This window comes from Zingiber officinale, chromosome 6B, assembly GCF_018446385.1.
Source record: "Zingiber officinale cultivar Zhangliang chromosome 6B, Zo_v1.1, whole genome shotgun sequence".
NCBI lineage: Eukaryota > Viridiplantae > Streptophyta > Magnoliopsida > Zingiberales > Zingiberaceae > Zingiber > Zingiber officinale.
This window is the reverse complement of record NC_055996.1, coordinates 102410046-102482134: the sequence shown is the minus strand read 5'-3', so window position 1 is coordinate 102482134 and position 72089 is coordinate 102410046. Positions and strand designations below refer to the sequence as shown.

The following is a 72089-nucleotide window of genomic DNA, read 5'->3' as shown; positions in this document are numbered from 1 at the left end:
CCAAAGTTTTCAGAGTGGCTTCAACCTATTGTGCCTGCTCTACCCCAACATTCATTGATGATCGAGCCTCTTGGAGTTGACTCTCCAACTTGTTTAGCCGTTCACCTTTCACTTAACTCCCCCTAGGGCGAGCGAGCGAGAGCATAAAGGGAGCTCGCCTCTGATGAGCATTTTTTCAAGGCCTTGTTTTCCAAGGTTAGATGAGCTAATTTATGCGCTAGGCCCATCTTGACCGTCCATTTCTACAAAACAAAAATCATCATAGGCAATTGGAGTAAAAGGTAGTCGAAAAGTTAGAGCATATCATTGTTAAATCATATGAATACTCATCCATCATCTTCGCTAGCGCAGGTTCATCCAGTCGGCTCACAACCCGCTCCTAGGCTTTTATTAACTAGCCTCTCAATAGCATTTGGCCGTTGATCGATTCGAAAGTTGAGGGAGAAGCTATAGCCTATGCAAATGGTAGATTGTAGGTGGCAGAGAATTGGTAGAACCTTTTTGGTTCAATACCGGAAGCTATGGTTGGTGGAGCTTTAGCAAGAGGAACGGTGGGGAGAGCGGGGGATATATGTACAGAGGCTGCTGGAGAGCCGCCCGAGTACGAGGTGGCCTCCTCTCGAATTGGACCAATGAAGGGAAGGGCAGATAAAGTCCACTTGGAGGATTGAACTGAGGTGGCTTCTCGGACGGGTGCAAGTCGAGGTGAAGGCACGTTGACAAGAGACGCTCACCCTTCGGGGACTTGAGTAGAAGGGACAAGTCGATGCCTCTTACATCTCCTCTTTGGAGGGGCCTCAGTTCATCTGTAGGAGAATCATTGGATACTGGAGAGGATCAGCCAGTAAGCCCTCTGTTGCAGCTGCCACATTGGATTTGGCTACCTGGTTACTAGAAGCCCCGCCAGAAAGACCGATCGGTTATTGGGCCCGTTCAGCCAAGAGTGTTTGCTTGCTCTTATTGAACAAGCTTTGGATCCTCCAAATTAATACGAACGAAGACCAAAACCTCGAAAAAGGCATCCACTACATAAAATAAATAATACCTTAGTTAGTGATAATATAATGACTAAATTATTAAGGCTTACCAAAGGAACAAGGAAGCTTCGCTCGGACAAGGTTTAGTCCGAATAGAAATAGCAAGCCCTCCCGTAATAACTTGGGAACTTTGAATTACACGCCACTCAGCTTCTTCGAGTGTACGATAAAGGCCGAGTCAAGTTTATAATTTCCAAGGTCGGAGAGAGGGGGAAGGTCGAACCGCCACTCGGTCAACGAAGACACAGACTCAGACATCTAAACAAAGAAAAAAAATGAGATTTCCATCCCTTATTTGAAGAAGACAGTTCTTTAAAGAGCACTGTCTTAGGGTGATATTGAAACAAAATACCTCTGGCTCTGATTTTTAGAGTAAAAAAATAAATAAAAGTTACTAGGAGTCGAGGGAATGCCATATAGGCGAAATAAAAAAAACATCCCGCACATAGTGCGGAATGCATTCGGAGCAAATTGTTGGAGAGGAATATTGAAGTAGTGGCTTATGTCACATAAGAAGTGGGGGATGGGAAAACACAATCCCGCCTACAATTGATCTTTGAAGAAGGTTATGTGGCCAGTAGGAGGATTATGAGGATGATCTTGGGTGGAAGGAAGGACGATACGGTAGTTTCTTGGGATTTCGTATTATTGATGGATTATGTTTCGATCAACATTATCCAAATCTGAATGAATAAAGGTATACCAGGGAGCAAAAGACTCTTGAGCCATGAGAAGAGGTAAGGAAAGCAAAGAAGAACTGGAAAGAGAACTTACTGATTCAGATAGTAAGAAGGAAAAATTTGTCAAGGGAAATCATCGGACAACAGGTTGAAGAAGACAAAGTGCAAGTGATTTGTTTCTGCATCGTCTAGGGTATTTAAACATAAGCCCCAAAATATAGTTCAACCACAACCATTGGATAGAGGGAATGTTCAGAAGGGATCATTGATTTACAGAGGGAGAAGTGTCATTTATCCATACGGAGAGACGTGCGTAAGCTATCACTTCAAAGAATGTGTTAGTGGGACATGTGATATCTACCCATAAATAAGCATTTATGATGGATGCAACAGCAGAATCATTACACCGAAAAATACCTTCTTGCGTATCAAGGGTGCAATACTGAACGTGTTTAGCAGCCAATGTACATTTTCCAAGAAATATAATTAAGTTTAGCATTAATGGCCGAGCGGGAACACACCCCTATGGTTAAACTAGTAAGTTGGGAGATCAGTTGAAAATCAAACTTGGGTCCAGTTAGTTAGCTATAAGCTCCTTCAACTAAACTTTAAGAGGAGACTAATGATACAGGATGTTACGGGTAGACCCGAGTATGACATGACAGACAAAGTCAATGTGGCGTGACAGTCAAAGTCAAAGAGAGGTGGCAGCCAGCGTGTCACCCTCAACAAGACTTTGCTCTTCGCCTAGCGCTAAGACCTTCAGAATGAGGACGACTACCCAGAAGTCGGTCGAACTCAAGGAACCTAACACCCAATTCCTGTATTAGGACATCTATCATATATCTAGGTAGTCGATAGTTGACCAAGTTTAAGGGATATCTAACCTACTGCAGATCTGGCCAGTCATACGTCCAGCCAAAATAAGAGGGCCCAGCTTCCCACTCAGTACAAGTCTTTCAACATATGATCGATCAACCCCACTACTGATCAACCCTATTGGTTTTCTCACATGCTAGTCTTCTTTCATATAGCTGGTCTGTAATAACTCCAATATTACCTAGCACCTAATTCCTGTATTAAGACATCTATCATATATCCGGATAGTCGATAGTCGGCCGAGTTTAAGGGATATCTGACCTATTGTAGATTAGGTTGGTCATCCGTCTAGACGAAATAAGGGGACCTAACTTTCCACTTGGTACAAGTCTTTCAGCATATGACTAATTAACCCTTCTGCGAGTCGACCTTATGGGTTTTCTCACATTCTAGTCATCCTTCATATAGCTGGTCAGTAATAACTCTGGTCAAATTTACACAACTCAGCATGCCCACCGCTTATACATTCAGAGAAGTAGTTCCCTTTATAAACTCGGTCGGATTTTCAGATCTCAGGTTCTCACTCCAAAGGCAAGTTATCAATTATATGGATGATTAGCTCAAAGTACTGGTTGAATATCTCGGGACTCAGTTCCCTATTTCTCATAGGCAAGTACCTTGATACATGGTCGATTGGGAATAGAGCCGACCGAACATAGGGAACTTAGCTTTATATTACTTCTATAGCAGATCTCCAACATCACTTGGTGTATAACCGAGCAGTTTAAGGGTATGATGAATATACAATCGGTTGATTTATAGATTTAGCCAGTATACATTCTGCAGACAATATGGTCAGAGAATCACAACAACCTGTCAAAGTAATAACCGCTTGTCAGAGAATATTCCTCTATTGTAATGAGCATTCAATTAAGCCTTCTTCGAATGTAACTTTACATTATCCATCAACCGACATATTATGACATTATATTTCTTTAACTGCCTCACTAATGGCGTAAGTTATAAAAGACAAAAGAGGTGCACATATGGGTAACAGAAAATTCCTTGAATGATATATGTTTTCCCTTACTCAACAATCTCAGACATTATTAACCACTTCATAATTGCAGAGGTTATAAGAGGTGGTATATAAAGAGGGTCCTTTCCGTTGGCAAGGTAAGCACACCTTACGGTAGCCTTGCTTACACGCATGCATTCTACTATTCTTCTCTCCATTCCCACATGCATTCTACTATTCTTCTCTCCATTCCCTAGTTTTTGGGCACTAATGTTGTCTTCTCAATTCAGTGTGTGTAGAGAGGAAGAAGAAGCTCCTTCTCCACTCCCGATCATAACCTCTTCTCCACTAAAAAGTCTCTTCTCAGTCAATGGCACAACCACCTCCCCAGTTTGCCATCTCTTCAGTTTTCAAACATGATCAAACATATTACATTAAGAGATAATTTATATAAACATTGATGGAATGTGTAAATGAAAGGCCACAAATGGTCCTCCCTCTATCCAATATATAGGTATTTGCTCCATCAAAGAGGCTAACCAAGAAGAGTGGTCAAGAGGGAGAAACATAATTGTCTAATGGGTGATTCTAGTTTCTTCATACTTGAAGGTCATCATGAGTCAAGGTATGTTTGTATCATATTGTGAAAATCATTTAATTCAAACACTTGGGTATTAACGAAAATGCAATAACTTAATTTATATATGCATATTCACATTCATGAAGATATATATGTTAGACTTACATGTGGTATCATAGCTCTTGTTAAAAAGTTGTGATTTTTCATTAAAGAATATTTTTCTCTCTTGATCGATTCTATGTTAAATGTTTTTTTAATATTCTCTTCCGCTATGATTTACATGTACAAATATGAACATGTAATTTTGAATATTCATGACATGTATGATAACTTAATTGAGAAAGTTTATATGATTGTACATGTCGAGTATTTAAGTAAAAAGAATTTTGAGACTAAAAGTTATGCATGCTTTTATTGACATCTCAACTTTCTAATGAACATAATGTTTTAAGCATGTTACAGTTATTTGTGTATGATTAGATCTGTGAATGATTAGAAATATATTTATTCACCAGAAATAAATGATTATGATCATCATGTATTTACTTAGTATGCGAGTTATGAATGTTTTCTTACTTTGAGTATGATTATGTTTAGATCACTAAGCATGATTATTATGTTTACTCATGGTTTATGTTTGATAGTTCATAAAGTTAAAAATTAAACACATATGAACCTTTAAATGGTTATTATCATTATTATTTAATTTAATGTCTATATTATGCATAATTTGTTAGTCACCAAAGTGGCCAAATTAAAAAGGTTTAGACACAATTAAATAATGTTAAATTATTCATGAGTATGTGATGTTATGAGATGCTAGGATGAAAATAAGTAACTCTTATCATAAATAATTTAAAGTTCATTGATTATAAAATAATTAAGAATCATCCAAAAATTGATTACTTTATTTTATGATCATGAATATAATTATGGTTAGTTTATATGCTTTATTAGATATGTTTAGTATATCCAAATATAATAGACATGTTTGATTAGAGCATATATAATTACCTTTTATATTCAATTTTATTTAAGCATCGATTATATATGTGTATTGTTGTGTCACCCAAAGGAGAACTTTAATATGCATTTAAAGTGTAGGATTGACGCACGTGGGGTGGGGGTGAATCATGTGTATTATTAAAACTTATCTTTTATTTTGAAATTAAGTACGCAACAGAAAAGATAAATGAAAAATAAAAGGAAACATAACACAAGCGATTTACTTGGTTCAGAGCATTCGTCGACTCCTATTCCAAGACCCACAATCCCTCGGACCGTATTGATGGACAATCCACTATAAACCTCTTCCAGAACCACTGAAAGAGGGAATTGAATATAAGTATGAAAAATGGGAAAGTGTAACAACCTATATTTTCCTTTTAGATAGTAAAGTAAACAACTTTAATTAAAATTACCAACACGAAAGATGTAGATGTGGGAGCGCTCGTGTGTCAGTGTTAATCTACTGACAGCGGTTAGATGTCTCAGAGTAGTAGCGTAGCAGCAGTACGGCTTGTTCGGAGTAGCAGAAGAGTCGTAATAGCTCGAAAGTGAGTTCTGTCTTCAATACTGGCTGAACCCCTTCTTTTATTGACTGTTGAAGGCACCTCCAATCCTTCTTAGAGGCATCTCTACGCTAAATTCCGATCTCAAAAATTTTCGACTCGATTAGCTCCATGAACTTGGTTCCTATCCGCTCGAGGATGCCTCCAAGCTCTTCTGAGATGTCTGCAATGCACCTCTGAGGCGCCTTTAAGGCACCTTCACACCACAAAGACTTGTTTGCAACCCTTATCTCTTTAAGGGTGCCACAAAGACTTGTTTGCAACCCTTATCTCTTTAAGGGTGCCTCTGACTGATCCAAGATGCCTCTAAGGGCTAATCTAGGGCGTCTTAGAGAATCGCTGAGGCACCTCAGATACTGTTCATTCAAGACTGATTTTTACTACTTTAATCCTGCAAAATGAGTTAGTCAAAAATAATGCGTAACCTGCAAAATAAAGTTAGTACAATATAAAATAACATTATTAATTTGATCATGTCTTTCCAAGATTAGGATCTAATCATGATCTCAGTTTAGGCTTTCAAAATAGACTTAAAATGGACTAGCGCCTACAGTCCCATCAGGACTCACCCTCATTAGATCACCCTCATTAGATAACCTTCCTCTAGTGACTTACCTTACTTACCATGTAGAATCGTTTGATTCTCCTTTGACCCACCCAGTCTTCCCGCCAGTTGTCAAGTCCGCAGACCCAACTAGATTTCGACCAGCTATCAGGTCCTACAAACCCAGCCAAACTTTTCGCTAGATATTAGGTCACTCTTTAACCTATCTAGACTTCTCACTAGCTATGTCTAACAGACCTAACTGCATTTTAGCTTGGAGTTAAGTCCTCCAGACCCGTCAAGTCCTACATACTTTGTAACAATATTAGATCACACAACATTTAACTTTAATCCACTTGTTATTCATCAAAACCTAAGTTTGATCATTGTTGTTAACTACATCAACATAAAGTTCATACGAATCTTATCTGAATTTTGTATTATGATTTATGAATCAAAGCATTGAAGTATGAGCATTCTATATAACTTTGTAGCATCAACAATTATTACTCTTCTTTCACAAGATTCGTCTATTACGAAGTTTAATATACTTAATTTTTTTGAATGGAGTAAAAAAATCCAATTCCATTTAGGTGTTTTGAATCTTGATTTGACACTTCTTACAGATAAGTTTGCTACACTTACTGATACTAGAAGCAGTGAATAAGTATCTTTCCATAAGGTTTGAGAAGGATCAAACATACTTAGCTTGATGTTTATGTGAATGACTATAGCAGATATCATTAAGCCAATAATCCCTAAAATTGATGATGCTAAGGAATTTATGAAGTTTGTAGAATATCTATCTCAATTTAAGCCTATTGATAAGTCACTGTGTGGGACATTAATAGGTATGTTCATCACTATGAAGTTTGATGGTTCTCATACCATGCATGAGCATATCACTCAGATGATGAATACTACTACAAAATTGAATTCGATGGGAATGAAATTGAGTGAAACTCCCTTGTGCAGTTTATTATAAACTTCTTGCCTCCTGAGTATGGTCCATTCCAAATCAATTATAATACTATAAAGGATAAATGGAATGTAACAGAATTGTAAAGTATGCTTATTTAAGAGGAAGAAAGGCTTAAGAAATAAGGAGTTTACTTAATTAATCTCATGAGTCATTCGAATGCCAGAAAAAAAACAGGAAAGAAAAATACAAAGAACAATAACAGACACGTAAAGTTAAATGTGTCATATGTTCAAAATCAAAAGAAGGGACAAAGGAATAATAAGTGTCATTTTTGTCATAAGCCTAGACACTTTCAAAAACATTGTCAAAAACGAAAGGCATGGTTCGAAAAGAAATGTAAGCCTAGTGCTTTTATATGTTTCGAATCAAATTTGGCAAATGTTCCTTATAATACATGGTGAATTGATTCTGGTTACACTACTCATGTTTCAAATACGATGTAGGGATTCCTTGCGATCCAAACCATAAATCCAAATGAAAAGGTCATCGCTATGGGAAATCGAGTCAGAGCATAGGTTAAAATTATTGGAGCTTATCGTTTGATTTTAGACACTGAATATCATTTAGATCTTTTTCAAACTCTTTATGTTCCTTCTGTTAGTAGAAATTTAATTTCTTTATCAAAACTTGATACAATTGGACACTCATTTAAGTTTGAAAATAAACTTTTTAATTTATTTAAGAATAATTACTCTATTAGTTCCGGTGTTCTTTGTGATGACTTATAAAAATTAAAGCTTAATAATTTGTTTCCTGAGACTCTATTGACCTTGCATCATAATGTTGGAACAAAATGTGGTCTAGTGGATGGAAGCTCAGCTTACTTGTGGCATAAACGTTTGGGTCATATATCCAAAAAATCATTATAAATATTAGTAAAGAATGAAATCCTTCATGATTTGGATTTTACTGATCTTGATATTTCTATGGATTGTATTAAGGGAAGATATACAAAACACATAATTAAGAAAATAACTACAAGAAGCGCACAACTTTTAAAAATTATACACACCAATATATGTGGACCTTTTGATATTTCATCTCTTGGCGGAGACAAATATTTCATGACCTTTATAGATGATTATTCGTGTTATAACTATGTCTATTTATTGCATAAAAAATCTCAATCAGTAAATATCTTAGAGGTATTTATTAATGAGGTTGAGAAATAATTAGACAAAAAGGTAAAAGTTATCAGATTTGATAGTGGTGGTGAATATTATGGTAAGTTTGATAACTCAGGGCAATGTCCTAGTCCATTTGCTAAATATTTAGAACAACATGACATTTGTGCTCAATACACAACGCCTGGGACACCACAATAAAATGGTGTTGCAGAAAGGCATAATCATACTCTAATGGATATGGTTAGGAGTATGTTTAACTATTCTCATTTACCCTTATCACTATGGATGTATGCTTTGAAAACCGTTATGTACTTGTTAAACAGGGTTCCTAGTAAGGCAGTTCCAAAAACTCCTTCGAACTATGGACCGGAAGAAAACATAGTTTAAGGAACCTACATATTGGGGTTGTCTGGCAGAAGTAAGAATTTATAATCCACATGAAAAGAAACTGAACTTAAGAACAACAAGTGCATTTTTATTAGTTATCCAGAAAAGTCTAAAGGGTATAAATTTTTATTGCCCTAATCATTCTATGAAAATTGTTAAAATTGGGAATGCTAGGTTCATTGAGAATGGTGAAACTAGTGGGAGTGTTAAACCACGTGATATGAAAATTCAAGAAGTTAGGGTACAAATACCTTTGCCCATTACTTCTTCTCAAGTTGTTGTTCCTATGGTTATTGGACATTATGACAACCTACAAGAATAAATGAATGACCTAACACTCCATGATATTATTCACAATGAACCTAATGTTGATGAACCACAAGCAATAACATTAAAAAGGTCTGAAAGGGAAAGAATATCAGCTATTCTGAATGATTATATGATTTATCTATAAGAGTTAGAATTTGACTTAAGTATTGACGAAGACTAATTTTATTTTCACAAGTCATGGAAAGTGTTAATTTTTCTAAGTGGTTTGACGCTATGATTGAAGAGTTGAAATCAATGGATCACAATAAAGTTTGAGATCTAGTTGAATTGCTTATAGGGTCAAAGACAGTTGGATGTAAATGGATCTTTAAGACCAAACATGACTAATGGCAATATTGAACGATACAAAGATAGACTTGTTGCCAAAGGTTTTGCTCAGAAAGATAGTATTGACTACAAAGAGATCGTTTCTACTGTCTCAAAAAAGGACTCACTAAGAATTATTATGGCAATGGTAGCTCATTATAATTTAGAGCTACATCAAATGGATGTGAAAACTATCTTCTGAATGGAGATTTAGATGAAATGGTTTATATGGATCAACTTAAGGGGTTTTCAATTAAAGGAAAGCGACACATGGTGTCTAAGCTTAAGAAGTCAATATACAGACTTAAACAAACTTCTCGACAATGGTATCGTAAGTTCAATGATACTATAGTTTCCTTTGGATTTAAGAAAAATATCATAGATCAGTATATATATATATATATATATATATCAAGGTTAGTGAGAGTAATTTATTTTTCTGATTCTATATGTCGATGATATCATACTTGTTGCTAATGATCTTGATTTATTACATGAGACTAAGAAATTCTCGGAGAACTTTGAAATGAAAGATATGAGCGAGGTATCCTGTGTGATAGGAATTGAAATACTTCGTAATAGATCACAAGGAATGTTAGGGTTGTCTCAAAAATAATATATTACTAAAGTTCTAGAGAGATTTGGGGTGGAAACATGTTCTTCAAGTATTGTACCAATTCAGAAAGGTGATAAATTGAGTCTTATACAATGCCCAAAGAATGAATTAGAACCCACACAAATGGAACAAATTCCTTTTGCATCTATCATTGGAAGTTTAATGTATTCTCAAACTCGTACCAGACTAGACATCAATTTTGTTGTAGGAATGATGGGCAAGTATCCAAGTAATCTATGATTGGATCATTGGAAAGTTGTAAAGAAAGTTTTGCGATATTTACAAGAGACGAAAAAATACATGCTCACTTATAGGAGATCCAATCATCTTGAGGTAATAGGATACTCATATTTAGATTTTGTTAGATGATTGGATTCTAGAAAATCTACATTTGGCTATTTGTTCCTCTTAGTTGGATGAGCAATTTCATGGAAAAGTGCGAAGCAATCAATGATGGTTATTTCAACTATGGAAGCTGAGTTTGTGACCTGTTTTGAGGCCACCATTCATGGATTATGGCTGCAAAACTTTATTTCAGAACTTGGAATAGTCGATAGAATTGTCAAGCTATTGAAAGTTTTTTTGTAATAATGTCGCAGTAGTCTTCGTTTCTAAGAACAACAAGTATTCAAAAGGTGTTAAACACATGGAAATAAAATACTTTATCATTAAAGAAGAAGTTCAGAAATAAAAAATGTCAATTGAACACATTAGTACCCACCTTATGATTGTGAATCCATTAACTTAAGGATTGTCACCAAAGACATTTAATAAACATGTCATAAGGATGGATATTATGAAAAATTATTAATGACTCCATAATTAAGTTTATACTCTTTTGTATTTGACTCTTGAGCTCTTTAAATGTTATTTCTGATACATAATATGTATCCTGTTTTTCTATATTGGTGTATACATGAATGAATTATGCAATTATTAATATGATTTGTCTCTCATAAAAATATTATGGATGAACCATTAAGTTATATCTCATTGTGTTCATGTTAAGTATATAACTAATATTGTGTGATGCGGTGGAGAGGAACGGAGAAGACACGTGGAATAAGGGAGGGCATTTTGGTTTTTTCACATATTGAGGGTTTTAGTATTTATGGAGCACTATTCATCAACGTGAGGGGGGGGGGGGTGTTTTCTTGGTGTTTGAGTCGTCACCTCCTCCCTTCTCCATGCCGAGGTCGCCAAAACAGCCATGCTTCTGGGTCGGCTGAGACACGCCGTCGCCGCTTCGGACGCATGCCACATCCCCCTCTCTCGTCAGCCGCCACTACCACCGATCAAGCATGCCTCCGGCCTTCCTCCGGTTCATCACGCAGACAGCGTCACTCCTCTCATCTTCTCGTGTATGCACGCCACCTCTCATGCACGAGGTCGCTGTCGCACCGCCTCCCTCTGACGCTGCCACGCCGTTACCTGCAACCTCCCCTCACGCGAGTAGTCGTCCTCGTTGGCCGCCCCTTTTCTTCCTTGCATGAACTGTGCCACTGCCTTCCGCAACCATGCCTTTGCCGGCCGCACCTCCTTCACATGAGCAGTGCCTCAATAGGCTATCGCCTCAGCAAGGTCATCACCTCCTTCGTCGTGGGGAGCCGACTGCCCGAGCCGTAGGCAGCCACGGCCGACCCAAATGCCTCACCTCTCTGTTCCATCATCCACCTCGATAGTTGGATTTGCATCCTAGCCACCGGGTTCTATCAGATCTGCTCCCCGGCTACCTAGTTTGGCCTTCTTCATTGCCTCCTAGTTTCTGGTCGTTGCCAACTTCACCAATACATGCTGTTATACATTTCCGACGTTGTTGATCAGGCCTCCAAGCTCCAGCTGCCATTAGTCTTCGATCCGACCTATCTCCGTCCTTCGCGTTGTTCCTATATTTCCGCCTGCTTGTCGTTGCTATGTTCCGACCTATGTGCTGACACTGTATTCCGACTTGCGTGCCATTATCACATCCCGGCATGCGTACCACTATCATATTTCAGCATGTGTACCATCATCCGGATCCATGCCGCGTCTGACTTTGTGCCCCAAAATCCAACTCCTCATCTGGCTCACATTCATGTACTCTTCTAGATCACGACGACTCGATCAGTGTTACGACTAACTCACGGGTCTACCAGAGGGCGCCCTCTGGGCCAGGGTATGTTTTCCATTCTTATTCTTCGCGCATTTCATTATTCTACTATTTAGCCTGCTTCTTATATATTATTGGGACCTGCCTCAAGCATCGGGGTGCTAGGGATCGGGGTAATCCAGTCGCTATCTACTTGGAGTGTTTACTAGAGACCTTCTGACGACTTGGTCAATATAGAAGATATCACATCACACCCTCCCCCTTCCGGGTCATAGAGACTTGGTTTGCATTCCAGCTACAACATTCCGACCGTTCCGTCTTATTAACTTCCAGATGGGATCATTGTGATACATGGAAGGAAGTATGTTGAACTAATTATGTACAACCACCATGAACCTTACTAGTTTATGCTTACTGATGATTTATGATCGACCAATTTAAAATAATAATTTATGTTTTGTGCATTGAAATGTATAAAGTCATGTGTGCCATGTGGGAGAATGTTAGAAATAATATTTTATTTTATATTAGAAATAATATTTTATTTTATATTAGAAATAATATTTTATTTCTTATTAATGAAAAGTTTGATTAACAAGGCTAGGTTACTGGCTCGGTCCGAGAGAAGTTTTCCACCGGCCACCAGGGTAAATCGGGAAGTACTTGTGGCGGATGACCCAAAAGTCTCATTTGGAGGAAAAATCTCTACAAATACGGTGTACCTAGGAATCAAACCGTAGGTGCTTGGAAGACAACTGAGCACCCTTACTGCTACACCATAGCCCTGGGGGCTTATTTATTATTAATGGCTCACATGTATGATGGTTCATATTCTTTGATTTTATTATAATTAAATAGCATGATTAAATAAACATAATTATAATTAATGATAGTAAAAGGTGGAATCCGCTATCTCAGCGACCCTACACGGTCAGCCCCACGACCATCTGTGAGGAGGTAAATCGGGAAGCCGTAGTTGGCCAGTGCTGAGGAGAGTTTTTTCCCTTAACTTTATCGAGATTCGAACTCTTACCCTATGATAGCAACTCTGTTCCACACTAACCAACTCAACCTTATCTCGAGGGCCAATTATGATTAATAGATACATTCATATTGGTCAATGAAAAGATAATTATCATATTTATACAATATGAGAATGAATGCATTTAAAGGAACATGAAAGATTATTCTCATATTCCTGAAATATGAGAATGAGTACATTAAGAGACAACTTATGTACATAATAATGGAATGTATAAATGAAATGTTACAAATGGTCCTCTGTGTATAGGTCTTTGCTCCATCAAAAAAGCTAAGCAAGAAGAGAGGTTAAGAGGAAAAAAACATAATTGTCTAAGAGGTGATTCTAATTTTTTCATACTTGAAAGTCATCCAGAGTCCAGATATGTTTATATCATATTCAAATATGTTTATATCATATTCAAAACCTTTCCTAGGAACCACTCGTGCAGATTCATGGCTTTCATCGTCGCCGGCAAATTCCTAATTTATTCTTGCCCTTCACATAAGGATACTTCCGACACAACAAAGCGACTTCATCCTCATCCAAACCAATGCACTTTAGATACTCTGGCATCAAAATGCAAAGGTTTTCTAGATCGAGATTGAAAATATCAGCATGTTTAAGAATGAAATGCCCAGCTTCAGAAGCCTCCATTCCTAAATTGATGAAAAACTTCAATTTTTGGGCTATTAAGGCATCATCCAGCTCAAAAAAATATCTTCCGAAGGTTCTTGCACATCAGCTCGCCCATCGTTCCCTTTCTAGAATCCAAGTCATAGAACGTAACAGGCGAATATTCCTACACACCTGGAGGAAGATATCGACATTGTTTTCCGGGACAGAGTGTGATAGATCGAAGTCGAGGAAGCCAGATACTGAAACAACTTTTAGGAAACCCAAAATTAGAAGTTTTGAGGTTTAAGTATCAATATTTGAATGCAAACCTCAACCTAAACTTTAACTTAGTCTTCCTTAACCACTTCATCCTTGTTTTCATCATGAAAACTCCCCCTAAATGTATACAAATGTGTGTCAAGGGGTTAGGAATAGTTACCTAAACTAAAAATGGTTTAAAATGTTGAAATCAGACATTTACAGTCGAAAACAACTTTCTCAATTGATTGAAGTTGGGACTCAATCGATTGAAATCATTCCAATCGATCGCCTGATCGATTCCGGAGCTTCTGTTCGCGGAGAAAGTGCTTAGATCAATCCAGACTTGAGTGAATCGATCAGCTGATCGATTCAGTGAGCTTTTGCTCACGGGAAACCCCTCTCAATTGATCGCCCGATCGATTGAGACACTCCAATCGATCGGGTGATCGATTGAAGGTTTGATTTCCTGAAAATGAATTTCAGCTGAAATTCAGAAACTCCCCAAAAATTTTACAAAATAAAAAAAAATCATAAAAATTCATGTAGACATTATTAGGGTATATACTATCATGGAAAAATAATTTTCTATGAAAATACTTCCTATTTTCAAAGATTGACACAAACTTGAAAACTTATAAAAATTTCAATGTTTTCTTCTAGTTTGTGTCTAACTTTTCAATGATGATTGCTATCAAAAGATAGTTTTCATCAAAGTTTTCCAAAGTATATTTAAAATGTTTTTCAAAACCAATTTCCAACCATATTCTTTGGGTTCAATGCACATGACTTGTACATTAGCTTTCCCAATGATTGGAATACACATAACTATGTGTCTTGATGAATTTTTAAAACTTAATAAGATGCACTAAATCAACATCTTGAGTTTTATTCATCATCCTAACACCTCACTTGTATCTAATGTGTACTAAAACACATACAAGTCACCTTATGGTTCTTTGTGAGATGCAAAGTTTGGTTTTGCCCTAAACTAAGGATCATGCATACTATTTAGGCATTTTAGAAATTTTGAACATCCATCTAGGATGCCACTTGTTAGTCAATGTCATTTGTCCTTGATTTCAAGGAAATTAAAATAATGCATGATGATTTATGGCATACATCAAAATGAATAATTTTTCAATAATTTTTCAATAATTTTTCAAAAGAAAATTTGTTGTAACTACATGATGTATGCATGACATGACATTGTATTTTGTGTTTTTCATAATAAGCATGAATGTAAAATATGATGTCATGACATATGATGGGTAAAAAATCATGGCAAATTAGCATAAATAAAATATACTTAGATTACTTATCTAAGTATCATTAACCTTAGTTAACTTAAATTTAAATCCTAGATTGCCCCTTTTTTCTAAAGGAAATGCCAAACTCTTAATTTTGATATTTCTTTTGTTTCTCTTAATTTGTGTCAATTTAAATTAAACATAATTCCTCAAAGTTTGACACAATTTACTCTTTCAAAGAGTAATCATTTTTAAATTAAGGCCTAACTTACCCTTAACTTCCTAAGAAGATACCAAAATTCCAACTTGATATTTCTTATTCTTTTCTCAAATGTGTCAATTTTAAATTAAATCCAATTCCTCAAATTTTGACACATTTTACTCTTCCAAAGAGTAAACAATTAATTCTTTACATTTTCAAAGGTTAACAAAAACCTTGAAAATGCCTCCAAGTGTCAACTTTATTAAAGTTGAGTTAACTACCCTTTCAAATAGAGTTGACACTCTCTAACCCATCTAGGGGTAGAGAAAATGCTCCTAGGAACCTAACACTTATTGGTGTTCCTTGGATGTTCTAAGTATTCCCTAGGGATAACTTCCCTTGATACCTTCCTAATAACCTTTCTAGGCTTCTTAGAAGCCTTGGTTACTTCCTCAAGGTCAACTCTAGGGATAGCTTCCCTTATGACCTTCTTAGTGACTTTCTTAGACTTCTTAGAAGTCTTAGTCACATTTGTTGTTGCAAAGATACTCCTAGGGATAACTTCCCTTGTATCCTCGACTTGACCCCTAAACCTAGGGTTGGTTCCATAGCTGTATGGAACCCTATGATAAGATATTACATCCTTCTTAGCCTTGGGTTTGTCTCTCAAACCTCTATGACCATTGGATGACCTTTGATGTCCTAAATCTAGGTTATGCCCATTTTGGGCCTTAAGAAAATTTTCGATTTTCTTTAAGGTCTTTTCCATATTATCAAGCCTTGACCTCAAGACTTGATTTTCCATCATTAAATCCTTAGTTTTGGATTTTTCTTTAAATCCTTGAATATTTCTATTTTTGGGATTGTATCTACTATCCTTAGTGTTTTTGCCCAAGTAGTTATCTACATTCCTATTTTTATGATAAATAACATTGAAATGATATAAATTTGAACTAGCATACTTTTTACTATGATTTAAAGGGATAGACTCAATAAATGATACATTGGATTTTACCTTGGAATCTCTCCCTTTACTTGTTCTTCCTCCTTTGACTTTGATCGACTTCTTCCCCTTTGGACATTGGCTTCGATAATGTCATTTTTGATGACACAAGAAACACATAATGTGTTCCTTGCTCTTCTTTGTTGTGGGGGTGGTCTCCTTAGGCTTCTCCTTGCCCTTTTGTACCGGTTGACTCTTTTTCTTGGTCAACTTAGGACATTTGCTCTTGTAATGCCCATGTTCCCTACACTCAAAGCATATAATATGATTTTTATTTTTAATTGAACTAATTATACCTTCACGCGTAGGGATGCCACTTAATCCTCCATTTGATTTTGCTTGTGTTGTGGAGGTTGCCCCATCTTCTTCTTCACTTGATCCAGAAGTAGAAGTTTCTCCTTCTTCTTGGTCCGGTGTCAATGAATGTCTCTCCCACTCAATCCTAGAAGTAGAGGCTTCTTTATCTTCATCTTGTACACGGAACAAAGAGTATGCTCCCTCTTTGCCCTTCTCATTGCATTCCTTTGAAGATGAGGTTTCTTGGACTTCTTCTTCATATGTTGAGCACCTCTCAACTTCCAAATCTTCTTCTTCTTCCTTTTGGTCTTGATCCAATGAATCATCCTCTTTTGATTCTTCTTGGTTTGGTATAGGGGAGGGTTCTTCATGAAGCTTGGCCAATTTGTTCCAAAGCTCCTTGGCATCCTTGAATTCTCTAATTTGCTCCAAGATGTTGCTCGGCAATAGATTGACCAATAGCTTGGTCATTTTATCATTGGCCTCATATTTTTGGATTTGCTCTTGGCTCCACTTGCTCCTTTTGAGAATTTTGCCCTTTGAATTTGTTAGAGCTTCAAAGTCTTCCATCAGAGCAAACCATTGCTCTATCTCCATCATAAGAAAATTTTCGATTCTTGATCTCCAAGAATCGAAGCTTGCCGATGTGTATGGTGGAGCTACCCTTGTGTCAAATCCAAGTCCATCTTGGAATTGCATCTTGAAGTTGAGCTTGATAAAATCTTGAACTTGAAGAAATTGCTTCTACTTCTTCACCCTCTAGCTTTTCTTGTTACGCTTGACCCTTCCGGCGATGATTCCGGTGAAGAGCGGCCTCGCTCTGATACCACTTGTTAGGACCAAAAGTAGCTAGAGGGGGGATGAATAGCTCGTCGCGTTCGCTCGATGCGCTTCGTTGCTTGGCGTTGCTTGTTGCTTCTTGGATGTGCAGCGGAAAATACAGAAACAAACACAAACACGCTAACACTAGGATTTTACTTGGTATCCACCTCACAAGAGGTGACTAATCCAAGGATCCACACCAACGCACACACCCTCCACTATGAATAACACTCCTTTATGGTAACTACCAAAGGCGGAGAAGTCCTACAACACTCTCAATACAAGAAGAAGAAAGGGAAATACAAGTTAAGCAAAAGCTTACAAGATGTGCAGTAAAAACCCTAACCCTAACTTCTTCCTCTTGCAATAGATCCGCCTCTTGACTTGGAAAGCCTCCAAGAACCTTCAAGAACCGGCGATCACGTGCTTGTAGAGAGCGTGGAGGAGCTGGAATGAATCGAGAAGAGCTCGTAAAAGATGTCGAAGACCACGCTCGTCTGCGGCTTTAACGCAACGGTGGATCCCGATCGATTCGAATGTTCCAATCGATGGAGGCTTGATCGATCCACGGATCGATCCAGCGCCTAGCTAGCCGCTGGATCAATCCACGGATCGATCCGCGCTTATCGCGCGAAGCAGCATCGTCCCGATCGGCCGATCGATCGGGACCTCCGGATCGATCCACGGATCGATCCGTGGCTCGCTCATTGGAAGAATCGGATCGATCCACCGATCGATCCACACCGGATCGATCCACGGATCGATCCGAGTGTTTTTGCCCAAAGCCAAGTCCCAAACCTCCCTAACCAACATCCGGTCAACCTTGACTGTTGGTACATCATGCCTCGCATCCGGTCACCTTGACCGCCAGGACTCCCCACCAGTGTCCGGTCAATCCTTTGACCCACTTGGACTTTTACTCGTCATGCCAAGTATCCGGTCACTCTGACCTACTTGGACTTCCACCAGATGTCTGGTCAACCTTGACCCATCTGGACTTCCTTCCTTGCCAAGTATCCAGTCAATCCTTTGACCTACTTGGACTTCCCAACACCAGATGTCTGATCATCCTTGATCCATCTGGATTTCCTTCCTTGCCTGGCTTCACTCACCAGGACTTTCACCTAGCTTCACTCACTAGGGTTTTCCATCTGCCTAGCTTCACTCACTAGGACTTTCACCTAGCTTCACTCACTAGGGTTTTCCATCTGCCTAGCTTCACTCACTAGGACTTCCTTCTGCCTAGCTTCACTCACTAGGACTTTCCTTCTGTCTGACATTCCAGTTAGGACTTCCCAGTCAAGTATCCAGTCAACCTTGACCTACTTGACTCTTCTTCAATCAATATCTTATTGTCAAACATCTAAACCCTAACCAAGACTCAGCTTGGTTAACCAGGTCACCCTTGACCTGAAGGATATTGCACCAACAGATAAATTTAAATTCATCATAATTTTTAGTTAAAAGTCACTAATGGTTAAATTGGAAATTTCAGCTTGACTAGACTTAAGAGAGTATCAATAATACATTTATTTTATTTTAAAGTGAATCTGATGAACTTAAATCTATTAGTCACTTTATGCCAAAGGTGCTCAAGGCTAGAATTCTATTAGAAACCCACTCTATTTATGTGAAACTAAAATTGGTAGACATGATAACACTCGAAGGAGTCCCATTAATGACTTTCATCTAAAATTTATTGATTAGTGAATAATGTTCAAAATAAGTTTTTTTTAATTATAGTAAAAATCAAAAGAGTTCCAAATTAAATAGGTCTCGATTTGAAAGGAATATAATAAGCTAAAATTTATCAGTAGCTTTATGTTAAAACTACTCAAGACAAGATTTTTTTAGAAGTCTAAATAAGGTATATAACTAAAGTTTGCGAGTATTAATTTTTTGGGTAATGCAGGTATTGGTGAGTATTGTAGCATAATAACATATAAAGAAAGTGTTGAGTGCTAAGAATGTGTACCATGATTAGAATTGAATCCTAGGAATCTTTGGACATCAAACACCTTTGTTTATTAGGAAACACAAAAACAATACATTCATACACGAAACAACACAACAGCGAGACGATATATATTCATACAAGACTATGGGAAACAACACCTTTGTAACATCTATGGGAACTTGAATGTTCCATATATATTGAAAAAAAGCACAGAGAAAAGGATAGATCACAATATTTTTAAAATAAAGTAACAACACTAATATACATTCATACAAGACTAAGAAAACTTACATGTTAAATCGCAGAGGCGATTCCAAAGTGAAAAGTTCTCTTTCATACTACACAACAATGAGACGATCCATCAATATTATGAGCTCTAGATGTAGCTGATACTACAGAATTGCAGATATTTATTATTTTGCCAATTGATTGAGGCTCTTATGGAACATGAGTTTAGGAAGAGAACTATTATGTGTGAAACAAAACCTTTTAGCATGCATTTAAAATAAATTTTTTTAGCATGACAAATACCTTTGAGCATAGGGGCATTTTGAGAAGAGTAGATTGCTTGATTTAATAGATAGCAGAAATAAAAAACAGAGATCAAGACTGCTTGTTAGACTGGCCAAAAGCTGCAATCAACTGGGTTGTACATTGGCAAGTTCAAGCTTATTTGATAAAAACCCTGTTAGTTCCAGCAAGCTTGTCTTCCCATAAAAAAAAAACAAAGAAAAAGGCCGGAGGAGCTTCACAGGGATGAAATTCCAAAAAACAGTCTGTTCCCATCACAGAAAAGTTCTTTCTAGTTGTTCGATGATGATTGTTTAATTACAAATAACATACAGCCAATAAGATAAGTTAAAAACAATTGGAAAAAAAAAGCATTGCATGCCATGTTCAGTTGCTCCACCGGACTAAAGCCAAGAGAGATGAAAGCAGATCCCAGCTAACTGAAGTAGTAGAACTAATAAGGAAACAGAATTTAGCAAACATCCAAGTTAGAGTATGAGGGGATATTAATATTCTTAAATCCTTAATTTATCTATTTATTTTCTAAAATCCAGTGCATAAAAAGAATTTAGCAAATTTACAAGGATGAAGGATGAATGAGTGTCACTAAGTGAAAGCTAACAAAGACTTGAGACCAGGTCTCCTAAGGGCATCCTCAATGGTAAAATCTAAAAAGTAAATTCATTTTTACCACATCCCACATCATAAGTTATAAACCTACTAAGTATCCCAATGGTAAACCTAAAAAGTAAATTTATTAGCCTATTATTTTAGCCATTGCAATTAAAAAAAAAAAAAAAAAGACAAATACGCTCGCTCCCAGCGTTCCCGTCAACCCGTCCCAGGACCAACACGGAGAAGATAAATCACGAGCGACTATTAGTTTTTGGAATAATGACTAACACATAAAGGAGATATTTACCTCGACTTTATCGAAATTTTAACCATTGGAATTTGAGATAGAGAGAGAGAGAGAGCAAGATGGTGGCTAGATAGTAATGGACAACAAAAATTTGGTACAAACTTGATTCTTGATTTTAGAACTAAGGTGGCGTTTAGTTAAATGATGGGAATGACTATGGGTATAGATTTGATAGTGAGATATAATGGGAATGGGGATGGAAATGAAACCCACCTAGTTATATGGGTTTGATTGATTCCCATAAATCTAGAAATCATTCCCAAATTGTCATTCCCAAACCCACAATCCAAACATCATCTTTTACTATCATTCCATTCCTTCATTCCTAAACCCATCAGCCAAACACCCCCTAAGTTTTTTATTTAAACCAAAAATACAAATCACCCAATGATAATAGGTTTGAAAATGGAGATATATTTTTAAAATCCAACAATTTAGTCCCCTATGGGATGCCCTAATAGGCGTTGAGTCAGCAAACTGGAATAAGAAACTCAACAGTAAATCCATAAATGCTAGTTCTGGAGGATCAACTGAATTGTCATGAAATAAATCATGAATTCCGAATAGTTTACACGTACAGAGTGAAGTCCAGGGGTATTTGTCAATTCTTCAAGCCTGATCTTTAGGCACAGGTCGGGAAGAAAATAAGCTTATTTGATTTCCATCTCTGTCAACTCTGTATGAGTGACGCTCCAACCACTGTTTAGGAGCAGCTGGATGGAGACGATAGAGGGTAGTCACGAAATTCCTCTCAGAATATGTTAAGATGGTGGACGGAGAAAAGGACTTATTCAGCAAGCCATGTTCTTTAAGCCAGTTTAGCATTTTGTATCGAGGCCTGATTCTGTTCTCGAGATTAAAACAAAGAAAAGCAGGGAAATGATAAAGGTAATCCAACGAGAAGCCCATGTCATTGCAAAGGAAATCCACCTTCTCACGGAAGGTGTTTTTGCACTGCTTCAATATAATGGGTTTTGTATTTACCATCCTGCAAACCATGGAGTACTCAATACCCAGCCCCTGAATGCAATCGAAGCGCCCCTGCAGTTGGTCGTTTGGGCCTTGGAGTGCTGATGCGGATCTGAGTGTCAGCTCATTCTGCCCAAATCCGATACTCAGCAAGAATTCCACTTTCTTGTCCAAAAACAGATTCATCCTTGCTGATTTTAGCCTTTCCAAACCATGACGAAACCGTTTCTCTGATGATGTGTCATGAGAGCTAGTTAGAATAAATTCAGGCGAGAGATACTGGAGATTCCCATTCAAGATCTTGCCTAGGAACCAATTGTGCAGATTCATGGCTTTCAAGGTAGCCGGCAAATTCCCTAATTTATTCTTGCCCATCACATAAGGAAAGCTCCGAGACAGCGTAGCGACATTATCCTTTTTCAAACCAATGGATTTGAGATACTCTGGCATCAAAATGCTAGGGTTTTCCAAATCGGTATTGAAAATATCAGCATGTTTAAGAATGAAATGCCCAGCTTCAGAAGCCTCCATCCCTAAATTGATGAAAAACTTCAATTTTTGAGCTATTAACGCAGCATCCAGCTCAAGAAATATCTTCCGAAGGTTCTTGCACATCAGCTCGCGCATCGTTCCCTTTCTAGAATCCAAATCATAGAACACACGAATATTCCTACACACCTGGAGGAAGATGTCCACATTGTTTTCCGGGACGGATTGTGAAAGATCGAAGTCGAGGAAGACCTTATTCAGATACTGAAACAAGTGATCGATTTCGCCACCAGGGTCAGCATCTGCACTCAGCGCGGAGGGGAAAGCAAGGCAAATGCCGATGATGCATGCGCGGTGAAAGCCACGGGCCTCGAAGGTGAGAAGCCTGGGAATAAGTTTGTCGGAGCCTGATGAAAAGATGCGGGGCTCCTCACGGTAGAGGAGGCCGAGCTTCGTCCAAGGGAAGCCGTAGTGAACCAGCGCCGAGGCTGTAGCAAGGAGCAAACCATCGTCGGAAAGGAAGTCACTGGGGTAGGCGGAAACGGCAGTGGAGGAGGAGGAGGAGGGAGGGAGGCCGATGCTCTCGAAAAAAAAGTCGTACTCGTTGAGGGGGTGGTATGTGAGGAAGCGGCGGAAGATGCGCTTCAAGTCCACGCCAACGACGCTTGGAGGGAAGGGGATCTGGGCGACAAAGGCGGAGAGGGAGAAGGGAGCGTTGGAGACGATGGAGTCGGCGTGGGAGAAGGGGATGGCGCGAGCGGAATGGAGGTACTCCGTGAGCCAGCACCGCGCCTCCTTGAGGACACGTTCGCGGACTTGGAATTGCAAGTTAGTGAGCTTCTGCGGCAGCGTGCAGAGGAGGCGGGAGAGCAGCCGCGGGGAAGGCGAGGCGTAGCGCATCGCGTATGGGCGGCAGGAATCACGACGGGGAAGACCAGATTCAGAAATACAGAGGTAGGGTTTGTTTTGAATTGGTAAAACCCACGGCCCGTAAAGTCTCATCTACTTAAGCGCAGGTCCAAATGCAAGCTTTAAGCCCATGCCCAATGCAAGCTTTGTCGAAGATTTATAAAATTAAAAAACTTTAATAAAAAAAAAGTTTTATGATGGTACAGGAGAGATTTAGAATTTTTAATTCAAGAAGAGATTTAAATTTTCAAATCTATTTTTTCTTCTAAAGGTAGAGTCATTAATTAATATTCACCCTTAATTATTAATGCTCATGATTAACTTTTTTCAAATAATTAAAAAATAAATTATTTGATAAAATATTTAATTATAATATTTTATTTCATAAATAGTTAGTAATAATTTAAATAGTAATTTTTTTGGAAATAAATATATTTGAGATTAATTAAAAAAATATATACAAATGACTATAATTAAATTAAATTTATAAGTAAATTAAATATTAAATAAAAATTATAAATTAAATTAAAATCATAAATTAATTAATTTATTAATTATAAATTATAAATAAATTAAATTAGAGATCATAATTAATTAAAATATCAAATGAAAATTATATAGAGATGTTAAATGAAAAAAATAATAAATAAATATATGTGATTTATAATGTAGGACACACACAAGAATTGTACGGAGGTTTTTAATTGTAGAAAGAATAGTAGGTTTTTATACTTGTAATGTGGCATATTGAAAATTATACAAAAAAACTTATTGAGAGGTTTAACCATTGGAGATGTTCAAGAGCATACATCTCCAATGCAAAATTTATGAGAGGTTTGTAAAATTTAAAAAGCTGAATAAAAATTCTTGAACCATTGTAGAGGCAGTAGTGAAAACACAAATCTAATTTTTTATCTCAAATTTGTTGTAATATACATGAAGTCATGCAACTTATGCTATGAATGGAATCATAAAAAAAAACTCATTTAGAGTTTTAACCATTGGAGATATTTTAATAAGCTTTCATATTATTGAGGTGACATATTAGAATAAAAATAAGCTTTCATATTATTGAGGTGACATATTAGAATAAAAATAAGCTTTCATATTATTGAGGTGACATATTAGAATCATGAAAAAAAACTCATTTAGAGTTCTAACTATTAGAGATGTCCTAAAAGATTTTTACATTTATGATGTGACATATTGGCCCCTGGGGCTATGGTGCAGCGGTAGGACATCTAGGTTGTCATCTAGGCACCCGCGGTTCGAGCCCTAGCTATGGCGAATTTGCAGAAATTTTTCCTCCAAATGGGGCACGCAACTAAAGGATGCTGGGCTCCTGGGCTGCCCGCTGCGAGCGCTTCCCGATTTACCCTGGTGGCCGATGGGAAATTTCCGTGGGGCCGGACTGGTCTCCTCAAGCTCGACGTTATCCAGCCTAGTTAATCATTTTTTTTATGTGGCATATTGGGAACCACTACAAAAAAATGCAGCATTAGAGACGGAATATTCTGTCGCTAAACTAGATTAGCGACGGAATCACTGCGTCGATACGAGTTTTGTCGCTGACTGTATTTAGAGACGGAATTTAATATTCCGTCGCTATTTAGAGACGGAATATATATTCCGTCTCTAAAATTTTAGCGACGGGAATTTAATCATCAGTCGCTAACTATAGAATCTCGTCTCTAATTAGATTAAAATTTTGTCTCTAATTAGAGACGGAACAAAAAATTCCGTCGCAAGGTATCAACATTTCAGACAATTTCAGGGCACTCAGCGATGGAAAATTAAAGTTCCGTCTCTAGTTATCTTAATAACAGTAATTTCCGGAGAGAAATTAGAGACAGAAATTCCGTCTTTAATTAAAGACAAAATTTTGATATTCCGTCTCTAATACCTGGAAATTCCAGCAGCAACATTTTGTTTCTGCAGTCGTCCTTGTTTACATTTCATATCAATCTAAACCATCACATACGATGGTTTTCAAACAACACAATACATACACAATTAGACAATGACAATACAAAATAATATATGAATGTAAATATCGAACCAAATATCCAATCCAAGCACAATACACAAATACATTACTACAACATCTCCAATAACAATAATCCAAGCACAAAACTAAAACTAAATATCCAATCAAAAAACAAAGATAAATATCCAAACATCTCTAACCATAAACGCCTAATTGTATAGTACTACAATATCTGGAATTTAAAAGCACAATACAACACCTTGTAGCAAAGAAAATTCAATCCTAAGCTAGCGAGTAGTAATCAATCCTGCAAAAATTTTAATACGATAGATTATTCATAAAACATAGAACAAACAAATACACAATTATGAGTAACATATTAAATTTAATATTATGAATTTATTTTACATACCCGAATGCTAGTTTGGATATATGATGATGGTGTTGTATAGATATCAATGTTCCTAAAAAGATATAATACAATGTTAGGCATAGTTTCATGAAACAAAAAAAAATAGTGAAAAAAAAAATTAAAAAGTTAAACATCAAGATACCTATGGAAATCTACGGATCAGGGGGATTATTAGGCTCTTGAGTCTCTTGCAAAACGATACGGCGTTGCACTCATTTGATCCAAGAAGGCCTGCATATCCCGCCCAATTTTCTCAAGATCCAATCGGGATTGCCGCTCTACTCGAAATTCTGCCTCCAAGCTCAAGAGTCGGGTCTTCAAATATGCGTTTTCTTGCTCTAAGGCGTCTACTCTAGCAGATGATTCGGACGCATTCGATGATGTACTGGGACGACCCCTGGCCCTAGGAGTCATTGTCTGATCATATACAACTCTCGCCTGAGCCCCAAGACCATATAGGGTGAAGGTCTTTTTCCTTCCACCAACCACATTATAATAAATTTCATTTATCTGGTCAGTGAATAAAGTCTGCTCCTCACTTCCCTCTAAACTAGGCTGAGACGCCTGTGCAACCCTAGCAGTAATTTCTTCCTATTTACATTAAAAAAAATATTGTCAGATATTTACTAAAATGATAGATAATCATTGTTAATAGTCAAATATATTCAAGTGTAGATTCTTACGTCTAATGCCGATGATCAACGATCTATAAAGTTGTCGTCTTTTGACTTATGTGTCTTGGTAAATATCTCCCAACAAGTAGGAGGTCGCTGTAGATCATGTTCCTGAATATTAAAGAATGCAAATATTTCCAGCGGTATGTTCTAGGTACAAAACTCTTATAGAATTTTAAAATTGAAAACTCACCAAGTCTAAGGCATGCTCGACGATCGATCGGGATCCAGCGGTTTGTTTTGTCGCTCCGGTACTAGGGCCAACCAGCTCACTCTTTCTATTGGGTCGAGCTATCATTGCATTTTCCTGTCATCTGTCTGACTCGTCATACATCCCAAATGTTCTCAGGTACATAGGATGGTTTTATTCCCTTTTGTCTTGCTTTGTATAGTATGTCTTTGTATAGTTTGGCACAAGCTGCGTTCCAGGTAGCATAAAATTCTGCCTCGTGCCCTGTCTCCCAAGTATATCTTTTCTGCAATAATATGTTCACAAATTATTATAAAAAAACATAACAAAATCATGATAATTAAAATGGCTTACCAAAAACTCATTGTAATAAAATTGCTTCATATCCGGATCTACCTGCTTCCATGTAGTACCAGCGGGGCTAAATCGCTCTTTAAATTTTGAGGTGATGTATGCAGCTACTCTATGACCATCTGGGGTAAAACGATATTTAACAAATAAAATGAACCAAATATGTTTTAAAAAAATAGATGCAGTGAATAAGACTAATAACACCAATACTTACCAACCCCTGATAATCCGTAGAACAATCTGGCCACCAGCATCAGACATGTCTATATCTGTAGAATTACATTATAACACATACGCATACACACTAGTTTTAATCAAAAAAATAATAATGACTAATAGAGCAAGACAAGTGATATAACCATGAATATTTAGGTCTAAAATTTAGCTTAACAATGCTTAATCTGAAGATATAACAATTTTAATCATTAACATTTTGTAGATCCTCCTCACTAGACTCTGTTAATTCAATAAGCTCCTCACTGCTGGATATTTCTCCATCATCTATCTCCTCATAAGGTACATTAACATATACAAGTAATTGAGATGTTGATTGAATCTGAGAATCTACTGAATATATCTCCACTGTATCATTTTGAAATGCATCATGGTTTTGGTTCATGATAGAGTTGGGCATTTCTATTGTAGAGCGTGACTTTGTTCGGCAAACTGCTAACCATTCACTAGCTCTTCTCCTCTTCATGAGATATTCAAGATAGAAAACCTGCCCCGCTTGTACCGCTAAAATGAAAGGTTCATACTGTTGGGATCTTAGATGGCTAGAGGGGGGTGAATAGCCTCTTAAAAACTTAAACACAAATTTCTACAAAGAAACTTGTTAGCACAGCGGAATTAGGAAACTAAAACAAAGAGGAAACAAGCACACTAACACACGAATTTACGAGGTTCGGGGATAACTTGCCCCTACTCCTCGGCGTGTCCGTTGTTAGTTAGAGCCCTAGAGTCAATCATTTGATGATTGTATGGACTCATGTATATCATATTCTTGTATATTAATAAAGGCATTTGTTTGGTTATTATACTTATTTATATTAGTGTCAAATAGACTAAGTATAATAGCGTCCTTGAGTAGAAGGTTCTTACCTATATCAATCGATTGGTTGAATCGATAGTGAGATGATATAGGGAACACTACTCTAAATCATTCCTAGTCGAGTATTAACATTCAGGGACAATGTTAATACAATAAGACTAGCATGTAGGTTAGCTCGATGACTTGATCTCACAAGTCATGGATATAGAGATATCAAGCTGACACATGAGTATGCATTAGAGAATGTATACTGAATGACCCGCCATGAGAAAGTATCATGGATCATTATATGAGTGTCATATACTTTTTCATGCGGCTATTAGTATGACTATTAGTCCTTAGACCTGAAGTCACCATGGATCCCTACATAAGGAGTTATGTACTTTGGTTTCGTCAAACGTCACCCGTAACTGGGTGGACTATAAAGGCGATTACTGGGTATATAACGAATTATGTAGAGGGATGTGAGTGATGTAGATGGGATCTATCCCTCCCATATGACGGGAGCGACATCGGTATTCTTGATAGAGTGAGACCACTAAGTGCATGGCCATGCCCAAATGAGTCAACATTAGATGTTGAGCTCATTTGATCGAGTGAGTCTACTTGGAGTTCAAGATTTAGATTGATTAGAGGATGACACGGTCTATGCCTCATATTGATTAATCTAGATGTCTAGGATAGAAGGACACTTGTCATATATTGTGAGGAGTCACAATTAGTAGTCACAAGGTGATGTCGGATCTCGACATTCTTGTAACTTGGGTAGTAATGATGTGTTGCTAGATACCGCTCATTACTTATGCTCCTAAATGGGTTTAGGGCATTGCCAACGTTACAAGAACCTATAGGGTCACACACTAAGGACAATTAGATGGAGATTTGGTTCATATGATGAACCAAGAGGATTAGATTTATTTGATGAATCATATTGGATTAAGAGTAATCCAAATTGGGCTAATTGAGTTGGACTCAAGTTGATTCATGTATTCAATGAGTCTAATTTAGATTATGACTCATTAAATCAACTTAATTTAATGAATTAGATTCATTATATTAAGTTGGCTTGAATCATATGGTTGGATTAGATAAACCATGAGAGAGATTTGATCAAGTTTGACTTGATTTGAGAGGAAGAGAAAAAGTCATGTTTGACTTGACTTTTTGCCACATCACTAGTGAGTTGGCAAGATGTGGAACAATAGGATTGCTCCACATCATCAATGTGTGCCACCTTATGGAGGTTACAAGCCTCCATAGCATTTAATGTGGCCGGCCCACATTAAATGAGGAGGTTACACTTGTTGCCATGTCATTTAGTGAGGTGGCAAGATGTGGACCAATAGTGTTGATCCACATCATCCTAGAGTGCCACCTCATGGGGGTTACAACTCTTTAATGGCTCCACATTAATTGCATTTAATGTGGAAATGAGAGTTAGACATGAGAAGGTGGCCGGCCACTTGAATGAGGAGAATAATTTTCATTTTGAAAATTATTCCATCATTCATTCCTTCTTCTTCCTCCTAGAGTTCTTCTTGCTCTCTCCCTCTCCTCCTTCCTTGGCCGAACCACATAGGTGTTAGGACCAAAAGTAGCTAGAGAGGGGGGGGGGGGGGGTGAATAGCTCGTCGCATTCGCTCGGTGCGCTTCGTTGCTGGGCGTTGCTTGTTTCTTCTTGGATGTGCAGCGGAAAATACAGAAACAAACACAAGCACGCTAACACTAGGATTTTACTTGGTATCCACCTCACAAGAGGTGACTAATCCAAGGATCCACACCAACGCACACACCCTCCACTATGAATAACACTCCTTTATGGTAACTACCAAAGGCGGAGAAGCCCTACAACACTCTCAATACAAGAAGAAGAAAGGGAAATACAAGTTAAGCAAAAGCTTACAAGATGTGCAGTAAAAACCCTAACCCTAACTTCTTCCTCTTGCAATAGATCCGCCTCTTGACTTGGAAAGCCTCCAAGAACCTTCAAGAACTGGCGATCACGTGCTTGTAGAGAGCTGTGGAGGAGCTGGAATGAATCCGAGAAGAGCTCGTGAAGAGATACCGACCACGCCTGCGGCTTTAAACCCGACGCGGTTGGATCCCGATCGATTCGAATGTTCCGAATCGATCGGAGGCTTGGATCGATCCACGGATCGATCCGAGTTTCTACTCACCGGATCGATCCACGGATCGATCCAGCGCTTATCGCTCGAAGAAGATCGCCCGATCGATCGGCCGATCGATCGGGACCTCCGATCGATCCACGGATCGATCCGTGGATCGTCTTGGGGAAGAATGGATCGATCCATCGATCGATCCACCGATCGATCCACGGATCGATCCAAGACTTGGTTTTGCCCAAAACCAAGTCCCAAACCTCCCTAACCAACATCCGGTCAACCTTGACCTGTTGGTACATCATGCCTCGCATCTGGTCACTCCTTTGACCTGCTAGGACTCCCCACCAAGTGTCCGGTCACTCCCTTTGACCCACTTGGACTTTTACTCGTCGTGCCAAGTATCCGATCACTCCATTGACCTACTTGGACTTCCACTAGATGTCTGGTCAACCTTGACCCATCTGGACTTCCTTCCTTGCCAAGTATCCAGTCAATCCTTTGACCTACTTGGACTTCCCAACACCAGATGTCCGATCATTCTTGATCCATCTGGATTTCCTTCCTTGCCTAGCTTCACTCACTAGGGTTTTCCATCTGCCTAGCTTCACTCACTAGGACTTTCACCTGGCTTCACTCACCAGGATTTTCCATCTGCCTAGCTTCACTCACTAGGACTTTCACCTGGCTTCACTCACCAGGATTTTCACCTAGCTTCACTCACTAGGACTTTCACCTGGCTTCACTCACCAGGATTTTCACCTAGCTTCACTCACCAGGATTTTCAATCTGCCTAACATGCCAGTTAGGACTTCCCAGTCAAGTATCCGGTCAACCTTGACCTACTTGACTCTTCTTCGATCAATATCTTATTGTCAAACATCTAAACCCAAACCAAGACTCAGCTTGGTTAACCAGGTCAACCTTGACCTGAGGGATGTTGCACCAACAATCTCCCCCTTTTTGATGTTTGACAATCCCACATGTAAGTTAGGCTAATCCTATAGCCTCCTTCTTCATGCCACTAGGTAATGAACCCATAAATTAAGCTTTTCATTCTCCCCCTAAGAGGGCAAACTCCCTCTAGGTAATGAAAACCTAACTTACTTCCTTTCATTCTCCCCCTATTGGCACACATCAACCTCCTACTAATAAAACACATCAACCCGTCTTTGGACACACATCAACCTATGCTCCAATTTTGGGCACACTTCAACAACTCCATTTGGTGAAGACTCTCCCCCTGAAGAGTTGCTCATCGTGATCACAATTTCACTCATTGTGATCAACTTAATATCGAAGGTCCCATACCCTTCATTATCCTTAACTTCTCCCTCAATGTTGACAAATACCCAACCTTGAGCATTTTCAACCACTTGAGTTGCCACTTGAAATGATGAGGATATCCACTCCCCATTTATCCCCATTTCAAGTTTAAATGCTCAACCTTGAGCAAGTTCACAACAGAAGGTTAACCACCTTCCAAGGTTCATGAAAAATAATTTTCATGTCTTTAAAGAGTCCCTCCCCCTAAAGACATGGTGGAAACTTCTGTCATTGCACCAACAATGACTTGGAATCCCTAAACCTTTAGGAAACCCAGATTTAGAAGTTTTGAGGTTCAAATGTTCAAAATTTGAAACAAACCTCAACCTAAACTTCAACTTAGCCTTCCTTTACCATTCCATCCTTGTTTTCAACACGAAAACACCCTTTTATGTATACAAATGTATTTTAAGGGTTTGGAATGAGTATCTAGACTAAAAATAGGTTCAAAGTGTTGAAATCAGGCTTTCCCACCAAAATCAGCAACTTGGATCGATTGGAGTTGGGTTCCAATCGATTGAACCTTTCCGAATCGATCCACCGATCGATTCAGACTACCTGGATCGATCGGCTGATCGATCCATGCCCTATCGAAGGCTTCTGAATCGATCCATGGATCGATTCAGGCACTCCAATCGATCCATGGATCGATCGGAACTCTGATAGTTGCTGAAATTCCATTTCAGTCAACTTCAGAAACCCCTAGAAAATTCTACAAAAATCCAAAAATTATGAAATTTCGTGTAGACATTGTTTAGGGCATATATTATCAAGAAAAAATAGTTTTCTATGAAAATACATCATATTTTCAAAGATTGACACAAACTTGAAAACTTGCAAAAACTTTAGCGTTTTCTTCAAGTTTGTGTCTAACTATTCAATGGTGATTACTATCAAAAGATAGCCTTCACCAAGGTTTTCCAAAAACATTTTAAAAACATTTTCAAAACCAATATCCCATCATGTTCTTTGGGCATAATGCACATGACTTGTACATTAGCTTTCCCAATGATGGGAAAACACATAACTATGTGTTTTGATGAATCTAAAACTCAAAAGAATGCACTAAATCAACATCTTGAGTTTTGTTCATCATCCTAACATCTCACTTGTATCTAATGTGCACTAAAACACATACAAGTCATCTTATAGGTCTTTGTGAGATGTAGATTTTGGTTTTGCCCTAATCTAGGGATCATGCATATCTATCTAGGCATTTTGGAGATATTAGACACCCACCTAGGATGTCACTTGTTAATAAGTGTTGTTAAATGCCTTTTGTCCTTAATTACAAGGAATTAAACTTAATGCATGATAATGTTATGACATACATCAAAAAGAAATAATTTTCAAAAGAAAATATCCTATAATTACATGATGTATGAATGTCATGACATGGTATTTTTGGATTTTTCATAATAAAACATCAACGCAAAAATAGACATGATGTCATGACATATGATGGGCAAACAATCATGGCAAGATTTAGCATAAATAAAATATACCTAGATTAACTATCTAAGTATCCTTAAAACCTTAGCTAAACTTACAACTTAAACCTAGATTGCCCTAAAGTGCTTCAAGAAAATGTCAAAGCCTAAATTGGCATTTCTAATTCCCTTGTTTAATTTATGCCAGTCGAAATTAAGCATATCCTCAAATGTTGGCATATTTCATTTTTCACAAGAGTAGCACTTCAAAGTTAAGGCCCGGATTGCCTTAAATTTCCTAAGAACATACCAAAATCCCAACTTGGTAGCTCTTATGAATTTCCCAATATGTGCCTTTTAAGATTAAAATCAAATTTTCACCACTAGGCACATTTTACTCTTTCAAGGAGTAAATAATAGTTCCATTTCATTTTCAAAGGTTAACAAAAACCTTGAAAATGCTCCTTGAGTGTCAATTTCCTCAAAGTTGGGTTAACTACCCTTCTAATTGGAGTTGACACTCTCTAACCCATCTATGAGGTAGAGAAGATGCTCCTAGGAACCCAACACCTATTGGTGCTCCTTGGATGCTCTAGGTACTCACTAGGGATAACTTCCCTAGATACCTTCCTAGTGACCTTGTTGGGCTTCTTAGAAGCCTTGGTCACATTTTCTAGGTCAACCCTAGGGATAGCCTCTCTTGTGACCTTGTTAGTGACTTTCTTAGACTTCTTAGAAGTCTTAGTCACTTTGGTTGCAAAAATACTCTTAGGGATGACTTCCCTAGTATTCTTGACTTGACCACTAAACCTAGGGTTTGTTCCATAACTATATGGAACCCTATGATAACTAGGCACATCCTTCTTAGCCTTTGGTTTGTATCCCAAACCTCTATGGCTATTTGATGGCTTTGACTTTCCTAGCCCTAGGTTTTGCTCATTTTGCCCTTTTAGGATATTTTCCATCATTTTTAGGGTCTTTTCCATTTTATCAAGTCTTGATCTCAAGACTTGATTTTCTATCATTAAATCCTTAGAATTTGGTTTTTCATTAAGTCCATGAGCATTTTTGTTTCTAGGCTTGTATCTACAATCCTTAGAGTTCTTGCCTAGACTTTTACCTACATTCCTAGCCTTAGGTGTAGTAGTTTTGGCATGTAGGGCCACATGCTTTTCCTTAAAGCCCTCATGCTTCCTATTCTTATGGTAAATTGTATTAAAATGATAAAAATTAGAACTATCATGCTTTTTACCATAATTTAAAGGAGTAGGCTCAATAAATGTTACCTTCTTCTTTACCTTGGAGGCTCCCCCTTGACTAATGCCTCTTTGAGCCTTGACCATCTTCTTCCCCTTGAGGCATTGACTTCGGTAATGCCCCTTTTGATTGCAAGAGAAGCATATAATATGCTCCTTGCTCTTCTTTGCGTTGGGGATGGTCTCCTTGGGCTTCACCTTGCCCTTTTGTGCCACTTGGCCCTTCTTCTTGGCTAATTTAGGGCACTTGCTCTTGTAGTGCCCATGTTCCCTACATTCAAAGCAAATAATATGATTTTTATTATTAATTGAAATATTTATACCTTTGCTTGTAGGGTGGCATCTTTTCTTTGGATCCGGAGGTAGAAGCTTCCTCTTGATCGGACCTTGATTCTCCTCCATTTGATTTTTCTTGACTTGTGGAGGTATAAGCTTCTTCCTCCTCTTCTCTTGACCCGGATGTAGAAGCTTCTCCTTCTTCTTGATCCGGTGTCACCAAGGATTGCTCCCTCAATCCTAGAGGTGGAGGCTTCATCATCTTGAATATGAAACAAGGAGTATGCTCCTCCTTGTTCCCTTCTTGCATTCCCTTGAGGATGAAGCTTCTTGGATTTCCTCTTCTTCGGAGGTTGAGCATCTCTCAACCTCTAATCCTCCTCTTGGTCTTGCTCCACGTAGTCTCCCTCTGGATTCTTCTTGATCTCGTACAGTGGAGGGGATCTCTTCATGAAGCTTGGCCAATTTGCTCCAAAGCTCCTTGGCATCTTCGAATTCTCCAACTTGAGCCAAGATGTGGCTAGGCAATAAGTTGACCAAAAGCTTGGTCACTTTGTCATTTGCCTCGCCCCTTTGAATTTGCTCCGAGCTCCATCTGCTTTTCTTTAGAAGCTTGCCCTTGGAGTTCGTTGGAGCTTTGAAGCCTTCCATTAGAGCAAACCATTGCTCTATCTCCATCATAAGAAAGTTTTCGATTCTTGATCTCCAAGAATCAAAACTTGTAGAAGTGTATGGTGGAGCCACCCTTGTGTCAAATCCAAGTCCATCTTGGAATTGCATCTTGAAGTTGAGCTTGATAAAATCTTGAACTTGAAGAATTTGCTCCAACTTCTTCACCCTCTAGCTTTTCTTGTTATGCTTGACCCTTCCGGCGATGATTCCGGTGAAGAGTGGCCTCGCTCTGATACCACTTGTTAGGACCAAAAGTAGCTAGAGGGGTTAGCTCAATGCGCTTCATTGCTTGGCGTTGCTGGGCGTTGCTTGTTTCTTCTTGGATGTGCAGCGGAAAATACAGAAACAAACACAAGCACGCTAACACTAGGATTTTACTTGGTATCCACCTCACAAGAGGTGACTAATCCAAGGATCCACACCAACGCACACACCCTCCACTATGAATAACACTCCTTTATGGTAACTACCAAAGGCGGAGAAGCCCTACAACACTCTCAATACAAGAAGAAGAAAGGAAATACAAGTTAAGCAAAAGCTTACAAGATGTGCAGAAAACCCTAACCCTAACTTCTTCCTCTTGCAATAGATCCGCCTCTTGACTTGGAAAGCCTCCAAGAACCTTCAAGAAGCGATCACGTGCTTGTAGAGAGCTGTGGAGGAGCTGGAATGAATCCGAGAAGAGCTCGTGAAGAGATACCGAAGACCACGCCTGCGGCTTTAAACCCGACGCAACGGTGGATCCCGATCGAAATGTTCGAATCGATCGGAGGCTTTGGATCGATCCACGGATCGATCCGAGCGCCTGTTTCGACCGCACCGGATCGATCCACGGATCGATCCAGCGCTTATCGCTGCATCATCGTCCCGATCGATCGGCCGATCGATCGGGACCTCGATCGATCCACGGATCGATCCGAAGCTTCTGTCACTGGGAAGAATCGGATCGATCCACCGATCGATCCACGTGATCGATCCACGGATCGATCCAGCACTTGGTTTTTGCCCAAAACCAAGTCCCAAACCTCCCTAACTAACATCCGGTCAACCTTGACCTGTTGGTACATCATGCCTCGCATCTGGTCACTCCTTTGACCTGCTAGGACTCCCCACCAAGTGTCCGGTCACTCCCTTTGACCCACTTGGACTTTTACTCGTCATGCCAAGTATCCGGTCACTCCATTGACCTACTTGGACTTCCACTAGATGTCTGGTCAACCTTGACCCATCTGGACTTCCTTCCTTGCCAAGTATCCAGTCAATCCTTTGACCTACTTGGACTTCCCAACACCAGATGTCCGATCATTCTTGATCCATCTGGATTTCCTTCCTTGCCTAGCTTCACTCACTAGGGTTTTCCATCTGCCTAGCTTCACTCACTAGGACTTTCACCTGGCTTCACTCACCAGGATTTTCCATCTGCCTAGCTTCACTCACTAGGACTTTCACCTGGCTTCACTCACCAGGATTTTCACCTAGCTTCACTCACTAGGACTTTCACCTGGCTTCACTCACCAGGATTTTCACCTAGCTTCACTCACTAGGACTTTCACCTGGCTTCACTCACCAGGATTTTCACCTAGCTTCACTCACCAGGATTTTCAATCTGCCTAACATGCCAGTTAGGACTTCCCAGTCAAGTATCCGATCAACCTTGACCTACTTGACTCTTCTTCGATCAATATCTTATTGTCAAACATCTAAACCCAAACCAAGACTCAGCTTGGTTAACCAGGTCAACCTTGACCTGAGGGATGTTGCACCAACAATAGGTGCTAGCACACCTTGACTTGACTCTTTGCCACATCATGAGTGAGGTGGCAAGATGTGGACCAATAGTGTTGTTCCACATCATCTTGTTTTGCCACCTCATGGAGGTTACAAGCCTCCATTGCATTTAATGTGGGTTGGCCACATTAAATGAGTGGAGGTTACTCATTTGCCACATCATTGTGAGGTGGCAAGATGTGGACCAATGGTAATGGTCCACATCTTCATGATGTGCCACATCATAGGAGTTACACAACACCTCTTAATGGCCTCCACTTAATTGTAATTAAGTGGAAATGGGGGTTACACACTAAAATGTGGCCGGCCACTTTAGAGGTGGGGATGAAAATTCATTTTTCATTCAACTCCTCATTTACTCCGTCTCAGGTGGACGACCCCTGATCTTCGGTAGATCGCACCCCGGATAAATTCCGGCTAAAGATCCTCCTTCTCGGTGGAGTAACCTCTCCACAAAGTCTCAAGAAATATATATGTTAAAGCACAAGACTTACAGAGCTCGGTGGCAAAGAAGAATGAACTAACGCTTACAACCACGCGAGGATCAGTGGAAACAGAGAACTCATAGATTGCAGTTTCTCACCCGAGAGCTCAAGAACTTAGCACACCTCAACGATCAACAGAACGCTTTTCTTTTTTTTTTTCACTTTCTTTCTTGTTGTTATTCTTTCCTCTTGCTTTTTACTGCTTCTTAAGCCCCTGTTCTCTGCTGTCACCGATCGTGGTCAAACTGCACAGGATCATCGCTGCAGCCAATCCCTCTTCCTCCTTACCTGGTTCTCTGAACTCACACCAATGAAATCACAGTCTTCACTGGTGTCTTCTGAGCTCGAACCAATCACCAGGAGTCAAGCGGATCGCAGCCAGATCACACCAGTAGCCGTTGATGCTTCAAATGCACCATGCGCCGCGAATCACAGCAGAAAGGTCATTTGTCGTATTCCTCTTATGGACTTAATTTGAAATTAGACTTGGAATGATACTTGTGATCCTGCAAACTCAAAAGCTAACAGCACAGAGGGTTATATCACATGAATCAGGCAGATCAAATGCAGTGGAGGAATCGCAGAAACAGCGAACAAATCTGATTGTGTGGATCGGTCACCAGACCGATCCATGGACCGATCAGGACATATCCTGATCGGTCCACAGCTTGTCTGATCGGTCGTGGAGACCGATCAGAGTGCAGGTGGATCGGTCTCCACGACCGATCCCCTGCCTTCTTCTCTTCGCAATACATCTCCTGATCGGTCTCCAAGACCGATCAGATTGCACTCAGTGCGCTACTGAGTGTTTCCTGATCGGTCTACAGTGTGTTACTGAGTGTTTCCTGATCGGTCACCAGACCGATCCATGGAAACTTAGTTTCACTGGATCGGTCTGCTGACCAATCCACTGTCTTATGTATCACTGGATCGGTCTGCCGACCAATCCACTGTCTTATGTATCACTGGATCGGTCTGCCGACCGATCCAATGTACCATGGAATGTCCACTTAGGTCCATCTCTGACCTAGTCCGGAGAACGAGCTACCGAGCCCTCTCTGACCTAGTCCGGAGAACGAGCTACCGAGCCCTCTCCGACTTCGTCAGGTCCAGAGAACGAGCTACCGAGCCCTCTCCGACTTCGTCAGGTCCAGAGAACGAGCTACCGAGCCCTCTCTGACCTAGTCCGGAGAACGAGCTACCGAGCCCTCTCTGACCTAGTCCGGAGAACGAGCTACCGAGCCCTCTCCGACTTCGCGTGCCAAGTTTCCAACTTGGACTTTTCCCTTCCACTTGATCAACCTTGATCATTAATCAAACCGAGTTTAATTAACATCTGATACAAACTTAAATCCGTGTCAACATCAAAACAACATCCAGGTCAGACTGTATCAACAATCTCCCCCTTTTTGTTGTTTGACAACACGATTTAAGTTTAGATCAGAAATGTTCTTATTTTCATAATTTTAGGGGAATCAAGATCCTCCCCCTAAGATGAATACACCACGATGTAAGGAAGTCAATAACGGGAATCAAGATCCTCCCCGTTATCTTCTCCCCTAAAATCAAACCTTCATACATCTCTAAACTTAGATATCCTCTCCCCCTTTGTCAAACACCGAAAAGGTGCGAATGGGGTGATAAGACTCAAAAGACTCCCCCTTAACCCATACTGTCTTTTTCTTAATGCACCTAGAATTCCCTCTAAGTGTATTATGAGACAGTAATAAAGAAATAAGAGGCAATCAAGACAAAGCATATGAACAGCATATCAATAGCCAATAGGAAATGACACATAAAGAATGTATCCAGGTCATACAAAAATATCCAACAAAATAGCATCCAAAACACAGACAGTCAAAGTGACAAACAGAATGTATCAATCAACGTCCTCACAACGAGGAACCTCATCATCATCTGCGGGAGGCACGTAATCCTGAGGCGGCATGCTAGAGCTCGAAGGTGGATGACCCGAGAAATGCTGCGGAGGTGGGTAGTTGGCCATCCAGCCCAGAAGCAGCTACTGCGTCACCAACTGCTGACTGCGTAAGTCATCGTAGCGCTGGTCGATCCGAACACGCAGTCCATGGAGCTCAGCAAACAGCAGCTCATCGTGCTGATCGAAGCGGCTCTCTAGCTCAGCGATCTGCCAGCGCAGATCAGGATCGGCCTCATCAGCAGCAGGAGGAGGAGCAGCACCCTATCGAGGAAGTGCCCGTGGTAACTCTCCCAGACCTCTCCCATCCTTCCATCGAACAGTCCCATTCTGTCCCAAGATACCGGACTTGAAAAATGCCCGTTTCCCAAGTCTGCAATCCTGTTTGACCATATTCACTATCCTACCCTTAGAGACATCAATCTGAAGGGTCTCGAGCCAATCTGTAATTATATGCCCATAAGGCATATAAACAGTGGAGCTGCTAGGCTGAGTATATGAGATGATCGAAGAATAGATGCTCGACATGATATCAAAATCGAGACGCCGACGCAAGCCATAAAGCATCAGGCAATGGTATGGTCAGATCTCTGCTAGAGGTTTGGATGTGATTGGAAGAAGACAGTTTGTGACTATCTTAAAAAGAATATAGTCAGGAGGAGATAGTCTCAGAGCTGCAAAAGTAGGAAACTCGACATCCAACTCATCCAGTCCATCCGGTCTAGGGTGTCCAAAGAAATACTCATAGATAGTGTTAGGTGATACATCTAGTGGAGGAGGTAATTGTTCTGGTAAATCAGGATAAATGGGAAAAGGATCTCCTGAACACCTTCGGCAACCTAGATACCCAAAGAATTCTACGATGGAGAAATCGATAGTTCGCTTAGCGACTCTGGTTTTATAAGTACCATCACTGGTCTGATGAAGATTGTTGTAGAATTCAGATACTAGGTCATAGTTGATGTCCCTTTCTAGGTAGACTAACGAGTCAAGTTTATAATATGCCAGGGTTTCGGATATAGAGGGACAAAACTCATCCATGTACTTTCGATCCACAGATCGACATGGGAGTAGCTTGAATGTCCTATGTTGAAACGCTTGTTCAAACTGTCGGTTCGGGAATCTCGAAGAAGAGGAAGGTTGAGGTCGGGAGGGTGCCTGGGACTTGGATTTCTCAGCAGATGACTTAGAAGTACCCTCACCGGCTGATTTCTTCCTAAATAAGCCAAAAATGGGACATGATTGGGACATGTGAGAGTGCACGGGAGCCCCAAACAATCAAGAACCGAGACAAGAGACAATATACAGAGATTCAGTGAGAAATGAAACCAAAATGCCAACAATGAACAGATTTCGGGAAGGAAAAAGGAGTTACCTGGGCGGCATTTGTAGCTTTCGGAGAAGGTGGAGAGAAGAATCGGGACTGAGGAGAGTGTTGAGGAGAATGTCGGCTAGGGTTCTTTGGCGTGAAATGAGAGGAGAAAGGGTTGGGGAAAGTTAAAGAGGGTGATCAGATCATAGATCGGACGGCTGTCCGAACAGGAGAAATCCTGACCGATCAGGGAACGTCCTGATCGGTCAGGGAGTGTCCTGATCGGTCGTGGAGACCGATCAGGGAGCTTCCTGATCGGTCCCTGGACCGATCAGATGTGGATCAGTAAGGTCGATGCGTGCCAGTGTTTCCTGATCGATCCCTGGATCGATCAGTAAACCTTCTATGGTCAGGGAATGTCCTGATCGGTCGTGAAGACCGATCAGGTATCGAACAGAGGTCAAATGAGTCTGGAACTCTCCTGATCGGTCGTGGAGACCGATCAGGCATCATCCTGATCGGTCCCTGGACCGATCAGTGTCTGATAATCAGTGATTTCAGTCTCTGAAATTCGTATCGAAAGCTCTGAAACTTGGTTCAACAACTTCCAAGTTCATAACCTAGGATCTCAAGAGCCCACAGATTATATTCAGTGATACCAATGAATATTTCCTAATGATGAGCTCTAATGATTTGGAATTATTTAGGGCTCGAAAGTTTCAGACACTTCATAACAAATGTGTTGAATCTCAAAGTTTCAAAACCAGAGAAGTTTGTTTTGTTTGTTTGCTGAAACTATGATCTATAGTGAACCAAGGTAATAAATCTGACTCAGGCTATCGGTTCAAAATATATCCTTGCTATGAGTAGTTACAAGTTTGTCAAAATATATCCAAGTTGCTATTATTTCCTTTAACAACCTATCTTATTATCAATCAAAGTCATGAAATGAATCAAACAACAATATCAATCAACACATCAACCATTAACCATAATTAGATAATTTCTAGGCAAAAGTCCAACCAAGATTCCTTTGTTGGAATATATGAGTAAGATCTAGGAACCAAATACACATGAATTATGTAATGGTCTTCCCCATACTCAATTTATGTCTCTTCAACCTAATTATTCAAGGGATGCATGATACATTTTGAATAATTTGGTTGATCCTAGCATCTCACCCCATTTCTAGCGAACAAAAATATTTTGTTAAACCTTATAGTTTGTGTGAGATGTTCCCAAGTTGCCCAAATTAATTTTCCAATTTCTCTTGTCATTTTAATGGTCCTTATTGATCATGATGTGGTAAAAATGACTTATTGGGCCAAACACATTCCCAATTCCCTCCTTAAATGACTAAATTCATTTTCCGGAAGGGGTTTGGTGAAGATATCGGTTAGGTTTGACTTTGACTCAACATATGTGAGTGCAATATCTCCCCTAGGTACATGATCTCTAATGAAGTGATGACGCACTTTAATGTGTTTGGTCCTAGAATGATGGACTGGATTTTTCGTTAGGTTTATTATGCTAATGTTGTCACACAACACTTGCACTCCCTTATACGAAAGTCCATAATCTTCTAGAGTGTGAATCATCCACAACAATTGTGATACACTCTCTCCCATGGCAATGTATTCAGCCTCGGTCATGGAGAGAGCAACACAATGTTGCTTCCGACTTGACCAACTAACCAATGATGATCCTAAAAATTGACAACCCCCACTAGTGCTTTTCCGATCCAATTTGCACCTAGCATAATCGGAGTCGGTATAACCTATCAAGTCAAAAGACTAAGTACGAGGGTACCAAAGACCTACTCTAATTGTGCCCTTGAGATATCTTAGAATTCTCTTAACTGCAGTTAAATGAGATTCCTTGGCACAAACTTGGTATCTAGCGCACATTCCCACAGCAAAAAGTATATCCGGTCGACTAGCTGTGAGATATAGAAGACTACTGATCATGCTTCTATATTACGTTAGATCAACTGGTTTCCCACTCTCATCATTGTCAAGACGAGTGTTTGTCGCCATTGGAGTGGATACTTCCTTAGAGTCACCCATTTTGAATTTTTTGAGCATCTCTTGAGTGTATTTCGTCTGATGGACATAAATGTCATCTCGAGTTTGTTTGATTTCAAGTCCAAGGAAGAAAGTCAATTCTCCCACCAGACTCATCTCAAACTCACTCTCCATGTGAGTGATAAATTCATTCAAATAATCCTTGTTATTTGAGCCACAAATTATGTCATCGACATACACTTGGGCTACAAAAATATTTTCACCATCTCTACGCAGAAATAGTGTTGGATCTATTTGACCTCTCACAAAACCCTTTTCTAGTAGGTAAGTTGACAACCTTTCGTACCAAGCTCGAGGTGCTTGTTTAAGCCCATAAAGAGCTTTCTTGAGCTTGTACACGTGGTTTGGAGCTTCGGTATTCACAAACCCTGGTGGTTGTTCAACATATACCTCTTCTTTGATGAATCCGTTTAAGAAGGCCGATTTAACGTCCATTTGATAGAGCTTGAAACCTCTATGTGCAACAAAAGCTAGCATTAAACGAATGGACTCTAATCGTGCCACGGGAGCATAAGTCTCATCATAATCGAGGCCTTCGACTTGACTATAGCCCTTGGCTACAAGTCTCGCCTTGTTTCTTACGACTTCTCCCTTTTGATTTAACTTATTTTTGAAGACCCATTTAGTTCCAATAATGGTGGTCTTCTTAGGTCTAGGAACTAAGTCCCACACTTGGCTCCTTTCAAATTGACCTAACTCATCTTGCATAGCTATGATCCAGTCAGGATCGTGCAATGCCTCATCAACTATTTTTGGTTCAATTTCTGAGATCAAGGCGACCTCATTAGACTCATTTCTAAAGAATGATCTAGTCCTAACCCCTTGTTGGATGTCTCCCACAATCTGGTCTTGGGGATGACTAGAGGCTGTCCTAGATTACCTTGGTGTTGGCGGTGCCTCATGAATGGTCTCACTAGGCACAGGCAGAGACTCAGTATCAGGCAAATGATCAGCCTGAGCCCTTTGTTTCCTTTGCTCATCGTCATCAGAGTCAACCTCGACTCTTTCTTCATTTTGATCATTCAAACTTAGATTTCTAAGTTCAAGTTGAATTTCTCCTACATCCCTTGATTGATCATTCGATTTAGGGATTTCTTCAAATGCTACATCTGAGGACTCTTCAATCAATTTAGTCCTATTGTTGTAGACTCGATAGGCTTTGCTGAAGAGAGAGTACCCGACCAGTATCCTTTCATCAGCCTTAGCCGTGAACTTACCAAGATGATCCTTGGTGTTCAAGATAAACACCTTACAACTAAACACCCTAAGATGTTTAATTGTAGGGGGTTTCCCAAACCAAAGTTCATGAGGAGTTTTTCCTAAAAACCTATGTATCAGGACTCGATTTTGCACATAGCAAGCTGTATTCACAGCTTCAGCTCACAAGTAGCTCGGTAGTGAGTACTCATTGAGCATGCTTCGTGTAACCTCTTGCAAAGCTCGGTTCTTTCTCTCCACAACCCCATTTTGCTGTGGGGTCCTTGGAGTAGAGAACTATGCCTATATCCTTTTTCTTGACAAAACTCTAAAAATCTATGGTTTTGAAATTCTCCACCATGATCACTTCTAATTGTTTTAATTGTTGTTGATTTTTCATTTTCAGTTCTTCTACAAAAAGAAATAAAAATATCTATGGTTTGATCCTTATTTTTCAAAAAGAAAGTCCATGTATATCTAGTAAAATCATCAATAATCACTAAGCAATATCTACTACCATTCAAAGAAATGACACTACTACAATCAAACAAGTCCATATGCAGTAAATCTAAAACAGTAGAGGTATTTACAGTGCTTTTACCTTTATGAGTTGCTTTTGTTTGCTTACCCTTTTGACATGCATCACATAGTTTTATCTTTTGGTACTTGATGCTTGGTAAGCCTCGCACTAATACTTTGTTGGCCAGCTTTCTAATATTCTTCATGTTCACATGAGCCAACCTCCTATGCCAAAGTCATGATTCTTCTTCTTTTGACATGAAACACTTAGTAGAGGCATTAGTAGCACTTTTAAAAGAAACTTGATAAATTTTATCTACCCTTGTGCCTACTAGTACCGTGTCAAGTGTGTCAATGTTTTTGACTAGACATTGACTCGAATGAAACTCAATTGTGTAACCCGTATCACACAATTGACTGACACTTAGGAGATTAAAAGTCATCCCCTTGACTAGAAGGACATTCTTGATTTGGAGATATTCGGATATATGAATATCTCCAACCCCTATAACCTTAAGACTACCATTGTTACCAAAAGACACATTACCTCTATTTTTGTTTTGAATGGTAGAAAATAGTGACTTGTCCCCGGTCATGTGCTTGGAGCATCCACTATCAACAAACCAAGTTGATAGACGCTCCCCCTTTACCAATGCCTACAAGACACGAAAGATAGATGTTTTAGGTACCCAAATCTTGGGACCTAATGCATCTACAATGAATGACTTAGGCACCCATGCCTTTGTTACCTTCTTCCTAGTCTCATGAACCCTAGAAACATGTGATCTATGAAATTGGGTTCTTGACACTAAAGAAATAAAGCTAGACTCCTTAGGTTGGTATCCTAATCCAGCCTTGTTGTAGACCGCCCTTTGGGCATTTAGAATCATGTCTAGGGTCTTAGAGCTAGTTGAGAATTTTTCAAGCATTTTCTTGAGTTTCTCAACCTCACCCTTCAAGGCCTTGTTCTCATCCTCAAGGACCTCTAGATGTAGGTCATCAACCTCATCTTCCCTAAGGGCCCTCAAGTTTTCTACTTCTTCTTTTAATTATTTATTTTCTGTTTTTGATTTTTTAAGCAAAGTAGACAAATGTGTAATAGTCTTATAGCATTTTTCTAAGTGAGAAGAGGTTACCTCTTCATCATCCGAAGATGATGAAGCCGCGGCTGAAGTGCTTGAGTCATCACTCTCGGACTCTCGGACTCGGACTCCTCCCTTGCCATGAGTGCCAATTGCCGAGTACTCTTCTCCTTCTTCTCTTCCTCCTCCGATGAGCTTGAGGAAGATTCATCCCAAGTGGCCTTGAGAGCCTTCTTCTTCTTGGCTCTTCCCTCCTTCTTTTTGGCCCGTTCCTCCTTCTTGAGTTTTGGACACTCACTCCGGTAGTGGCCTTTCTTGCTACACTCATAACATGTAACATTAGTCTTATCGATATTTTGATCATTAGGTTTACCTTTTCCTTTGTATCTTCGGCTTCTTCTCATAATTCTCCTCACGAAGTTGGCCATCTCGCTTGATGATGATCCGCCTTCATCATCAAACTCGGAGGAGGATGTAGATGAAGAAATCTCTTTCTCCTTCTTCTTTTCCCTCTTTCTTCTTCCATCCTTGTTCTTTGGTCCTGCAACTAAGGCAATACCTTTCTCTCTTTGACCTTTGTTAGCAAGTTCATGAAGTTCCATTTCACAAAAGAATTCGTCTAATTTAACAATGGAAAGATCCTTGGAAACCTTATAGGCATCTACCATAGATGACCACAAGGCATTCCTTGGAAAGGCTTTAAGAGCGTACCTTACTAGATCGCGATTCTCGACGCGTTCATCTACGGAATGTAGACCATTGATGATTTCTTTGAACCTCCCATGTAGTTCACTTACCGTTTCGTTTTCCTTCATGGTGAGATTTTGTAGTTGATTCAAGAATAGGTCCCTCTTGGCTATCCGAGAATCTCGAGTTCCTTCTTGGAGCTCGATAAGCTTGTTCCATAAATCTTTTGCACTCGAGAATGGACCTACCTTGACGAGTTGGTCCTTGGCAATCCCACATTGTAAGGTGACTACCGCCTTGGCATCGACTTGCCCTTTACGAGTTTGTTCGGTAGACCACCTTGATGAATCGAGTTCCTTATCTTCTTCGTCCTTCGGTGGTGTGAATCCTTCCTTGACCGAGAACCACATGGAGATATCAGTCTTGAGGTAATACTCCATGTGGCTCTTCCAATACTGGAAATCTGCTCCATCGAAGAAGAGTGGTCTGTTGGTGCTGAATCCTTCCTTCATGGCCATCTTCTTGCTCCTTAGGATGTTAGTCCAGATGAAGAGCACCAGGCTCTGATACCACTTGTTGGGATCTTAGATGGCTAGAGGGGGGTGAATAGTCTCTTAAAAACTTAAACACAAATTTCTACAAAGAAACTTGTTAGCACAGCGGAATTAGGAAACTAAAACAAAGAGGAAACAAGCACACTAACACACGAATTTACGAGGTTCGGGGATAACTTGCCCCTACTCCTCAGCATGTCCGTAAGGTGGACGACCCCTGATCTTCGGTAGATCGCACCCCGGATAAATTCCGGCTAAAGATCCTCCTTCTCAGTGGAGTAACCTCTCCACAAAGTCTCAAGAAATATATATGTTAAAGCACAAGACTTACAGAGCTCGGTGGCAAAGAAGAATGAACTAACGCTTACAACCACGCGAGGATCAGTGGAAACAGAGAACTCACAGATCGCAGTTTCTCACCCGAGAGCTCAAGAACTTAGCACACCTCAACGATCAACAGAACGCTTTTCTTTTTTTTTTTTTCACTTTCTTTCTTGTTGTTATTCTTTCCTCTCGCTTTTTACTGCTTCTTAAGCCCCTGTTCTCTGCTGTCACCGATCGTGGTCAAACTGCACAGGATCATCGCTGCAGCCAATCCCTCTTCCTCCTTACCTGGTTCTCTGAACTCACACCAATGAAATCACAGTCTTCACTGGTGTCTTCTGAGCTCGAACCAATCACCAGGAGTCAAGCGGATCGCAGCCAGATCACACCAGTAGCCGTTGATGCTTCAAATGCACCATGCGCCGCGAATCACAGCAGAAAGGTCATTTGTCGTATTCCTCTTATGGACTTAATTTGAAATTAGACTTGGAATGATACCTGTGATCCTGCAAACTCAAAAGCTAACAGCACAGAGGGTTATATCACATGAATCAGGCAGATCAAATGCAGTGGAGGAATCGTAGAAATAGCGAACAAATCTGATTGTGTGGATCGGTCACCAGACCGATCCATGGACCGATCAGGACATATCCTGATCGGTCCACAGCTTGTCTAATCGGTCGTGGAGACCAATCAGAGTGTAGGTGGATCGGTCTCCACGACCGATCCCCTGCCTTCTGTTACTCTCCGCAAGTGTACGGAAATGTCGCAAGTAATATAAAAGATTATCGTATCCACAGGGACTGGAATAAGCACTAGAAATGTCTCAATGCGAATTAGCTAAACAACTATCCAATCGTTTCAAAAGCAAAGTAAAGGTAAACAAATCTAATATTAAAGATCAACAAACAAGAGTTTAGTGTTTTGGGTTATGATAAAGGAAGATTCTAGGAGTTTCGGTTTCTTTGTAAGATTTCTTGAATGTAAATGGTTCACCAATTCTTATCCCTCAATTGCCAAACATGTAGAAAGTTGTCGGTTCCCTCTTGCAATAGACAACCGGCTAAGGACTGAGAAATGTATCTAAATAGGATTAATTAGACATGTACCTATGTTGTCCTTACACAGAAGTGCACCTATTACTATGCCTTCCTCGGATATCAACGTAGAAGCCCACGACTCATTAATCTATCAAGATATAAGAAGCTAATCATAAAATCCATCCTACTCTCTTGAATATCCCTATTTCCTCTTCAAGATTATCTCTCAAACGTCCTTACACGGGCTTGCACCTGTCACGTGGATCCCTCGGATGATCGAGTGAGAGTTTATCTTTACAAAGTCCATAAGAAATCCAAACAATCAATCAAGAATGAGAATTAAGCACAAATCACCATCAATCATTCAAGATCTAATTGATACAAGCAAGATAATGTCATTGAAACAAGAAAATGGCAAATCCATAAGAGATTACATCAATCCATCATACAAATACTCCCTTAATCCTAGAATACAAGATCTACTCCATGAATCGAGGAAGAAAATCCGAAGAAATAGAGATTACAAGCATTCCTTGAATCCCCAATCCAAGAAAACAAGAAGAGGGGAAAAGAGAAAACTTATCTACGAAGAAGCCTTGTCTTCGGATCCAATCCTCGCTCCGGAGTCGAAATCGTCGAGATCTCCCTTAGAATCGCCCAGAAATCCTCCCAAGAATGGGAGGAAACCACCAAATCTTGCTTTCTCCCAAAGGGGGAGAGATCCCCTTTCAATTCATGAAGAAGGGTTTAAATAGAGGAGGGAATCGGGCGCCACACGGCCCCGTGACACGGCCGTGTGAGATGCACACGGCCATGTCCAGTTCCTTCTCTGCCAATGCTGCACGGCCGTGTGGTGCACACGGCCAAGGCCCTCCTGCTCTCTGGAAATGATACACGGTGCACACGGCCACAGCCTGCTTGGTCTCTGGAAGTCTCACACGGCCGTGTAGATCCACACGGCCATGTAAGGCTTCTGCTCTGGTTGGCTTCAAATCTTGACACGGCCGTGTGAGGTTCACACGGCCATGTCATCTTCCTCTTCTGTTGGTGCCAAACTCCACACGGCCCGAGCTCCATCCCAGTGCATGGCCGTGTGAGGTACACGGCCCGGTGCTTTCTCCTTTCGTTTCTTCCAATGCATGCCCAAAGATGTAGATTCTTCACCAAATCGACTCCTGTGTACAGAAAATGTACAAAAAGCAGATCTCCGAACCAAAAGAGTAAATATGCTAAAAGGAAAGCTGGAAGTATAAAAATGCATAGATCAAGCATGCTCAAAGTATGTAAATGTGCGTAAAAACATGCATAAAAGAGTATATAATCTACGCACATCACACCCCCAGACTTAAACCTTTGCTTGTCCTCAAGCAAAATGCTGCAATCTAAATTCATATGTTCTATAACAAATTCATAAAACCCAATGCACTTTCCTAACTCTATCAAAAAGTTTCATTAACAAGCTTGATCATGGAAACAAGTAAAGTATGGTTCAAGCATAAGAATTTTGTGCGCAGTGTAAAAGTAACTCAACACCCTTCAAGTTTCAATCCATGTCCTAGTCAAGTCGTCATCAAATTTGAATTCCTAATGTTTCCAGTGAAAGACAAGTGACCAGTGATAGGCACTTACTTACCATTCACTTGGTTCATATTTCTCAACTAACCCAAGGTCTTAAAGGTGTGCTCAATCTCAAGAGAAACTAAACAGTCATTTCCCCAGTAACCTAACTCGGTCTCAAAGGGGTGACTTGCTAGATTCCACTCATGACAACTGTTTTTTATATCCCTTATTGTTCATTTTTTTTTTTATAAGTGTTTGCATTGTGCAAAACTTATTCACAAATGTACTTTTAGCACACATGTTGGGATATTTTGATTTTTCCAAATGAGCTTTAATGATTTGAGCCTCATCCAGTAACCAAAATGAAAGTTGAGAGATCACCATGGAAACCAAGTACTAAGCAAACAAGATGAATCATGACTATTTCAATGACATCAACTATTCAAGCATCAAGCACAAGTGTAGTGAAGATAAAATCCTTAAGGTTGAACCAAAACTAAAACTCATCACCATAAGATTCTTAGCTTATTAATGCTTCCCAAGATAGAAAAAAGAACTACACAAAGTTTACTAGTAGCATCATGCGAACATCATGAATCGAGACAATAATCGTGCTAACATTTCACTTGAATCCAAGAAAGCATATAAGTGAAGATTTGATGTTCTCAAAATTTTTTTGCCATGATTATTTCAAAAACAAGCAAAATAAAGCAACAAGCAATGAAAATAAGAACCAACATGAAAAACTAATCAAAAACTAAAAACTGAAAATCAAACTAAACAATACATGACACCCCCCCAGACTTAAACTTTTCATCGTCCCGATGAAATCAGTATGGTGGAGGAGGTGGAGGTGGACGAGGGAAAGGAGGTCTACGACGTGGTTGGCCAATAGGAAAACTAGGAAAACCTGGAATCTCACCCAAAGATCTATGATACTCATATAAAGCATCAACTTGTTGGCTAGTAAGCGTCATACTCTGCATAAAATCTCTCATCCTAGCCTGATCAGTATCATAATCCTGCACAAACTCAGCCACTTGACCTTGAAAATTCCTCGTAAACTGAAAATGATTTTGTACCTCCCTAAACTGATCATCAGATAAAGAGAAGCGCCCCTCCAACATTTTTCGTTGGGAATCTTGCTTCTCATGAAGTGATTCTAGAGACGTACGAAAATCTGAAAAATCAAACCTAGAAGATCCCGTGCCATATGCAAAAGAATGCCTAGCAGGCTCCATAAAACTAGAAGGCTGCGTATGTCCAGATGACGAGGGTTCATTATGTGGCTCAGTGTCTCCAGGTATAGAAGGGTTATCCTCAAAATCTAACTCAGAAATTACCCAATTAGCTGGGTTACGAATAGTAGTTCGTTCAGGAAAAGGAAGGGGTAAAGGAGAACCACTCCTCCTAGGAAACGCGAAACCATTCTCATCCCGAACGATCATTTTCATAGCAAGACATGTATCAATGTCAATCATGTCATTACCATGAATTATTTCCAACCCATCAACATCAAGATTTAAATTACAAGCTATTCGGGTAATCAAACCACCAAAAACAATTGATCCCGATGATGCCCTAGCTGATCGCAATAAGGTTTGAACAAAATGGAAACCAGAGTCAAATTCAACCTTATAAAGCATAGCCCATAAAGCATAAAGCTCTATCTTCTTAACCACCCCATCACTCTCTCCCCTACCAAAAATAGTTTTACTCATGACTCTATGTAGATACCTAAAGATGGGGTTTTGCATATGGGAGGCCTTAGCTCTTGAAGGCTCATAAGGTTGATCTAACCCTGTTATTACATTCCAAAAATGATTCCAATTAAACCTTGGATCAAACCTACGAGGGCTACCGGTGGTTATTCCAAAACAAGAATTAAAGTCACTAAATGCCCATAGAAATTCTTGATTCATTAATCTAAAAGAGATTTTTCCAAAATAATCATCTTCATTAGTAAAATGGGCATCCAATGAACTTAAAAATTCCAAAACAAGACGAGGATATGTAGGCAAATGTGTGTACATAATATCACTCCAATCCAAAAATCCAATCATCAAATCTACATCTTCCCTAATTCCAAGCATATCAAGAACAGTTGGGTCCATATATCTAGTACACACTATCTTTCTATTGACAAGAATTGCAAATCTAGTTACTTGATCATCATTTCTGAACACAATATTGAATTCATTGTCATTACCTTCGTTGTGTGAAGTCCTTTTGCCTTTGCCCTTCACTGGTTGTTTTCCTTTGTCTCTTGATGGCTCCTTCTCTTTGTCTCCACTAGATCCACCACCTCCTTTGCGTAATCTCTTCAAAATATTGGACATCTTGATGAGTTTAGATAGGGGAAGAATTATTTAGAGTTGTGGAACTTCAAAGAACAAAACTTCAAAGAACAAAAGATCTTAGGTTAAGAGAACAAAAAGTCCAAGTCTTAGAGAGGAGGAGAATCGGATCTAAGAGATCTTGAGAGATTAGAGAGGAGTTTTTAAGAAATTGGGAGAGAAATATATGTTTTGGAGAGTTGGGGGTGTGCGGAACACGGCCAAGATCTGGCCGTGTGAGGTAGGAGGTAGACTTTAGTAGTTCTCCTACACGGGCCGTGTAGATCTACACGACCTCCCCATCTTTCCTCTCGGGATTCTTTGCACGGGCCGTGTAGATCCACACGACCTCCCCCTCTTCCTTCTCTGGATTCCTCGCACGGCCGTGTCTGGGACACGGCCTCTCCATCTTTCCTCTCAGGATTCTTTGCACGGCCGTGTCTATGACACGGCCTATTCCTTTTTCCTCTCGGGAGATCCCACACGGTCGTGTCTGGATGACACGGCCCAAACACTTCCCTTCTCTGCAACCTTTGCCTGGCCGTGTATAGCACACGGCCCGACTCTATTTTGCACCTAACCTGAAAACAGAATCAAAAGAAAGCATCAAACTAAAAGAAATTACAATACAAATCAAAACTAACTAAAAGAACCCTTGGGTTGCCTCCCAAGAAGCGCTTGTTTAAGGTCTTTAGCTCGACCAAACTTAATCATTCGCTCCTTTTCCTCGCCCTTGGAGGACAGATATACTTTTCGTTTCCGTTGGGAGATCTTCTCCCAACATCTTCCACCACATTGTCTCCTTCATTTGGTGGCCTTCCATGAGGATGGAAATTCCATTCCTCAAGTTTATAAATGCTTGTCCTGCTACAAGCATTTAAAAGAGATGAGACATGGTTAGAGATATTAGATAAATCATATTCCAACTTTTCCTTACCAATTACCAAAGAAAGCTTATGATTTTTGACATCAATTATAGCTCCAGCTGTAGCAAGGAAAGGTCTTCCTAATATGATAGGAATCCTAGGGTCCTCTTCCATGTCCAACACGACAAAATCTGTGGGAATAACATTCCCATCCACCTCTACCGGCACATCCTCTATAATACCCAAAGGGTACCTGCAGGAATGATCGGCAAGTTGAAGTGCCATGGTAGTAAGTTTAATGTTTTTGAGACCTAATTTATTACAAATTGAATAGGAATGAGGCTAACACTGCCCCAAATCACAAAAAGCTTTTCAAAAATTCTTTTCCTATGTTGCAAGGAATATAAAAGCTCCCTGGTCCTTCAGTTTTGGAGAAGTGTTCTTCTCAAAATAGCACTACATTCCTCACTAAGCAATGGTCTCAACTCCCTCTTCTTCTCTTATTTGACATGAGATCCTTCAGAAATTTGGCAAATCTAGGCATTTGTAGAATAGCATCAATAAGAGGTACCTCTACACAAATTTCCTTAACTTTTTCTAGAAACTTGCCAAATTCTTCATCCTTCTTGAGCATTGTAAGTCTCTGAGGAAAAGGGACAGCTTTGCTCTGATGGTTCAGTGGAAGAGTCTCTTCAACTTCAATGGTACTCTCCTCATTAGCTTGAATCTGATTTGGTATAGGAGGAGAGAGCTCTTCTTCTTTTTGTTTCCCTTTTGAAGCAGTCACTTGGGAGTCTCCCAAGGTCCGTCCGCTCCTAAGCTCAATCCTATTGCAATGCTCCATAGGATTCACATCAGGTTTTCCTGGAAGCTGTCCTGGTGCTCTGGATGATGAGGAAGCTAGTTGGGCAATTTGACTATCCTGGATCTTTTGATGCTTTTCAGAATTATCCATTCTCTGAATGAGCTTTGCTAAATCTTGCTTCATTTCATTCTGATTTAAGATAATTTCTTCAAGCATCTTTTCAACATTTGACTTTGGTAAGCCTTGAGAAGATAGATGTTGAAAATTTTGTTGCCCAGCTTGAAAATTTGGTCTTGCCCCCATAGATGGTCCTTGATCTTGATTGTTTCTGTAAGAAAAATTTGGATGACTCTTCCATCCAGGGTTATAAGTATTTGAGTATGGGTTGTTCTGCCTTTGATTGTAACTCATGATTGCATCGCACTGTTCAAGTTGATTGATTTGTGCAGTGATAGCTCCCAATGGACATGAGTCATTTGAATGCTCTGAACTCCCACATACTTCACAAGATGTACTAATAGCATTGACCATATTAGCACTAGTCCCCATATTCTCAAATTTCTTTGTAAGAGCATCCAATTTTGCAGACAAAAGAGTGACTGCATCTACATCAAACTTCCCTGATGCTTTAATTGTTAGGTTTACAGAGGAGTAGCCACCACTTCTTTCATTTGCCCATTGATGATGATTTTGTGCTACACTTTCAATGATTTCTTCGGCTTCATCTAAGCTTTTATTCATAAGTGCCCCTCCAGCAGCTGAATCAAGGGACACTTTGGTATGATAATTGATACCATTATAAAAAGTGTGCAACACTAACCATCTTTCCAACCCATGATGTGGGCATTGTCTGAGCATACTATTATATCTATCCCATGCTTCAAAAAGAGATTCTGAGTCAGTTTGCTTGAAGCTTGCAATTAAATTCCTCGTTTTGCTTGGTGGGTAGAACTTATCAAGAAACTGTTGCTCGCACTGCTCCCAAGTGGTGATGCTATTAGGGGCCAAAGAATTCAGCCATTGCTTTGCCCTATCCCTTAGAGAAAACCCAAATAACAGTAATCTAACTGCATCTGAAGGAACTCCATTCATTTTCATGGTCCCACATATTTCATAAAAGACCTCTAAATGTTGATTGGGGTCTTCATGAGGTCCTCCACCAAATTGGTTCTGCTGCACCATAGATATGATTGCGGGTTTGATCTCAAAGTTATTAGCCTCCACTGAAGGTCTTGAAATACTAGATCGAAAACCTCTTGCATAGGGTGCTGCATAGTCCTTGAGTGGTCTATTTGCCATGTTCGAATGTTCCTGTTCTTCAATTTACCTTTACAGAATTCTTCTTTTATGGAAAGTTCTGTCAATCTCAGGGTCAAAAGGAAAGAATTCCCCTGCAAAGTTAGATCTTCGCATACACAAGAACAAGATAACAATTGACAATTCAACAAAAAAGAAAAATAAAAGAATCAAAGATGTAGAATTGAATTTGTACACAAAGAATTAGCAAGAAGTGAAAGTTATACAAGAAAGTAAAAAAAAAACAGAAATCTAATGATTAGTTACAACTATGCAATATGAAAGGAAAATAAATGTTATGTTTAGTCTAGCTCAATTGATAATTCCTAATGTTATAGCGCAGTCCCCGGCAACGGCGCCAAAAACTTGTTACTCTCCGCAAGTGTACGGAAATGTCGCAAGTAATATAAAAGATTATCGTATCCACAGGGACTGGAATAAGCACTAGAAATGTCTCAATGCGAATTAGCTAAACAACTATCCAATCGTTTCAAAAGCAAAGTAAAGGTAAACAAATCTAATATTAAAGATCAACAAACAAGAGTTTAGTGTTTTGGGTTATGATAAAGGAAGATTCTAGAAGTTTCGGTTTCTTTGTAAGATTTCTTGAATGTAAATGGTTCACCAATTCTTATCCCTCAATTGCCAAACATGTAGAAAGTTGTCGGTTCCCTCTTGCAATAGACAACCGGCTAAGGACTGAGAAATGTATCTAAATAGGATTAATTAGACATGTACCTATGTTGTCCTTACACAGAAGTGCACCTATTACTATGCCTTCCTCGGATATCAACGTAGAAGCCCACGACTCATTAATCTATCAAGATACAAGAAGCTAATCATAAAATCCATCCTACTCTCTTGAATATCCTTATTTCCTCTTCAAGATTATCTCTCAAACGTCCTTACACGGGCTTGCACCTGTCACGTGGATCCCTCGGATGATCGAGTGAGAGTTTATCTTTACAAAGTCCATAAGAAATCCAAACAATCAATCAAGAATGAGAATTAAGCACAAATCACCATCAATCATTCAAGATCTAATTGATACAAGCAAGATAATGCCATTGAAACAAGAAAATGGCAAATCCATAAGAGATTACATCAATCCATCATACAAATACTCCCTTAATCCTAGAATACAAGATCTACTCCATGAATCGAGGAAGAAAATCCGAAGAAATAGAGATTACAAGCATTCCTTGAATCCCAATCCAAGAAAACAAGAAGAGGGAAAAGAGAAAACTTATCTGAAGAAGCCTCGTTGGATCCAATCCTCGCTCCCGAGTCGAAATCGTCGAGATCTCCCTTAGAATCGCCAAATCCTCCCAAGAATGGGAGGAAACCACCAAATCTTGCTTTCTCCCAAAGGGAGATCCCTTTCAATTCATGAAGAAGGTTTAAATAGAGGAGGTCGGGCGCCACACGGCCCGTGACACGGTGTGAGATTCACACGGCCATGTCGATTCCTCTCTGCCTGAACATGGCCATGTGACTCCACACGGACAGAACCCTTCTGCTCTCTGGAAAAGATACACGGTCGTGTGGTGCACACGGCCACAGCCTGCTTGGTCTCTGGAAGTCTCACACGGCCGTGTAGATCCACACGGCCATGTAAGGCTTCTGCTCTGGTTGGCTTCAAATCTTGACATGGCTGTGTGAGGTTCACACGGCCATGTCATCTTCCTCTTCTGTTGGTGCCAAACTCCACACGGCCCGAGCTCCATCCCAGTGCATGGCCGTGTGAGGTACACGGCCCGGTGCTTTCTCCTTTCGTTTCTTCCAATGCATGCCCAAAGATGTAGATTCTTCACCAAATCGACTCCTGTGTACAGAAAATGTACAAAAAGCAGATCTCCGAACCAAAAGAGTAAATATGCTAAAAGGAAAGCTGGAAGTATAAAAATGCATAGATCAAGCATGCTCAAAGTATGTAAATGTGCGTAAAAACATGCATAAAAGAGTATATAATCTACGCACATCACCTTCTTCTCTTCGCAATACATCTCCTGATCGGTCTCCAAGACCGATCAGATTGCACTCAGTGCGCTACTGAGTGTTTCCTGATCGGTCTACAGACCGATCAGATTACACTCAGTGTGCTACTGAGTGTTTCCTGATCGGTCACCAGACCGATCCATGGAAACTTAGTTTCACTGGATCGGTCTGCCGACCGATCCACTGTCTTACGGTCTGTCGGCCGATCCAATGTACCATGGAATGTCCACTTAGGTCCATCTCGACCTGAGTCAGGAGAGCGAGCTACAGCCCTCTCCGACTTGTCAGGTCCGAGAGAGCTCACGAGCCCTCTCGGCCTGGTCAGGAGGCAGCTGAGGCCCTCTCCGACTTCGTCAGGTCCAGAGAACGAGCTACCGAGCCCTCTCTGACCTAGTCCGGAGAACGAGCTACCGAGCCCTCTCCGACTTCGTCAGGTCCAGAGAACGAGCTACCGAGCCCTCTCTGACCTAGTCCGGAGAACGAGCTATCGAGCCCTCTCTGACCTAGTCCGGAGAACGAGCTACCGAGCCCTCTCCGACTTCACGTGCCAAGTTTCCAACTTGGACTTTTCCCTTCCACTTGATCAACCTTGATCATTAATCAAACCGAGTTTAATTAACATCTGATACAAACTTAAATCCGTGTCAACATCAAAATAACATCCAGGTCAGACTGTATCAACACATACTTGTTGAAGCTTTTGTTTTCATTTACCTCAACAAAATTGTAGTTTGCCAAAATTAAACGGTCAAAATAGAGACGGAAATATAGTTTCATCTCTAATTCCGTCACTAAATGACATTTTTTTTTTGTAGTTAACTATAAAAAAAGTTTATTGAGAAATTTAATCATTAAAGATGTCCTAAGTAAATTAGCCACATTTATCGGCGTAAAAGTCACTCCAAATCGATGAGCAAGGTTTGTTTCAAGCTGCACCAAAACCTAGTTTTTCGTAAAAATGTTTCAAGACTTGACTCCTGTGGGAGCAAGGAGGCCAATCATATCATGCAAGCTAAAATGACTGAACTTTAAAAACGATAGAAAATTAATAGAACCAAAATATATAGGTTTATGATAGTTGTAAACAAACCTTGTATATTTTTTTTCAGCTGAAGAGATGAACAGAGTTTTCTTCGGTTCCAGTAGCAAGGTGAATACAGAATCTTCGTTTCACCAATCAGACGCAAGAGGAAGATGGATACATAATGGATAATTATTGATTTTGTTGGTTCTGTGGTTCATGTATGAATATGTGAAGTGATTTTTTAAATCTATTAATTCATAGAATGTCAGAAGAGAGATAATTAAATTTGATGTTTGAGAATAAATGGCACGGTCACAAATTCTTATCAATAAAAAATATCATAAAAAAACTAAATAGTTGTTTAAATAAAATCAAACCCCTAATCTTATTAAAGATGAAAATGTATGTAAACTCTGCATCCAAAAAATAACAAACAGAATAAAAATGTTTGAAATCAGAATGAGCTTCGATTTAGCTGGTATGTTATCCTGTAATTCATCTCGAGTCATAAATTATGAAATCTATCAGTTTACTATGTTGTTCCAAATCATTCTCCCTAAGAAAGAGAAAATCTATCCTCGAATTATCAATCACATCCTCATCAGAAGAAAAATCACCGTGGAAAGGAATCAATTATACCAACAATTTCTCATGCTCGCCCAGACTTATTCTGTAATGTGATATGTTCGATAGTGTCATACTCAACTCCAAATTAATATGATATTAGATATCATGTAAGGGAGGTAATTTATCTGATATCTTTTCGGGAAAAATACCAACTATACCTAGTGTTATGTGTGAGTTAGGAAACAATACTGATCTTGTCTGAAATCGGTAAAAGCCGGAATACCAGTGAGATATTGCTGATGTAGTGATGTTAACCAAGTTACCATGACCAAGAAGAAAAAGAGGATGAGCTATCTTCTGAGTTGACTAAATTATTGGACTTCAAGGAAAGAATAGGAGGAGAGAGCCAAAAATGCAAGAAAGTCTCCGGTTAATGATAAATGCAAGACTACTAGAACATAGGAGAAGGGAAACAGAGTGTTAGATGGACAACTGGGGATGCCTCGGCTTGTCCACTCCAACACTCAAGTCAGTGTTTGGCGGGATAGATGCAGAAGATAAATAGTAGTATATTAATGAAAATGGATGGGTGCACATAGGTACACGTACCTTGGCCCACATGGGTGTGACTTTTTATAACTTGGAGTAGGGGTGAGCTGGACCATCCCAATGCCAAGGCTGATTGAACATGAGTTGGAGATCTGGTGGGGAGCTGAGCCCTTGGAGTCTAGTAGATCTACTAGATTAGGATCGACGGGATCAGATGTAATGTTGGATCAAGGCAGTAGAGCCGAATGAAGATGCATTATATCTGGGTCGACGAAGCCAACCAAAAATGAGCTGGATCAGCGGGGTTGGAGGTGGCTATTATGGCCAATTTACTCGGGAGCACAGATGAAGAAAAGGACTAATTACACAAGAATCGATATCCATTCTCATGTTTACATGTAACAAAATAATGGATGGAAAGATTTCCAATCCATTAGTGGATTACTTTTGCCTCGATTTTTCGTCCTCTCAAAATCGGACGAAAGCGAGCAAACGGAAGCAAGCATCAAAATAGTCAATATCTCAGTTCAGTTTCTCCGTAGACATCTCACTAGAGCACTCCGCCCGATACACCTCCTCTTCTCCTCCCCCCTCTCCCTTACTCCACCTCCACAACCAACTGCCTTCCATTTTCTGTATCACCTCTCACTCTCCTTTCATTTCCTACCAACTCTAATTAACCGAAGCAGAGCAAATCCTAACCCACCCACGGATCGCAAGCATGGCAAACTTTGTATGATGATGGTTCACTTGAGCCCAGGTACTTCTGGCCTCCTTCCTCAGGCCAAGGAGGTGGGGTTGTCGCTAAGCTCAGCAACAACCCTAACTTTGTGTCGGATTCTATCAAGACTTTCATCGTCCACCTATATCACCACATTCATGAGAAAAATGTGTACGAGATCCACTAGGTGTATGAGGGAAGCTTCCAGAGGTTGTAGGCTATATCCTGAATGTGATAGCCATCAATGGAGAACCCTTGGCCCTCTGTAGAGGCCATCGCCCCCTGTGCTCAATGAAAGCTCGTGAAACAAAGAGGATGAGTCGTCAGTGTCGACTCCACTAGCCCCACGATTGCCTCCGCACCCCGTAAAACCGTCTCCTCTAGCCATCACAGGTGTCACACCCCTCTTCACTGTCGACCTCTTCTGTTTCACCACACGAGTGACAGATTACGGGTTGTTGTCGAAGGATTCTTTTCCCTCCCCCCTATTTCTTTCGTATTATTTATTTTCCTTCGCCTTTCCGTTCCCTTCCTTAGAGGATAATTTTCCACCATTAATCCCTTTCCATTCTTCATATGTGCTTTAGAGTAAATAGAGCATTAGGGTTAGGAGGTCAGAAATGGCGACGGAGGCTCAAAAGATGGTTGTGGCTTGGGCGACCCAAATGCAGCAAGATCTGGTTGGGAGGGGAGCGGCGTGCTCCGATGGTGACGGGATCTACGTCGGAGGCGGTGGCAGTGACCATATGACATATCTGCACCGAGAACTGTAGCAACAACCAAATTTGCACTGAGGATGACGATAGTGGCCAAATCGGCGCTGAGGGCAGTGGTAACGACCATAGCTGCGTTGAGTCGGCAACAGTTGTGAGGAAAAAGGGGGATTCTTCGGCCTCCATCTCGTGGGCAGCGATGGCAGCGGAGGCAGCGCTGATGGCAGAGGCGTGAGTTGATGATGACAATGATAGTGGTTGTTGTTAGTGCAAATTGCACTAACACGATCAAATTTATACTCATATTTTGATGTATGCCTAAAGTTAAAGTTAAATTATGTTGTGATCTAATCATTTTACCAAGTGTGCAGGATATGAACCTGATGGATCTAGAGGATCAGACACCAGGATGAAATCAAGTTGGATCAGGCAGACCATATGACTGGCAAGAAGTCCAGCTGAGTCAGAGAGGAGTAGACAGTTGGCAGGAAGTCTAGTCAAGTCAGGGAGGACCAGACGATTGGTTGAAGTTCAAATTGATTGAAATATGGCAAGAAGTCCTGGTGGGTCAAGGGACCTGGCATTAAGGAAATCTGTAATTGGTAAGTGGAAGTAAGTAACTAGAGGAGAGATCCCGTGAGGACGTATTTTCGGTTGAGAAAATAATAAGTGTCGGTCCTAGTTAGAGTTTCAGCAAAACTCAAAGTTAGAATCGGATGGTTCAAAGACTGTCAAATGCCTTATTACTATTTTTTTTTTTCATATTATTGCTTGTCGGTCTAATCTTATGATGCATGAAAAAAAGAGATGAAACTTCAGGCGCCCAGACAAGGCTCCCAAAGTTGCTCCAAGCACCCGACAAGGTGGATAGGCACCCAGACAATAGGCTGAGGTGATGTAAGCTGATTGGCCAGTGCACATCGAAATCTAGGCGCTCAGACTAGTCTGGGCGCTCAGAGGTGGATAAATTTTGTGAGATAAATTTTCGATGAGGTGCAACCACGTCAACACACTCTAGGTGTCCGGGGGTGGTTCCAGGCACCTGGAGAGGTCCTATAAAATGGCTTCGAGCAGTAGCCTCAGTAGATCATCTGCTACGACTTTTTGTCTTGTATGCTACTCTGAGAAGGCTTCTACGACACTGAAAAGCTACTCCGACAATCGATACTTAAGCTTTTACTGTACTTGTTTGTAACATTTTTATTTATAACATTTTACTTAAATTTCCATAATCCTTTCCATATTATATTGATTGTCCAACGAAAGCACTCAATGAATGTGGGCCTTGGAGTATGAGTCGTAGAAAGCTTCGAACCAAGTAAAAAATTACTTATGTTAGCATTTGTTTTATTTTCTTTCCCTTTTTTGTTGTATTTATTATAACTCATACTTGTAGAAAAAGTGTCGAACGCTATTCACCTCCCCCCTCCCTCTAGTGTCTTTTCAATCCTATAATTGTTGGATCAGGTGGATAGACTAGAAGTGGTGAATAAACGACCTACAAGTTGATCACATCAAAATTATTCTAGGATACTTATAGTGGTGAGGCTAGTGGAGATTCGACGGCAGCGGCTAGGGAGTAGATCCAGTGGAGATGGTGGCACATGACAAAGGAGGTGAGCTTTGTGTTGAAGGTGGCAGGAGAATAAGGGTTCTCTCCATGGCAGTAGCGTAGGGAAGAAGAAATGAAGAAAGGGGCTTCTCGGCGATGACGAGCTGGCACAGGCAGGAGGGGTGTGATGGTTGCCTCATGAGAATGAAATGGGTCGATCTCATGAGGAGAGGAGGCCTGGCCGATGGCTGGCAACGAAGGAGGTGCAGTGACAAGGTTGGTACGAAAAGGAGGTGGAGATCACCTCCCCCTGGAGCGCCATGAGATATATATATATATATATATAAGAGAGATTTATCCTAGAGGCAGTTGGTGGCCAGGCATGAGGGAGGAGCCGATGATTTGGCCAGCAGCAAAGACAGTGGTGAGAGGAGAGGAGGCGGTGAAGTCATGTTAGGGTGAGATGACGAGGTCGTTGGGAGAAAAGAGCGATCCCCCCTCCTCTCTTCTTTTTTTTCCCATTGAAGCCAACCCTAAAGAAGGAAAAGGAAAATTCCCAAACTGCCCCCATCCATGTGTCTCCCCTTTTTCTCTCCATTACAAGCTTCCCCCTCAAGTCTAGTAGAAAGAGGTGCAAGTCTAACTAACTAGACTATGATGTTGCGGTGGAATGGATGAAAGAATCATCAAGTTTATCGTAAGGCTGAGTGCTTTCTGATGGAGCCCTTGGAATCGAAGGGAACGGAGCCCGGGAAAAGAGCCCGAAGAATTGGAGGCAGTAGAGTATAGAGAGTTGGAGGAAGCGGAGCCCTACGAATAGAGCCTAGAGAGTCGGAGGGAGTAAAGCCCTTAACATCAGAGGGAGAAAAGCATTGAGAATCGGAGGGAGAGGAGCCCAGAGAGTTGAAGGTGTTGGTCTCAGTGTGAGCTACAACAATGGGATGAATTGCCCTTTAAAGAAATTTAACACTTTCTTTTACTTTCTTGTTTAGCAAAGACAAACACAAGTTAAGTAGTTAGAAAAATAAATATAAATTAAAGAATAAGAGGCAGAAGATTTACTTGTTTTACAACTGAGGAGGTTGTTAATCCAAGACAAAGTAACTCAATGACTCCTTCAGTGAAAACAAAGTAATCTCTTACAGACAATGAAAGCTCAAAAAAGAAACTACAGAATAAGAAAATGATAGTATAGTGTTCGTTGTCAAGTGTTTTCAAATGAAGAGGACTAGGGCTCTATTTATATCCCACTGATTGAAAATAGTCGTTTGTCGACGTGGCAACTCCGGGCACCTGAACCAAATCCAAGCCCCAGCCATGCAACTTTTATCAACTTTGTAATGCCTTGGGGATAAAATGTTATGCCTGCCTCGACGCTTAGACTAGTCTGGGCACCTAAAGTGTTACTGACATGGATTCTAACAGTTATTCGCAGTAACATCTCTCGAAAAGGTGCTTGTTTGGTACCAAGCAGGGCGCCTGGACATGGTCCTAGCGCTTGGACTTGGTCCAGGTGCTTGGACAAGTCAATTTCGCGTTGACTTATCCAACTTCCGCTTCAGTTCCTTGGGCGATTCTTCGGCTCATCCAGAGTTGAACTCAGTCGAGCCCAACTTCGGCCTTCTCCTCTCAAGCAGTCTTCCGCTCCAACTTCTCGTCCCTCAGAAGCGTCGTGTGTGTCCTTCTCGCTCCACTAGTGTACTCTTCAGTAGCTTCTCATCCCTTGGATGCCTTCGACTCGCTTCCCGTGCCATCCTTCTCGTCTGCTGTGTCTTCCATTCAACTTCTTGTATTCCTATATTCCTGTGTACTTGGACAGAAGGATCAAATACAACATAATTTAACTTAACTCAATTAATCACATCAAAATTTACCCCGACAGCTTACAATACAACTCAAATTAAAGTTAGGATAAAATAAACATATAATTTATTTAAAAAATACATTGACAATTTAAAACATAAAATTTGCAATCAAGTCTTAAATTTAACCCTCTAATTTTCAATTTAAAACATGAGTTTTGCAATCAAATCCTAAATTTAACTCATCAATTTCTCCCCCTTTAATCACATAAAAAAAATAGGGGTAATTTTCAAAAAAAAAATCTAAAATTTTTTTCTTAGTGATTAAACAATACCCAAATTTAAGAAAAATTTTCAAAATTATTTTTGAATATCTAAATTTCTAAGAATTAAAGACCAAATTTATCAAAAATATTTTAAAACTTATTTTTAAGGTTTAAAAAATATTAAAAAAAATTTCTAATGGTTAAACAGATACAGAAAAATTAGAATAAAAATTTTGATGAAAAATAAATATCTATTTTGATCGGTATGAATTATTTAATTAGAAATAATAATTTTTAAAGTTAAATGTTTATATGATATCTAAAAATTATCATAATTTTTTTGAATATATAAAATTTAATTTTTATTCAAAAAATTAATATTTTTTAAAAATAATATCTCAATAATTTTTAATTATAAAAATAATATTTTCAGTAAATAATTCAGAATAAATCAGATAATAGTCCAAAAAAATGTCAAAAAAAAATTTATAATAAAAAAACATAATGTTTTTTCACAAAAAGTAGAGTTTTTACAAAAGAAAAATGGTGAAATATTTTTAAGTTTTAAAATGTGATTTTCTTTAAAAAAAACTTATAAGAAATTATTTAATAGTAAAAATTTTTTACTGATAAATATCAAATTTCTTTTTCATAAAACAAATTAAAATCTAATTGATTTTGAAGAGAAGATATATGAAACAAGATAAATTAAACTATACACATATTTAAGCATACATAAAAATTTATTTAATATATTAAAGATGATTTAATAACCCAAAATAAATTTCTACCTATTGGATTTATCAGAATTTTTATGGTATATAATTTTTATAAATTTTTCTAATATGGCCATTGTAATATCTAAAGTAACAATTAAGCTTTGGAAATTTTCTAACATTTTGAACATGTCTGCATGAATAATTCTTTTTTCAGTTTTTCTATTTGGTCCTTTAATTTTTATTTTTCAACCTTCAATTTATCAAAATTTTCTAATAGACATAATTTTGCTAAGGCAATTCTTAATTCTAAATTCTCCCTTTTTAATCGTTCATTTTTTTGTTTTTAGTTTACATGAATTTTAGAAAGTATTTTGATAAATTTATATAATTTATCGAGAGATAGCGAACGTACCTCATGTACCGAGTCGATCTAGTTAATTGACGCTCCCCTTTTATCACTGCTTTCTTCTGAAGTGTCTCTCTTTTTGTTGATACTCATCTCTGAGGTGCTTTGATCGTCTTCTTGGTGACTTACCATTAGCACAAGTTCGGCGTACTACTCTGTCTTGGATTTGGATGACGTCTTGTCCCAAGTCGCGCTCAGATTTTTTTGCTTCGTCCGTCTTGGTCATTTGTCCTAGTCTTTTTCTTTGGTCTTCAGTTTTAGGTAGTTGTCTTTAATGTGTCTTTCTTCTTAATAGTTGTAGCACCAAACTTTTCATTTGCTTTATAGAAGTTTCTTAGCCTGCGACTTATTAAACTTGTTAGTCTTAAAGAACTTACTAAACTTCCTTACCATAAAGGCAGCTTCGTCTTCATTGAGTGATGTGTTAGAATCTAGGTCATCTTTCTAGTTAGCTTTCAGTGTTAAGCTTTGAATTGGCTCCTTTTTCCTTTTTTAGACTTGCGCATCTCGACTCATGTAATTCGAAAGTGGAAAATAAAATTTCTAATGTGCTTACCTCGAGGTCTTTGAAGATGTAAAAAAAGTCTACTATCGATGTCCACTAGAGTATTCTTGAAAAAGAATTAAATGCATGCCTTATCGAACCTTAGTTTGCTGCCATTTCTTCGAGATTTGTGAGTTCGGTAATTAACTCCTTAATTCTTGCATGTAAATGAGCAACTGCTTCTTCTTTTTTCCATCTGCAGGTTGCTATGTTGGTTCTAGAGCAAATCTCGCCTTGAGAGTTTGGCCTCTGAGGTCCCTTCGTGCAATCCAAGAACTTTTCCCAGAGTTCTTGGGTTGACTCATAGGTTCTGATTCGGTTGACTTCTTATGGTGGTAGAATGCTCAACAGATATAATTCTGTTTTGTCGTTTGCCATGAAGTCAACTTACTCCTTCTTACTCTAAAGATGTTCTTCTTTTCATCGTCGAGCTTATCTTTGGGTTCTACAAATTTATATTTGATAGTTAACAAAGTTTTAAAATCAATCTTAAAAAATACCTCCATTCTTTTTTTCTATGTAGTGAAATCTCCTTCGAACTTTGACGGATGAATACTCACTCTGACCATCTCAGTGTTGTTTCAGTCGTCGCTTAGTTCTTCTAAGGTGGTTGGGCTCTAATACCACTTATTGGTCTTGGTACTGCCAACAAGAGGAGGTGAATTGCATTGTATAGAAATTTAACACTTTCTTTTACTTTCTTGTTTAACAAAGGCAAACATAAGTTAATTAGTTAGAAAAATAAACATAAATTAAAGAATAAGAGGCAGAAGATTTACTTAAGCGTTTTTAAATAAAAAGGACCGAGACTTTATTTATAACCCACTGGTCGAAAATAGTCGTTTGCTGACATGGCAACTTCGGGCACTTGGACCCGATTCGGGCACCCCCAGCGGTGCAAGTTTTATCGACTTTGCAATGGCTTAGGGATAAAATTTTATCCCTACCCGGGTGCCTGGACAGTGTTACCGATGTGGATTTCAATAGTTATTTGCAGCAACATCTCTCAAAGAGGCGCCAGTTTGGTACCAAGCAGGTCCGGGCGCTCGAATATGGTTTGGGCACTGATCCAGCGGTAAGAATGGGGGACCCACTTCCTGAAGGGTCTCAGCTTGAGGACCGATGAAGGGCTGACTAAGCGGTTGATGGCCGCGCCGAGCAGCTGAGTAAGTCCGAGCGGATCTAGAGACAACCCATCCAGGGGCTTGAGTTTCCGACGCCAAGGCAGGAGGATCGAAGGGCCGAGCGGGAGTCCTCTCGGCTGCGGCCAAAGGGCCGAGCGGGTTGTCCGTTCGGCCAAGATAAGGGCGAGGGTACAAAGGTGGCCGAGCGGCCTATGCTCTCGGCTCGGGATATGGGATATCAGCAGAAGCATGTCTGATGATTAGGCCGTACACAAGATCGCACGATGGAGGATCTTGCCGTCACATCATGGAAAGGTTGATACAGTAGCAGTATGGCCTCATGGACATCTTCCTGCCAGATCCATATCTGGGCATGGCCCTTCTGACAGATCCATGCCTGGGCATGGTCAAAGGCAGGTGGTTGCTTTGATTGGCGCGCCCAGGCTTCTTCGAGAGGTCTATATAAGGCCTCCATTTCTTCACCGGAGGTATGAAAAAAGTCTTCATCTTGAGGCCACCCCTTTGTTATTCCTCGCCTGACTTGAGCGTCGGAGGGCCGTCGCCGGGACACCCCTCCTTGCTCGATTTTTGCTGCAGGTTCGCCGGAGCATTCGAGGATTCAGCAGGGAGCGCCACGTGCCCAGTGTCCGTTGACTCCTAGTTCGGACAGGATCAGGCACCTAGACCAAGTCCAAGCGCTTGGATAAGTCAACTTCATGTTGACTTATCGAGCTTCAGCTCTAGTTGCTTGGGTGATTATTCGGCCCATCCAAAGTTAAACTCACCTGAACCCAACTCCGACCTTCTCCCCTAAAGCAGTCTTCTGCTCTGGCTTCTCGTCCCTCGGAAGTGTCACGCGAGTCCTTCTCGCTCCACTAGTGTACTCTTCCGTAGTTTCTCTCCCTTGAATGCTCCAAGCCCGTCGACTTACTTCTCATGTCATCCTTCTTATCCGCTGCGTCTTCTGCTCGACTTCTTGTGTTCCTAAGTTTCTGAACACTTAGACACAAAGATTAAATATAACAGGACCTAATTTAACCTAGTTGATCACATCAAAACTTATTCGGGATACTTACAGAAGGGAGCAAGGCCCTTACCATCAGAGGGAGCGAAGCTCGGAGTTAGAGGGAGCAGAGTCTAGAGAGTCAGAGGGAGCAGAGCTCTAAGGGCAGAGCCTGAAGAATCGGAGGAAGGATAACTTAGAGAGTTGGAGGGAACAGAGCCCTTAGCATTAGAGGAGGCAAAGCCCTGAGAATCAAATGGATTAGAGCTCGGAAAGTCAGAGGGAGTAGAACCCTTGGCTTCAGAGGGAGCAAGGCCCTGGGAGTAGAGCTCGAAGAATCGGAGGGAGCAGAGCTCTAGAAGCAGAGCCTAGAGAATCGGAGGGAGCATAGCCCGAAAAATCAGAGGGAGCAGAGTCCGGAGAGTCGGAGGGAGTAGAGCCTAAAGAGTCAAAGGGAGTAGAGCCCAAAGAGTCGAAGGGGCCAAAGCCCAAAGAGTCGGAGGGAGCAAATCCCTTCGTATCGAAGGGAACAAAGCCCAGAGATTCAGCAGGAGTGGAACCCAAAGAGTCAAACTCATATGGAGCAGAGCCCTAGGTGACTCAGTCTTTTGCGGCATGGAAACACACACTCAGTCTATGGTAACGTGGCGGTGGCATGGGAACACCCATTGTCTCTGACCACATAAGAATACATGCTCAGTCTCTAGCAATATGGGAATATGCACTTAGTTTCTGGCAGCATGGTAGCTGCATGGGAACACACATTCTCTCTGGCGATGTGGGAACACATACTCAGTCTCTGATAGTGTGGCAGTAGCATGGGAGCATGTATTGTCTCTACCGATATGAGAACATGCACTTAGTCTCTGGCAACATGGTGGCGACATGAGAACACACAATGTATCTCGTGGTATGGGAACACATACTCAATCTCTAGCAGCATGGGAACACATACTCAGTCTCTAGCAGCATGCCAGCCACATGGGAATACGTATTATCTCTGGCAGCGTGGGAACACTCACTTAGTCTTTGACAATGTGGTGGCGACATGGGAATTGTAAGTACCCCGTGGTAGTTTTGATATGATCAACCAAGTCAAATTTGATCATGTTGTCTATTTGCCTTGTGTCTAAGTGTGTAGGAACTTAGGAGCATAGGAGTCGAGTGAAATACGCAGCTAGCAAAAAGGACGACGCGGAATAGAGTCGAAGGGCTCGGTGCGTCTAAGCGACGAGGCGCTGTAGAAGTATACTCTGGCGGACGAGAAGGAAGTGCACGACATTTCGAGGGATGAGAAGCCGGAGCGAAAGGTTGCTCAAGAATGTCATAAGATGGATTTGGGTGAGCCCTATTTCGGATGGCCGAAATCACTCAAGCGAGCGGAGCCGGAGCAGAAGACCCGAACAGAAAGTTAACATGAAATTGACTGGAGTCCGGGTGCCCGGAGCAATTCCAGGTGCCCGGAGCTACTCCAAGCGCGGACCTTCTCCAGGCGCTAGAGCTACTCGGGCACCCAGACCTACTCTGGGCGCTTGACCAGTTTGGTCAGCTGGGGGCGCCTTGGTGAGGAGCCCTTATGCGAAGGCGGTCCAGGCGCTCGGAGCTATTCCAAGTACCTTAACCAGATAAAATATATCTTTGCCTATTGTGTAGACATTGTGATATGAATAAAGTTTAATTCCAGGCGCCCAGGCCGCTCGACCAATGAGCTATACATAGAGGTCTGGTCTTCTCCTTCAGAATAACACACTCTGTACTTCAATTCTAGTTTTGTTTTTAGTTTACGAGCTTAATTTTTGTGTACGAGGATTCTTCGCCTCCGACATTTTGTTCGAGAAGGAGATTCTTCTACTAAGCCGACTTTCCTTGGAATAACAATCTTCTGATTGCAAATTAAGTAAAAACTCGTTTGTCTCGTACTTGTTTCATTTCATTCTTTATTCTTTAAAGTGTGTAATTGTGCTAAAGCTTAATTATTTGATAAAGGTTTTTGTAGTTTCAAATTGTGTAAGGCAATTCACTCTCTCTTATAGGCCGCAAGAGACCAACAAGAACATGCATTGTCTTTGGTGGGATAGCGGTGGCTTGAAAACACACAATGTCTCTGATGGCATGGGAATACACACTCAGTCTCTAACAACAAGGTGGTGGCATGGAAACACGTATTGTCCCTAGCAGCGTGGTGGCAATATGAGAATATACGCTGTCTTTGGTGGCATAAAAACACACATTCAGTCTTTAGCAACGTGGTGGTGATATAGGAACACACACTATCTCTAATAGTGTGGGAACACACACTCAATCTCTGATAGCGTGGCAGCAGCATGGGAACACACATTCTCTCTGGCAGCATGGCAGCTACATGGGAAACACATTGTCTTTAGTGTAAGGTGAATTGCTAACGCTGGGCTAAGGGATTTAAGCTCACCGTAAGCCTAAGCAAGCGGTCATAGCTTCTGTCCTAAAACTAATAGCTGGAACCCTCAACTCCCAAATGTTTGTAGAGTCTGGGAGAGAATATAACTGTTAGGACCGAAAAGTAGCTAGAGGGGGGGTGAATAGCTTCGCGTGTGCTCGTCGTGCTTCGTTGCTTGTTTCTTCAAAGTGATGCGCAGCGGAATACAAAGAAACAAACTACAACAATGCTAACAATAGGATTTTACTTGGTATCCATCTCATAAGAGGTGACTAGTCCAAGGATCCACGCACACACACACACCTCCACTAATAAACACTCCTTTTCGGTAACTACCGAAGGCGGAGAAGCCCTACAAGACTCTCAATACAAGTAGAAGAAAGGGTAGTAAAGAATAAGCAAAAGCTTACAAGAGATGCAGTAAAAACCCTAGCTTCTTCTTCTTCTCATTGCAACTCGCCTCTTGACTTGGATGAACCTCCAAGAACCTTCAAGAACTGGCGGTGAGGAGCTAGAGAGTGCTGGGGAGGAGCTGTGATGAATCTGGAATGAATCGGTGAAGATGTGTCGAAGGAAATGAACGCATGCGGCTTAAATCGACGCTAACGGTCAAATCCCGATCGATTGGAATGCTCACAATCGATCGGGGAGGCTTTGGATCGATCCACGGATCGATCCGGCGCCTCTCGGAAAACCTTGGATCGATCCACGGATCGATCCGGCGCTATCGCGAAGCAGCGGCGTCCCAATCGATCCATCGATCGATTGGGACCTCTGAATCGATCCACCGATCGATCCGGAGGATTCTGCGAGGACTCACCGGATCGATCCCCGATCGATCCAGATCTCTTGGATCGATCCACGGATCAATCCAAACTCTGGATCAATCGGTGATCAATCCGGATCTTGGTTTTGCCCAAACCAAGCCCAAAGCCCCTAAACCAACATCTAGTCAACCATGACTTGTTGGTACATAAGACCTAGCATCCGGTCACCCTTGACCAGCTAGGACTCTCTCACCAAGTGTCTGGTCAATCCCTTTGACCCACTTGGATTTTTCTCTTCTTGCCAAGTATCCGGTCACTCCCTAAGACCTACTTGGACTTTTCTTCCTTGTGCCAAGTATCCGGTCAATCCCTTTGACCTACTTGGACTCTCACCAGATGTCTGGTCAACCTTGACCCATCTGGATTTCTCTTGCCTGGCTTCACTCACCAGGACTTTCCCAATTGCCTAGCTTCACTCACTAGGTCTTTCACCTGGCTTCACTCACCAGGATTTTTCTCCTGCCTAGCTTCACTCACTAGGACTTCCAAATTGCCTAGCTTCACTCACTAGGTCTTTCACCTGACTTCACTCACCAGGATTTTCCTCCTGCCAACATCCCAGTTAGGACTTCCCAATCAAGTATCCGATCATCCTTGACCTACTTGACTCTTCTTCAATCAACCTTGCATTGTCAAACATCGAAATCCAAACCAAGACTCAAGCTTGGTCAACCAGGTCAACCTTGACCTAAGGGATATTGCACCAACAATCTCCCCCTTTTTGATGTTTGATAATACAACAATAACACTTACAATACCACATGTAAGTTAGGCTAATCCCATAGCCTCCTTCTTCATGCCACTAGGTAATTAACACATAAGTTAAGCTCTCCATTCTCCCCCTAAGAGGGCAAACTCCCTCTAGGTAATGAAAGTCTAACTTACCCCCTTTCATAAGTCCTTTCATTCTTCCCCTATTGGCACACATC

General features: G+C 40.3%; 1 protein-coding gene and 1 non-coding gene across 2 annotated transcripts; one reads left to right on the top strand and one right to left on the bottom strand.

The window, feature by feature from the left end:
• Positions 1-20294: 20294 nt before the first annotated feature.
• On the bottom strand, positions 20295-23373 carry LOC121988556 (transcription termination factor MTEF18, mitochondrial-like). The gene has a single exon (XM_042542032.1). It carries the CDS (start codon positions 23302-23304, stop codon positions 21556-21558), a length of 1749 nt encoding a protein of 582 aa, XP_042397966.1. The 5' UTR covers positions 23305-23373; the 3' UTR covers positions 20295-21555.
• Positions 23374-54462: 31089 nt separating this feature from the next.
• LOC121993361 lies at positions 54463-54568 on the top strand. Its single transcript, XR_006115221.1, has one exon. It is a non-coding gene; the product is annotated as a small nucleolar RNA R71 (small nucleolar RNA).
• Positions 54569-72089: the final 17521 nt, after the last annotated feature.

Excerpts from the sequence above, each read along its gene's own strand:
- LOC121988556 (XM_042542032.1), bottom strand. The coding sequence starts at position 23,304 with ATGCGCTACGCCTCGCCTTCCCCGCGGCTGCTCTCCCGCCTCCTCTGC.